At 30.7% G+C, this 72,089-nt stretch overlaps 4 protein-coding genes across 5 annotated transcripts; 2 read left to right on the top strand and 2 right to left on the bottom strand.

Annotated features, from left to right (window-relative positions):
• Positions 1-37,544: 37,544 nt before the first annotated feature.
• Positions 37,545-39,549, bottom strand: LOC137918848 (uncharacterized protein DDB_G0286591-like). Its single transcript, XM_068761772.1, has 3 exons — positions 39,443-39,549; positions 38,366-39,367; positions 37,545-37,968 (listed from the first exon to the last, which is right to left on the bottom strand). Exons 1-3 carry the CDS (start codon positions 39,501-39,503, stop codon positions 37,787-37,789), a joined length of 1,245 nt encoding a protein of 414 aa, XP_068617873.1. The 5' UTR covers positions 39,504-39,549; the 3' UTR covers positions 37,545-37,786.
• Positions 39,550-44,860: 5,311 nt separating this feature from the next.
• On the top strand, positions 44,861-47,016 carry LOC137918707 (cytochrome c). The gene is made up of 4 exons (XM_068761585.1): positions 44,861-44,999; positions 45,463-45,543; positions 45,753-45,861; positions 46,609-47,016. Exons 2-4 carry the CDS (start codon positions 45,472-45,474, stop codon positions 46,752-46,754), a joined length of 327 nt encoding a protein of 108 aa, XP_068617686.1. The 5' UTR covers positions 44,861-44,999; positions 45,463-45,471; the 3' UTR covers positions 46,755-47,016.
• A 2,080-nt stretch (positions 47,017-49,096) lies between these two features.
• Positions 49,097-71,752, top strand: LOC137918650 (cytochrome b5 reductase 4-like). Of its 2 annotated transcripts, XM_068761500.1 has the most exons (10): positions 49,097-49,287; positions 55,854-56,214; positions 67,476-67,622; positions 67,695-67,763; positions 67,891-68,525; positions 68,593-68,809; positions 68,974-69,161; positions 69,287-69,387; positions 69,738-69,827; positions 70,864-71,752. In XM_068761500.1, the coding sequence occupies exons 2-10, from the start codon at positions 55,860-55,862 to the stop codon at positions 71,093-71,095; spliced, it is 2,034 nt and encodes a 677-aa protein (XP_068617601.1). In that variant the 5' UTR covers positions 49,097-49,287; positions 55,854-55,859; the 3' UTR covers positions 71,096-71,752. The 2 variants fall into 2 exon arrangements, with proteins under 2 accessions (XP_068617601.1, XP_068617602.1); XM_068761501.1 differs by lacking the exons at positions 49,097-49,287; positions 55,854-56,214 and adding an exon at positions 56,870-57,230.
• LOC137918995 (piggyBac transposable element-derived protein 4-like) lies at positions 50,469-52,265 on the bottom strand. Its single transcript, XM_068761954.1, has one exon. It carries the CDS (start codon positions 52,179-52,181, stop codon positions 50,469-50,471), a length of 1,713 nt encoding a protein of 570 aa, XP_068618055.1. The 5' UTR covers positions 52,182-52,265.
• Positions 71,753-72,089: the final 337 nt, after the last annotated feature.

The following is a 72,089-nucleotide window of genomic DNA, read 5'->3' as shown; positions in this document are numbered from 1 at the left end:
AGTAAAGAAAACTGTGTTAAAAATAATTATTTTAAGTAATTGATATACTAAATAACGGCAATTTTAAAATGTTTAGTTTTAACAGAAGGAACAGTCAATATATATATATATATATATATATATATATATATATATATATATATATATATGAATAGAAATCTATAGACACGAATAAATGTGTATTAAAGTTATTTAACATTTCCATATAATGTAGGAAATGTAGCACATCAAATATTTTTCATGGTTTTAAAATACATATATCTAAATTAATTCAGAAAAACGAAAAACAGACAAACAATCCAGAACCTTTATAATGATCACTGATTTTTACTAAAAAAAACTCTTCTTTAACAATTTATAGATATCTGTTTTTCCTTTACTGCCTCCGTGGTAACGGAAAGTACTACACAATTTCCAATTTCAACTTTTCTATGTGAATGTTTTATTTTGTGTTTGCGTTAACATTGATACATAAAATTTTCGTGGGCTCTTTTTCTATCGAACCAGTAAAAACTTTCGCTATCTCGGGAAGTAAGCAAAAGAAAGCTTTGCCATGATTTCCCTCAGGAAGAAGATTTCAATTTGCCAATATTAAGAGGTAAGTGGATGTTGAAAGGGGGTTGATTTTATAAACTACGTTTAACCTCAATACTGAAGAAATAAATTTTATTTTTAAGTATTTTGGATATTATTTATCGTGAATCGAATTGTTATAGTTTTCAAGGCCACATTGCACACTAAAAGCCGCTGATGGATGCCTATGTCCAGCTGTGGACTTCCTACGGCTGAAATGATGATGATTATAATGATTGCTTTGTTATACACCATGTAGACAAATAAGCTTATCGAATATATCCCTACTGATTTTCTAATAACAGACATTTGTGTTTCAGTAAATTATCATAAGTGTACATAAGACTCCTTGGAGTCGCAGATAAAAACATCGTAATTAAATAATGTGCTATGCTTGCGCACTAATTACTATATTAACAGAGAGACCAAACAATATTGTGATTTTAAAAATCTTTAAGACAACTACAATAAACACAAAACACACGCCTATTTCAAGCCAAATATACTAAGTAAGGATTGACATTAATAAGGTTGGTCTTGGATCTGGGAGAGACAGAAACTTTGTTTGAATTATTTTGCATCGCCACTGGTTATAAACTGTGAATGAAAATATAGTTATTTCACAATACTGTAACCGTGTTGTGAAGTAAAAGTAACTGGATTATTCTAAAGAACGAAAGAGATATAGGAGGGATGTGCAAAATGTACCAGTCCATGAAATTAATACTGATTAGTAATTTACGTTTGGGATTCAAACCCCTCTCGCCGAGGAGGCTTAAGTCCAAGCAATAGCAATATTACAGGGCTTATCTGAGTGTATATTATATACACTTCTTCTCCTTTTTCTCTTTTAGCCGACGGACGCGCACTACAAGACATAAACCTCTTCGAAAGATCACCTTGATGAACCATCTCGCGCTGCCCACATCTGGCGACTTTGCATGACCTTAATTACGCTGTCGGTCCTCCTCGAGGGGAGCCTACTTGTGGTCGCTACTCGAGAACCTTACGACCTCAAATGCTGGTTGGTCAACAAAAGGTTGCACGTGCGATACGGCCCACCAACTGCTACTTCAGACGAGCTACAACAGATTCAATTTATGCTCAATGATATACAGACTGAAATATACAGACTTTCTCACTAATATCGATAATTTACCGTCATCGACACGACTAAAGTGTAAAGGGCAAGAGACATGTCTACAAAAATTGCTAGTCAATAGGAATTTTCGTGATTAGTGCGCGTACATTGATCCGATCTACGTTCTCGTTTCTTCACATGTGACACAACGTACACTGCGTAAACTGGTACGATCGGCAAACAACTTAAGGGCGCATTGCAATGAAAATCGTTTCTTAAAAAATAATTGGGAAAGCTTGCAACTTCATGTATAAAATAAAAACACTCATGCACAATGTCTTAATGAATGCACTTGCTATATACTGTAATATCTTTCCAACAACATAAAAATACTATGTTTTGTTTTTAATATTTTTTATATTTTAGTGCAATGAATTAGTTAGCTCAGCCACTATAATAATCTTCGATGCCTCTAAAGTTATTCGCAACTTTGATTATAAACCTTCATCATATAAATAGAAACGCTACAAGTATTCATATAATGGCCAACCATCTCGTCTAAAAACGGTACTTTGAGATTTCTTTGTGTTTATTATAATAATTTATTTTATACGAGATTTATATCAACATATAAACGAGGACGAAACGGTTGTGATTATTTAAGTTTAAAAGGTAAATATTCCTTCGATGGTTAAAGCCACGTGGAGATCACTGACCAGAATGTGCTGCGTAGGACGTCCATCCTTGTTACGTCTGTTAAAAAACATTTGATCCTATTTAAAGTCTATGGGACAGGCCTATGTCCAGCGGTGGGCATCCTCTGGCTGAAATAATGGAACAATGTAAATATAATAGTGGTTGTAAGTATAATAATGCTACTTACATTACAAAAACGTATCTCTTTAAAAATATCTAAATAAATAATTAAATTCGTAAAATGTATAAGTAATGCGTCATTCTATATTTAATGGTAAAATGCAGATCGACGCGGTTATTAGGAACGCCGCATGGCTGCATTAATTTAATTTCAGTGTCATGGGATGCTATATCGATATTAATTACATATGGAAATACTGTTTGCATTTCATTTGTGAAGTTCATGAGTCCCTACTTCATTAACTTTATTTTTCATGTTTTAATTGCATGACCATAGATAATACAAAATTAATAAAAAGTTGAACAAATATAAGCGAGCATACTGATAATTTTAGAAAAAGAGTTACAAAAATAGAATCTTTTATGTTTCTGTCTTATGAGTGATATAATCATAACAACATTTTTCAAATCGAATCACATAGATTTAAATTTGAGATACATACTATTTGATAATGCAGACGAAATAGATTCTACGAAGAGAAATATTTTATATTACAAGTAAGAATTTTATAGAAAGAATAAATTTTATGAGTTCTATGCTGAAAATCAATAAATTTGTGAAATATAAATTATGTTTCGCTTAAAACAAAACGGCAAAACAAGCGCTCAAAAATAAGTCATCGGTTTCGAGAAATGTTTTTGTATGGTAAAACAAATAGATCCATTCGTAGTAAATATTGTTAAGTACTCAACCGTTATAAAACTTAAAAATAAACATTGGATGCATAATGTTCGTGTCCAGTTTCGACAATGTATAACTTTAGAATAAAACTTAGGTTTTTTTGTTATTTTCATAACCAGGAAACTATTAGAAAAAAGGAACAATGAGAAATATTAGCACAATGCTAAAAACGTTGTATGAAACGATTTAATTTGATTTTTAAGTCAGATATGGACGCTATATTAGGGAACATAAATTCTTGTAACAAAAGCAGGGAAAATCTGACAGCATTATTACCGCACGCCTTCCCGACCAAATCGACATGAAAGCTCGCTTGAAATGGCGCCTCTCCTAGTTAAAATTCAGCCACGGTTGCGAATTAATTCAATAAATTACGCCTATTCTTAAATAATGGAAGGTTATGACATTTTTACATGTATTTTCGTGTTTCCGGTATCAATTTTGAACAAAATGTTTAAAATTATTGCAATTTATTAAGTCGGGGAAAAGGTCTTTTACCATTCGTATGTTTCTGCTTATGTTTACAATTAAACGCTAATGTTTTTAAAGAAGAAACAATTTAGTACAACTTGATTTGAAGCTATTTTTAATCAAAATGAGCAGGACCTTATAAACAAATTCGATTAATTTTAAAATTTTCTTTAAAAAAAATAACCACGAGTTGACAAAAATATTATAACCTTATGTTCTAATTACAGTATCCGTAAGAGTACCCCATGGTACGTTTTAAATTCGAGAATGTTGATGTAAAAAAAATACATCTCACTCTGGTTGCATAGTTACATATGGAATAGACGCCATTTTTTAAAAAGTTTATCAAAATTACTGTGTTTAATATGTGTGCTATTGGAGCGTTCGATCTCAACACATATGACGGCAACCAACGAAATAATATAGATTGGGTTGCAGCGCTACAGGACTTATTAAGACAACGAAAATCTTACCACCAGCTATTACCCTCGTCCAAAATAGTTCAAATGGAAATTTCCGCAATATGAGTGGGAACAATAACGCTGCTTGATTGGTTAATGGGAAATTGACGCCAACTACGAGAAAACAATGAAATGGTTACGAAACATGTTCAAAAATTTTGACAGCAACGGCACTGTATAACTTCATATAAAATGCAAAGTGTACTAGAATAAAATGGCAACCGCATAATATAGAAAAATAAAAATAATTAAACAAAAATTCTACGACTGCACATATAATATGCGAAATAACTTTTTGGCCACTCTCTTATATATCTTGTTTTTCCCCTAAAAGCAACACATAGTCTGAACGAAATGTACAAATTCCACAAAACCACCTAAAAAGTTTTATCACATTTTAATAATTTAAATTTGAGATCAGAAAAATCTTACAACTAAATTCTTAGCTTCTATTTACTATGTTAATCTATAAATATATATTTTAGTAGGTAGATAAGGAGGGTAAAATAAACTTCCCAAAAACCTTAATGTAAGTTCGTAATAATTCAACACAAAAATGGGTCTTTGTAGCAAAGCCTTCACTAGATGTGGACTAATGGATATTCAGGGACAAGGATGTTATACGGTTCAAAATTCTGTCCTATCTGCCAGCCCATATATTTATATGATGGACCTTTTAAGAATTGGGTCATGAAGAAATTGAAACAAAGCGTTAACAGTATAAAGGTAATTATAAACAAAGAAACTAAATATTTCTTGCGTGTTTCAGTATGAAATTTCCAAATGATAAAAAAATACGGTAGGTATGAGATTTCTTTTCTATAAAGAATGTTTATAAAATTTGCTCGTCATTTTTTCGTCATTTCCATATTAGAATTGTAATTGTAGCTGATAGCTAAAAATTAATACCTTATCAAAAATTACCAAACATTAGATTGGAAAAGGAAATTATATACATTTATAAGTACACATACACTACTTGTGATTGGTATTATAAACTATCTCTTCAGAACTATACCTTAACGTTATTCAAAGTTACTGGTAAAGCAAAATGAGTTTGGTTAAGCCTACTTTGGTTTTCAAATAACCCTTCGTTTCTGAAACGAAAATCGACACTTTATATTCATGCGCATATCAATAAGGAAAAGTAGTAAGTTTTGAGACCGAGACGAAATATGTATTGATGACTTATTTAAAGCTGACAAAAAATTTTTAGGTCTTAATTTTTTATAATAATGAATTATTTAAATTCTAATTTCCAACCGGTTCCAACTAGTTTTATTAGAAATCTCTGCGAGAGGTCTGTTTCCGAAAGTGAACGACCTATAATTAAAATGATGATGATGGTTTGAGTGTAATAAAATTTCTATGTTTAATCGTAAGAATTATGAAAAAGGTATTTTTATCATTTTTTTACAGAATTATCTTATTATCACTGAATTTTCATTTTAACAACAATACGTCAAGATATATAGGTAATTAAAATCTCATGCAAAATATACAGAAATCGATTATCGACAATTTATTAACAATCACCAAGAAATATCAAACAACTTTCTCGTTATTTATTTAATAATAGCTTCTCAAATTAAGTTTGTCCTTTTATTTCTCGCTAGCGAAGTTGTACGAGTATTGTCTTTAAATATATAATATACAAGCACTCGTTCGGTCTTTAATACACATCTCAAGACAAGATATTCTGTTTATAAGTTAATTAGACTTTGCTAAAAAGGAGTTTTTCCGAGAAATGTTTGACACACATATTTAGGTATACACGATAAAAAAAGCTTTCTAGAGGAAATACGGAAAAAATATAAACTTGTTCTTTAAATATTTCCTTTACACTTCAACAATTAAAACTTAGAACCAAAAATTAAAAATCCATCATAACATGTCAACACAAAATTTTAAATAACAAATACGTTCTCGAGAAAAAATAAATAACTTATGTGGAAGGAAATTTAAAGTAATAAATAAATAATTATTGCAACATAAAACATTATATTCGCGATAATTTTATGATATATCACATAGATTTACAAGGTGATTGAATATAGGTGTAAAAGCTTTTAAGAGTGAATTTATAGTTATATAGTATTACTGTCAATAAATGTATGGTGCACCCTTTCCAAAAATCAAATGGTTGGAATAACATAATTATAATAAAGAAAGAAAAACTGTTTTAAAATTCGGATAACTATATATTGAAGTACGCTATTATTTACTACCTGCCTTTATACCGTCAGAAGTTATTGGCTTGCATTCCAATAAAATAAATAAATATTTTAGAGTAATAACTTTATATATATATAACTACATATTCACTTTTTTAAAGATTTTACACGTATCCAAATTTCCTGCATATAAAACAAGTTAGTGAGAACATATATTATTTCCATACAAAGGTTCCAGAACGCAACACGCGTCGCAATATCATCTATTATAATTAACCACGTGTTATGCGCTAGCGGTGCAGTTAAAGGAGTAGTAAAATATTTTAGTGAAATGACGCATAAAACAAATATAGCTTTTATATCTTAGTTGTAAATGCTAGCTGCATTAAAAAAATGCAAACTTTCTGTCTTTCTTCATTACTTACAATTTAATAACATTTTACTTAAAATGTTTTTGTCTATTTTACACACGTGTCATGTATCGTTTAATACAAAAATAAAATAGATTTATTATATGCGTAAATTATATGCGAATATAACATTATTTTGATTGCAATAATAAAACTAGATTTTAACGTACCAAATCTAACCGCATATAACACATTTGACAGTAATAAAAAAGGGCAATGTGACAATTTTAACTATTTTAAAGATATTAAAAAAATTATGTTCAAAACGATTTTATAATATACACAGAGTGATTGTTTATAGGCGTAAAAGTATTAAAGTTTTTAGATATCATATAAAAATATGTGTCGTGTGAGACATTAATCAGTTTAAAATATGTTACATTATTAAATTTTTCTATTGGAATGCGATAGGTCCATAACTTCTGATGTATAAAGTTTACAGGGACAGGCAGTAAATAATAATTAATTTTAATATCTAGTAATTTGTATTTTGAACACATCTTTTCTTACTATATATATCGTAATGATACATTGTTTATTATCAGAGAAACCATTCATATTTTGATAAAGTGTACCATACTAGTAACAGTGAATTAGATAATCTCCCCTTTCAAGCTTTTAAACTATGACCAATTACCCTGTAAATATAGTATATAATGCAAACTTAATATATTCAAACACCTACATAAATTCGAAGCGAAGTGTACGTATATGTTAATTGTAAATGTAATTGAACGTATAAGCCACAAACCTCCGAATAGAGGACATGATACAACAAACAAGTCTCTTAGTTGTAAACGTGTAATCCTTTGAGGCTGTTGTTAATTTAATTATGACGAACAACATTATACAATTCATTTTAAAATTTAAGGTGCTTTGAAACTACGTCGGAATATTTAAGTATATATATTAATTACGTTTCATATACGAAGAAGAAGACAGGGAACATTTTTAAAAATAAGATTACCATACAATAAAATAATGAGCAAGTAATATGTTTGCAAATAAAAAACAAAGCGTTCATTAGAGTAGTTTATGTTTTAATATATAAAGTGACTTATAGAACAATAAGATGCTTTTCACAATGGTGAATATTAAATACTATATGTATTTAATGAAACATACCAAATTTTATTGCGATAGAAATGCGAAATTTGTTGGGTCTATATCCATCAATGGAGGACATAAATAATAATGTTGATGACTGCTGTTGTGCTAATCACTTTAAGACAAAACTAGTGATTGCATTAAAAATCGAAAAACTAATTATTTGTATCTCATTGACATAGTTGTAATGAAAAACTAATAATATATTAAACATAAGTTATTTGCCCAACTTTTGAATGATATCTATCACTTATCTTCTCATACAATAGGATAATATGTCCTATTGTATGAGAACAATCGTCCAAGAAAGAAAACACGGCGTAATTTATCAGGAACCCCGCGCGTATTAATGGATGTTGCAGATATTACGATTTTTAGTTATGAAGTATGCCAGTGGATTTTTTATATATCCATTCACCTTTTGTGAATGGAGTAGTGTCATATTCTTCACACAGAGTGTATCACCAAGAGAATCGAACCAAAGACAGTAATTTGCTGTAGTCTTTAACTATTAGAGTACTACTGCTTTAGAACCATAATTAAATTTATGTTATTTTTTAATTAATTACGCAAAAAAAAAGTATTTTGGAAATCACTTTGAGGGGTTTAAGTTATAGTGCTTATAAAATTAAATAAAAGAATATTTTGTAAACTTCTGTTACATAAATCTTCGCTTGGTTCATAAAGAGATAATGTTAGAGAAATATTTATTCACACCGATAATTAGGTTACAAGTGTTCTTTGGTCAATACAAAAAACAGGAACAAAAACCCTTGTTTATCAAAGTCTCTTGAAAGATGCGACCGGGAAGAGTTTATCCGGAACAATATTTATTGAGTACAGCGTAATTATCTCGCTTAAATTGTTTATTACGTTATTTATACAGTAATTAAGGTTAAGTAATATCTGCAGACGAAAAACTTTTGGGCCTTAACGAGTTTTCCGCAATAAAAACTTACGAAGGCAACGAGATTATCTCGCACCGCGGTACTTTGAGCGAATACTGATTTGTGGTTCAGAGTTGATTGAAATACCAAAAGACAAGGAAAAACAGCTTTCCGCTTTGTACCAATATTTATTAAATTATCTGGTAACACTGTTTTTCGTGACGCGAAAGTAACATACCTATCACTACTATTTTACTACTTTTAACTTATTATTATTACAACATCTTACATAATAAATCTGTTCCTGTATCAGTTCCTAGTACACCAATCCTACTTTTTTAATCATTTATAACAAATTGTTACACAGTTGCTACACACACAAACATACTCGCGTTAAAAAAATTTCCACGATCTATTGGAAAACTACATATATCCTTTATAATAAATATTATGTACTTTCGTACGCGTTTTTTTTAAGAAAATAAATTAGTAACAAGATTAAGCCTAAAATTATTAAATACATTAACTATGCGCTCTTTTTTTAAATGAAAATTTCGCTGTTTTTATTATTAGTACATTATTAAATAAATTCTTATGTCTATAATTGAAAATACTATTTTTTTTTCTTAAAAGTTTGGTTATTTTTTGTGTTTAGACCGACGACTCTCTATACCTTAAATGGACGTTAATTATCAATGAAACAAGAGATAATCTCTCTTGCACGTATCTAAAAAACACGGAACAGCACCGAATTATAATAACGATCAAAGTTTTGGTCTTGAAGCTGTCACAACTTTATTAAACTGGTTTAATTTAAGCCTAGTTTCAAGTAAACTTAATAATACCTATACTAAGAATGACTTCGTACAACTTAGACAGTTAAGATACTCGCACTATGTTTAACTGTAAGGAGTCTAACTTTTCATTGTAACTTAGGTAATGTACTTTACAAATATTAAATCACTTATCATCATCGTCATGACTATTATTTCAATCGAAGAAATTCCACTATTGGACGTAAGCCTCTCTTATAAATTTGTAATGGTAGATTGTTTGTTCGTTTTGTAGTTGAAGGCGGTGCTTTGCAAAATATCCAAATCCAAAAAAAATATATCGTTAGCAATTACACTATATTTATAAATTAGGTTATTAGATAGACTCTCACCGAGTAGGATCAGTTTGTATTTTTCAGACAAATATGTAAATTGGCTGTTATGATCACGTATTTCAGATCTTCATTTGTGAGATACAAATAAATGGATTCGTTACCATAAATGAGGGTAAAGGATCAAGTTGGGTGGCAATTTCGAGGTACATTATATGACACAAAGAGAACAATTCCACAGTGTTAGCTACCCTTCTTAGAGGACAAGTTAAATTGAGTGGTTTCAAGAATAAATCACTCTTAAGTTCAACCTCAAATTTTCTGTTCTAAAACTAGGAATTGTTGTACCAAAAATGGTAATTGTTTATAAAACAAATTTACTGTTTCGAACTTAATGTCTGTCGAATCTCTGGCACAAGTAAATTCAGTTCAAACATTTCAAAAATTGATTTTTAATTAAAAAGTGTGTTTGGTTATATGAGTTCATAGCTTTAAATAGGTGAATGTACAGCTCATTTGCAGCCAACTAATATATGTACTTTTTATCTTAAAATTGATAATGTCAGAAATAATTAATAACGTAATGAGGACATAGTAGGAAAACGCGTTTTGAAAATTCGGATACTGTCTGTTCCTCTAAATTTGTACTGTAACTAGTTATTTTTTTAATGCGTGGAACGCAATTATGTCTTCTAACATAGATCAGAGAAATTGTATCGCTGTGCACGGACTGAAGTGACTTATTTTCCTCCGAGTCTTTTGTATTTATATACACCATAGAACCTTCATGTTTGTTTTACCGCTTTCTTTGATTATTTAATTTTCAACTTTCGCTTACAATTTATTATCTTCACATTATAGTTGTATATTCGTACATATACTTACTAGATACAATTATGTACTTATTTCTTCATCTTGTTTCTAATTGTTACATTTATCGCTATTTATTTACGTTACTTAATAAACATATTTTTATGTAGTGGATTATATAACAATATGTAAATATTTTTTTACCTAATTTACTATCTACTACCACTTCTAACTTCAATCTTTTTTCACTGGATCGCAAATACACACGGGGGACTCTTTAATTTTAAATTGATGTAGGTACCTAGAAAAACCCACCGTGTTTAAAATTAATACCAAAATGGGATCAAATCTAATATTTCGCAAAAGTCTATAGGCCGCTTCCGCGCTCGGAAAAACATTTTTTTGCCTGCGGCTGTATTATGTGCTGCGTACCTCTTGCTCCAGTCATTGATTATCTACTAATCAATGTCTCCATGAAGGAGATCGACCATAGCTCATAGTCTGGTGTGCTTTTCTTAAAACGCGCTACCTGTTTGACCAGTTCCTCTGTGCGTTCTTTGTCACCTTACATCGACATGTGTTCTATCTCAACGCAAACGGATTTTCTTGCACTTCTCCTCCACGACTGCAAAGTTCTTAGGTAGTATATTTCAATAGATGAACCTTGACGGCTGCAGATCAGTTCCAAGGCAGATCTGGAGTTGCCCAGTATATTTATGTCCTCATTATGCAGATGTTTACATTCTCTTTAAAAGCCTTGAAAAACTTGCTTGAAAAACAGTAGAGTACGATTCAAATTTTGTCAGTAGTTACGGGCATGGCGCATTCCAATAGAATAAAATAATTCATATAACGTATTTCAGTGACCTCTTCATATGAATGAAAATCGGTGTATATATATATTTATATATATATATATATATATATAAATATGTATGTAATGTTAACATATTATTCATAACACATAGAGACATTATTATACCGTAGTTTGAAGAGCTAAAATTTATAATTATTTTCCAATGGTAAATTAGATATATAAGTCTATACTAATTACAAAATTGCAGAAACTTTTTATGAAACCTTTCTAGTTGCATCGCTTCTAACTTAATTATTACGTCATTTATAAAATAATTAAGTTGCAAAGTAATGCCTGTCGCGGCGAAACTTTACTGTTAATGAGTTTAGAACTTGTGAATGGAACGAACTATCGCCCAACGGAATGACAAAAGGTAAACAACAAGAACGATAACAAAATTAACGTATTGTGAGTTTCGTGTTTTCTATTAAAATTTATTTATAAATTAATTAAATTATACACTATGTACACGCGTTCACATTTATAAGGTAAATATATAATTCTTTACGAGCCTTAACAGAAAATTAAAGATTGTAAATGCTGCATATGGACCTTATAATGATCCTGCTAAAGGATATTCGAATATCCAAACCAAAAATTATTTTAATTATTAGTTATTTGTGGGAAGGGTTTTAACAATATTAATATTTTAAACTTTAAAATTAACCCTTTTTCATCATTACCACATAAATTTCGTGCATAGGACATCCATTGCTTTACAAAAAAGTACAAAAAACTTACTTGATTACTTCATTCAGTTTCCGGTACTTTTTTGTGAAACAACTTTGTAAATTTATTTTTTTTAATTGCATTAAAAAATAATAGAAGTGTGTGTTAATTTTAAACGATTGTAAATAAATTATGGTTTTTCTTTAAAATCCAATCCTGAAATACTCTTTTTAAAATTATTGCATAGTTCTTCAGGCAACAAAATAATCAAATGCAAGGAAATATAACGCAACAATTATTATTATTGTACCGATATAAATAGCAACGTGAATAAACCAACTATTGTGTCATTTCATAATCATCGTATTATATTATGCCTCTCTGACAATTAGTTGACAGGAATTATTTATTATAGCATACGCGTCTGGATTGCGTGCGCCCTTAAGTAAAATTACCGGCATCCTTGTCCCTAAATATCCATTAGTACCCATCAAGTACAGGAAAGCCGTCGTTACCGAAGCCTGTTCACGGCGTGAGTTATAACCAACATACATTAAAGCCTATGACGTGCGGAGGTGCTTTTACCTTTCGAATAGGGAAAACTACAACTTTTACACCTGAAACTTTTTTATATCCCAATCCTAACCTCGATTTTTCTCTTCTTTTGTTTTCTTGATTCACTGGTACATAGTTTCTGCGTTATTTTCATGTAAATATGTCATTGAGATGTTAAACTGGCCAGTCGTGTTTGCATTACTCCTCAATATGAATATATCTAAACATTGTGATTTGAACTTATTCTTGTGGTAAACCGAACGTTCATAGTTTCTAGGACGAAATAAGTGTCCTGTAAAGTGTTCGCGTGTGGACTTGGGAGGTCTTTTATGACTTGTTAATACTCTCTGCTAAACTAGCAAAACTATTTTAATAGACTTATCTTAGTATTATGGTTAACTTCTACAACTTCTAGGACAAGTGTTCTATAAACTATAGGCAAACATACATGTGGGGTTTTTTTCCCTTTCGAAATAATTGCACAACAGTCGTTTTGTTTTTTTGTTTTATCTAACTGCCCTCTTCAATATTACATATTTACCATTCAAAAAGGCCTTTGATAAAGTTGATCACTTACTGCTCCTGAGGATAATTTCTTACAATTGAATTAAACGCAATCTTTTATGTTGGTTTGCCTTTTATTTAGAAAATCGTACTCAATCCGTCGTGTTTAATGGCTATATATCCTCTCTAGTTCCAATTACATTTGGCGTTCCTCAGGGATCAATAATTGGTCCCTTACTATTCATCTTATTTATTAAAGATATATCGTCTTGTTTATCAATTGCAAATTTCTATTATATGCGGATGACCTTAAGTTATACTCCAAGATCACCAGTTTGAATGACTTAAAATGAATTCAGGATGATTTAGGCAGACTGGATGCATACTGTAAAACTAATAAATTATTCCTAGCTTATAATAAATGTAAACACAACTTACACCAGAAAGGATAATGTAATAATGTAATACCAGCTGTTTTTCACATTTGTGGTAACTATCTCACTTCTGATAACACCATACGGGATTTGGAGCTGTATCTGCTCAAAACTCACTCTCGACAGACACATTGACGAAGTTATTAATAGATCTTACCGTATTCTCGGTTTTGTAACACGTATAACAAAATCCTTTAAGCGCAGAGACACTTTCATCTATCTTTATCAATCTCTTATAAGATCTCACTTAGAGTATCTATCCCCCGTATGGAATCTACTGTATGCAGTCTACGAAAATAAAATTGAAAGAGTACAAAAAAAAATTCCTGCGTATTCTGAACTACCGAATGCATTGCCCCCGGGATTCTTATAAAATGTTTTTAAATAGATACCGAATTTTATCATTGAAGGATTGACGTTCTCTTATGGACGCCACTACACTTAAAAATATTTGTGGTGGCAATGTTAACTATTCGGAACTGTTGTCCAAGGTAAACTTTCGAATTCCTGCAGCGAGAACGCGTTCTAGATCTCTCTTTTTTATCAACGGCTAAGACAAATATCGGTAAACGTGCACACTTATACAGAATGTGTGACCTCCACAATTCATATATTAGTGATGTTGATATATTCTCGTGCTCTCTGGTATCTTTTAAAAGACAATTTTGTTCGAAATTATTGAGTACACACAATACAATTTAAACCTCATTGGAACGTGACGGCTTGCTGTGACTTGTAATTATTACGATGTGATATGCAGAATGCGCTGGATCTTTGATCCCTGTTTAGTAATGTTTTTATTTGTTTTGTCATTGTTTGACTTTAAAAATGTTCTTAGTGAGATAATTATAAGGTAACAATTGTAACTAATTTTATATTTCTAAGTTTCTAAGTTGTGCTTTCTTACTGCCTTATTTTACTCTTTATCTGCAATAAAATAAATAAATAAAATCATTCTAACGGAATAACTTTAAATATATGTAATAGCCTTTTGTTAAATTAAATTTGTTTTCGTATTTTTAAAATGCATATCCATTCATTAAGGTCTGTAAATAAACAGAACCCGATAATAATTTCTAATTAAAGCCTCATCATTATTTAGCCGATAGACAACCACTGCAAGGCTCCCTAATAGCCATCCCCCAAAGATCGCCATCATGACCAGTGGTTGCTCATATCTAGCAACTTCCCGTGACAATAACTATACCTTGAATATATCGTCAGTCCACCATTGGGGCGCATACCCACGCCGCGACTACCGACTCTTTGTCGGCACTTGAGAACTTAACGGTTCCGACGGTCATCGCTTACACGACCCATATGTTCCTTCCATTTCCACTTCATACGAGCAATTCTTCGAGCTATATTGGCAACCTGTGTTCTGACTTCTGATTAGCATCTGGTCGTGTTATGCTTTTTAACTAATATGTAAGTGTAATTTTATTTTTAAAATTTCTTTGATATTCTTGGTGTATTAATTACGGATTTTCAAGAAATTATCTTCTCAATTTAATTTATTACGAACTTTAATTTAGAATATTAAATTTTAAAATTAGTCGTTTGTGTCAGAAGACTAAGTAGATTTCATCTCTACCACTCATTCCGCTTTCCAAGAATCTTTATGAATAATTTTGTAAGTAATAGCGTAAGAAATGTTAATGAATAATTAAGCAAATGGGACTCTTTAATTTTTAGTCATAAACATAACATTCAATTTATAAACGAGGATTTAAATTTGAACGCGCAAGAATGATTTAACACATATAAGTATTGTGGTCGCTGTGGCCAGCAATGCGACGCGTGAACTTACTGTCTAAATATGTCGTCTCGTCTTCAAATAGTATTTGGTCATACTTTTTCTACCTATGTACTGAAAATTTTGCCTCGTTTCTATGGTTAAATATTATTAGGAAAGATTTATTGCAAGATTTTGTAATTAATACACACTTTTAAATAAGAACGCTTAAGTTATAAATAAAAAAGGAAAAGTCTTCGATAAAAATTAAAACTCGCTGAAGCGTAACCACTTAACCTTCATAAGTGCTCTTAGCACCCGCCACTTTTACAGTTTATAATTGGATTTAAAAGTTTTTTAAATTGTTCTATAAAACGATTGCTGTTGACTTATGCTTGTAAATAATAAAAAATATAGTGCTGACAAGTATCACAAATCAGAATGAGTTTGACATTTCTTTTCTCCATAGCATCTCAACATGAGTTTTCACAGCTTCCATTATGATACATTTTTCACCTTTTTAATAATTTGGTTAGATTTCAATTTAAATTTATTAATTAATCAACAAATACACACTTACACTTATTGGTAATAACGTACGCTAGGCATAGCGAATAACTATTTTCGAGGACATCATCTTAATCACTTCTAAAATTAAAACATAATAGGAAATACAATTTACAATTATAAGAAATAAAAAACTTTATAAAACAAATTTCTGTTTCCAGTGAATATATCACATGGGTGAGACTGACCGTTTAATCGTGTTTAATAAGTATTTGAAATTATTGAATAAATATGTCGTCGATAAAGGAAATGTTTCTCCAAATGTTTTCAATAAATACTACATTTCATAACATGGTTCTTATAAGAAAACCAATATTGACTAAATGCAAGAACCTCTATATCAATTTTAGATTGAGACAGTTTTCAGATTTATTTCGACAAAATAAAAAAAAATTCAATTTAATGTATTTCGATTCAGAACACAAAATCGAAAACAAATGTATGTATTATAGTAGTGTTAACAAATAAACACAATCCAAAACATCTTTGAACAAATTAATTTTGAATTAGTCATCAAAGGGCTAAACTGTAAATCAATTTTCTGTAACGAAACTTTTTAATTGACCACGCCGGGGTGTTTGCCGCAAGTTAGACGTATTACAGAGGTATAACAACTTTAAACTGGTTGGGACATAATTTGCATTACTACATACCAATTCGTCTGCTTTGTACTATGAAATAGAATCGTAATGTTATCGACTATCAAAATTGAATGTATTGTTTCATATAAACTAACCATTCTGAGAAACCCGTTAATGATTTTTTAGTTATTTCGGACTTATTATTGGTTATAGGTGTAAAAGTGCTAAAGGAATGAAGCTCAGATGTATTTCATAATTAATGGTAAATCCTACAAAAAATCAATGGTTTCAGAAATAATAAATAACTAAATGACAATTACGATACTTACACGATAATTACAGATTACTACAAACTCGTACTAAAATGTATTATTGTTGACTCTGTAGACTTTATACTACCAGAATTTGTCGGCCTGTCACATTCCAATAGGAAAATAAATTAATTTGATATATTTCAGGATGATCATATACACAGGTGATTAAAAATAGGTGTGAACATTTTGAAGCCCTTTGCTGACACGTGAGCTATGCATTCACCCCTTAAACCATTTCACCCATAATCAGTCACCCTGTGTGAGCATTAATGTTTTGATAACAATATTTTTGGAAATACATTAAAATATTAGACTATTTACAATACTTAATACTACAAAAATTTGCAAAGTTATCCCAAAGGTTTAAATAAGTTCTTCAGTATTTTTTACTTCCTGCGCTACGAAACTTTTATAACATTATTCAAACGACATTGTTTTATTGGACTAGAACAACGTTACACGTCCAATATGTCTTTGTTACGCGTTCGTGAAATTCAACCCGGCAAACTGATCTCTAGAAAATGTGACATAAAAAGGCCTTCACGCAGTCCTGATTAAAGCCGTGTGGACTTTTTCTTTTGTGGTTTTAGTAGACCAAAAGTTTACTCTCATAAATACGAAAAAATAAAAAACAAAATCTTTTGGAAGTTAGCTGCTATCACCGAGTCTTCCTGTTAACATTACAAAATTAATTTTTTTAATCTTTTGAAAGTAATAAATTTGCATTAAACAATAATATTTCTGAGAATCATGTTGACAAATTATGTACATTAACAATATTTGATCTTTTTCGTATAAACGACTCACTTTTTTTAATCGATCCAATAAATATGAAGTCTCATTTGAACCATCTTGTACAAATTTAGGAGTAGAGAACTTTGGGAATGTTGTGTAGTACGCCGGATGGCTATTTCATCACTAAACGTTTTATTAACAAAATTAAATGGCTATTTATTTACCAAGAGAATAATATCATAAGAGGTTTCCAGAATCGATCGGCGTATGAATGGCACGTTTTTGGCGACTGACTGATTATGAATGGCGACGTTTATCAACGCAGTGTCCTGTTGCGATGGCGTTGCAAGAATTGCGACGTCTATTGAGGTGCCATTCATGAAGGCGAGTTGAATGTAAACAAAAGATTATTCTATCTGCCTAAAATGTGCCATCGTTTAAAACCCGCAAAATAACAATCAGACGACTTAGAGCAGCTTATAGTGTGGTAACTATTTATATTCACAAAATAATAACTTTTCTAGTTTTATATAACACAGAACATGTTTATGTTATTAACATGTTATGTTTATGTAAATGATAATTCATTGTCTACGTGTCGTGCAAAATTTATACAGAATTCAATACCAAAAAAAGAATTTAACCCTCTTTTCCTTTCTTCTTTTTTTGCAAAATTAACATAATTATTTTCACTTAAAATCTGACGTAATGTTAATCTGAATGAAGAATAGCTGGAAGCCACATATCATTATTTTATTGCGTGTAGTGTTCACTTCTAGAAAAACAGGTATACGAATTTATTTTATTTTATTTACTTTTGTTATTTATAGTTTGTGTTTGATGTTTTTTAGTGATCCAAATAAAAAAGATTTTTAAAATATATATAATAAAATAATAGTTTACCTTGAACTTAAAAGAATCTTAACTTAACTTTAAGAAAAAAAAACATTAAATCTTTGTAGTAGTACAGAACATCTATAAATTTAATAGTAAATCAAATTTTTGCTTTTATGGTAAAACTCACTGGTGGAGATTAGTATTCTTTCTAGCTACATATTGTTGTAGCGTCCATATCTGCTGATTTGTAGTATAACAGTTGTACTCACATAACGTTACATATAACTTGTAATAAAATACTATAAGATTTCGAAGAATAAATATAAGCAAGATAAACGAAAAACAAAAAACGAAAGACCTAACTCGACGGATATAAAACTTCGCTATTCGTGCCTCCGCCGAATCCTTCGAGTTTTTCTTTCTGGCAACGTTACCGCCCGGAGAAGCAACACAAATATTTAATCGTACAGAACAAACGATGCAAATCTTGTTGGATAAGTTACACCTTAAGTAGAGTTCTTGTCGGAATACCCAACCATACCGTTGATTGATTTATCTAAGACTCAACTCCAACGAAATGATTGTGGGTGATGTATTCGCGTTTACAATAGGACGTATGATATTATTCAAAAAATTTCTTTTAATGAATTTAAACAAAAATGGCAAATAATGTTTCTTTTTTCTGTTCTTTTCAGGACTGAGGCATTTAAAATCCGAACAGGCGGCAGACTCATTTTGATGTCAAAAAGACTTCTTCAATTTGATTTTTGAATTTGAATAAGAACCTTCAAATTTGATCTAAACGCGACTAACACAAACTTAGCGTCACACCATAAGGGCAAAAGTAAAATGAATCAGCGAGATACAACGCAAGTCTCACGCTGACTGGACGACGTTCCCCGTGATGTCTTCTGATTCACTACAGGAGACGCTACCTAAAATCCTTAACAAATATATCTAATTTTAATTGAAATAATCTTATTTTCATTGTTAATATTCATATATTAACAATGAAAATAAGAGAGAGATTTTACTTTGATATTATGAATATTCATCAACACCGTTTCCCATAGTAACCAGAAAATTTAATCAACAAGGTGCAATTTATAATTCCGCGATGAAGTTTATTTGAGACAAGAAAGGATGTGGTTACTAAATTAGGATTGTCCGTAGTAATTACGAAACTTCTCAAGGGCCGAACGAAGAGTTCGTCTAATTTAAAGCATGAACCCTTTTAACGAGATAGCCTTTTGTAAAGTTTAATCTTATTTAGTTCTTATATGTTATAGATACTGAGAATTAACATAAGTAAACTGTAATTCGGTAACTTCATTTCGGACTTTGATAATTTCGTTGTCGTGATGGGGTAGTGGTAATTTCAAAGTTCTAGCAATTTATGAAATGTGTATTTTTATTCATTGATTTATGTTAGCAAATATACGTCCACTGTAAGACACACACATCCACAAAGATTGCCACATTGACCTATCTTGTGCCTACCGCATCCAGCGACTCCCGCGATCTTGACTGTCTTTAGTGCACCTAAAAGGCACCCACACCACGTCTACCAGCTAGTGGTCACCTCTCGAGAATCTTTGGAAGCACAACAGTTATATTATATTTCATATACCATAATATTGACCATCTAAATGTCTCGTTACCTACATTAAGCATGCATTAAACGAATGTTTAAAATTGATAGAATTATGTAATGTTTAAAAAATATTTTTGCAACACTGAGTATTATTCCCGTGTATAAGCCTGTAAATAGCATACGGACAGAAATAAAAACCAACCGACATTAATTACTTACATGCACGGTTATATCAGTAGCGCTGGCACGATATTTACATAATCCATACGTGAATCTTTAACACGTAATCCATTAAAAGGTTCGAGGTGGCGGGACAAAGTTGTTTAAAATGTATTTGATATTTATTTTATTAAATGAAATGTTACCACTATCAAGTATTTTAGTAAATTAACTTTTTATTTATATGTAAATAAAATTTTCATTAAAATGTTATCCGATAGCAACCAGACGTGGTTCAGCCTTTGCGAACATCTTCAAAAATGAATGGTCAACAAAACAAATAACTACCATGGCCGTGATCTCCTCCAGTAACTTCATGGAACTCAAAACTTGGCTATCTCTTAATTCAGAAGAATATCTAATGTAAAGACTTGACTCTAGGCTTACGTGGAAACATACGAACTTAAGCACTGTAAGGCGATTACAAGGTGAAAATGACGCCGCCTCCTCAAATGCTACCCTGCATAGTGTCTGACGTGCAGTAGCGGTTGCCAAACCCTCTCAAAAATAAATCTCAATTATTTATTTTGGAGTATATTAAGTGATTATCTGTTTGCTGATCATGGCGATGATATCATTAACCTATATATAAGAAATTACCACGTAGGTACTAATTTATTACGGTATCTATGAAGCTATAAGGCTTAAAAACTTGAAATTTGATAGGAATATTCCTTTCATCGAGTAAAGGTCACTCCGCAAGAGGAATAACATAACCGTTTGCGTTGCAGGTTAAAGCAAACTAGTACAATGATTTACTTCTTGTTTATATTATACATATTCTTTCAAAGATTGTCAATCCAGGACATAAGAATTACCTCTATTCCGCCCTAGATTGACGCTGACTGTACATCGTTTGCGCCATCTACGCTATTCGTACACTGTCCCTTACACAAGCAACGTAACGTAACGACAAATATTTATTTGTATCCCTTTTCGATACGTCATTTCCAACCAATGCAAATCCCGATTGAATCACGTCCAAACATGAGCAAAATAACGCTGCAGGTGCACTTAAGAGGCATATTTAATTTGTCGTCGAAGATAGCTTGAAACAGATATCGGACCACAAGCAAATAACTTAAAAAGATTATTTGCATTCGGTTACATATCCCTTCCTTCCTAGAGGTACCCACCTACGCTGACTAACTTTTAAAGATTAGGCTAACACTCTTAGTGCCTCCACTTTCAGGACCCGGTGTAATAACCACATTAGAAAAGGTTACGAAAAGGGAAATATCTAAGCTGTTTGTAAATTCTATTAGTTTTTGATACACCACTACCACCAAACTACCAAATACCACCTACTCTCATTGTTAATTGGGAATCTCCTCACGCAGTCACCCTCCCCCATACAATATAGAAACATATGTTTTATTTATACAGATTATGCTCAATCAACTGTACCTTCTAAAGTTGAAAGAATTCTTTAAATTAATAATTATTTAATCCATTTGTGTTTCTATACATCTGCCACCTTAAAATCTGATGAAGCTGTTGATGCTAACAGACAAACAACATTTTTCGATATATATACACAATAAAAGTAAAAATGTATATTTTTCCCTTTTCATATTCTTTACGTCTTTTAAATTTAATTATTGTACCTAAGGATGTCCATAGACAGTAACAAAAAATACGTAGGATAGCCGACAAAGTAATTGCATAACTATCTCAAACAGAAAGCTGCAGCGAAATTTTAAATCTTCTTTCAAGTTACGTCGACTACATTATCTTGCGAACGGTTCATTACTGATATTTGAATTTATAATGTACTGTTCTTTTTTATAATTCGTCTGTGATAATGTTTATATCTTAGTAATTACAAGTATAAACAAGTTGTAAAGATTGTATAATGTTAAAAATAATGCAAATAGTTTTGTTAAGCGAGTGTTTCAAATTATAATTTCTTCTTTGTCAAATTCATGTAACTGTTTCATACTTGTCATGATAAAAGTTAAACTTTAAAAAAAAAACTATACTTGAATTTTCGATACCAATTTTTATAATCAAATTTGAGTATTTTTCATTAATAAGGTAACATTCTCATTTCTGCACGACTGAAACCGGCAGCGGGAGCCATTGCGCTCTTGAATTATCTCAATCTATAAATTAAAGCCAACAAATGCCGAAGACATTAGTCTTGCTCTGTTCGTAAATTTTAAATATTTTAATTTTCTTCCCTTTTAAATTATAACAAGTCCATCTTTCACTTCTTAGCGCAAATAATTTCTCTTAATATAAACAACTTTTTTACATAATAGCTTAAAATAATTTTCTTTTAGTGACTACAAATTGAACGATATACTAATATGTACTCATATATTTGGAATTTTATTTAATTTTATGCATAAGATCTATTGTGGTGATACATATAGGACATAAATTTATAAGTGCGAATAGAAAATAATACAATTTTAAATTGTTTTTTACTGAACTATAAGAAATAATTCTCGATTTCTGCATTTCTAAGTTTTATTTTAATAAAAACAATTAAAATCTAATTTTATTATTATTTCTAGACTTTACACGCCATACGGTTTGCAATAGTTATTTCATTATTGGGTGACATGCGTATGCAGAACAATGCTTACATTTTTCATTTATATCGTAAAGATTTAATTTTTTAATGAAACATTTCTTATAGCCTAAATCAATATATTTATGAAAGTACATATTGCATTAGCTTTAATATGAAGTATTTTCCCTTTTCAAACTTTTTCTTATGATGAAACTTTTTGGTCCCTTACCCTTTTTGGTGCCTTTTCTATTTTGGTTGAATAAAATACGTGCCACTAGGTACAGGATTATCTCCAAAACTAGAATATTTTTTGGAAGTCCATTCAGATCTTACGACTTTAATCCTTATCAGGGTAGACAAAAAGGCAAGGGATGTGCGAATTTTGCCGCAACCTAATGCCGAGATAGAAATGACAAAAAGCCGGGTCATTTATGAATTTCTTACATTGATAAATAAAGTAAGTTGGTGTCATTAGATTTAGATATTATGGACTAGAAATTAAGACAATAAATGGCATTATTAAGTAGGACTCTCTATTAGAATAAGGTAAGTGTGCCAGTGCCTAAGTATTTGATGTTGTCTACCTTCCCCGTTCTTCTCCGTGCTGCCGACCCCACCGCAATAGTCGTTAACCATTACTTTTTGTTCAAAGCGAAGTGACTGTCATAATCAGATCCTGCCCAAATTTCAAGGTGTTCCACACAGATGCTTGTTATTACGTAGAGATATAAATAATATTAAGTAGTTTATTTAAAACCTTAAAAAATTTCAAAAAAGAGAAACCGAATAAAAAGGTTTGTCGACATAATGAACATCTAATAAAAAAGAACTACATTTCAATTTGCACTTTGCACTTTAAAACTTGGAAACGAGATGAAAGCAACAATCGATCGTGTCATCCAAGTTATATCAAGTATAACAAACCGCAATATCCAGAGCGATGACGTCGAGTAACGCTAAGATGTACAATGCAATCTATTTGGTTCCGCGGTCGGCAATGCGCACGCCAAACTCCGTTATTGTTTCAGCAATAAACGTTGCTTTCCATGTAACAACATGTTTATTTCGTTTACTAATAGTTTATCTCTTTTATAAAAAGGCATTTAGGTTATCATTTTAGAGCTTCTTACTACAATACTATAAATACTCTACTACGTAAGATTTAATATTTTGAAAACATATATAGTGCCACATTTTGATGTAGACAGACTCTACAACAAACTCCCACGAAGTTGCACTGGTTTTTCTTTTTAAAAAATGAGCCTTATTAATAAGGTTTTATTTTTTAAGTCCTGTAAAACATTGTTTTATAGCTCTAATATAAAGTTGCATTGCAACATTTCCGCGAAATATAATATTTGTCCATGCAAAGTTTATTCGCTTAACGAAGACGACAAGGTACTCTGTTGCTTGATTTTAGTGAACTGTCTACAAACTTAGCAATGTTAAACAAAACGGTGTTAAAAATAAAATACGAAATTCCAGATTTCAGAGTTGAAGTTTAGTGAAAACATATTGAATAAGACATTTAATAATATTAATAATGTATTTCTTCTAAAAAATATATAAAACAACGATTGGATATAAATATAGGGTGACATTTTAGTACTTTTTACATTAATCTACAAAGCCTGGCCACAGAAACGTAGCTCTTTTAACATTAAATTTTAAAACATAGCACATTTTCTGTTTCCGATTTACAATGCACAAAAGTTTTTCGTTCAATTCAAGTATCACCCTAAATAAGCCACATATTGAGATTATGCATAGATTTCAAAACAGATTTATTATATTTCTCAAACATCAATATACATTTTAGTTGATTTTGTAGGAGTAAATTTTAGTCTCTATGTATAGAATGTCTTCATGACAGGAATTGATAGTTTTATCTTTCTCTTAGCATCGCTTGACTTCGCGACGACAGCCGGTAAGGAGACGTATTGTTGAGACCATTCCTAGCAAGCTAGCGAACCGTTTTTTTCTCATTTCTTTTTCTTTCCTTTTTTAATGTGTACGGTAAATGCATGGATTGGTTTGATCTGCGTCTGTCCAATGAAAATCTTTACAAGACGGAATAGCAATTATAAGGGTAATATATGTTACACGTGAATATCCTATCAACCCTTAACATTAAGCAGAATAACATACGAGCGCGTGTTTTGAATGGTTAAAACTTTGGTCAGTTTATTGAAATAAATTCATGATAACTTTTCTTAAAATTTTAGGTTAAATGCGAAACATAATTATTAATTATAATAACTTTATTATTCATATTATCTTTGTTATTTCTTAATGTTAAGACAAATGCTTTCGGTTATAAAAAAAACCTTACAGGTTTTAGTTAGCCATGTCTGCTTAATGTAAACTGTAGTTTTTCATTATTATGATAGTAAAAATGATCTTGTTTTTAATGCTATAATGTAGGGTTATCGTCATTTCAGCAAATAAGGTTAACCATAATCGTTGAGCTAAATAAGAAGTAATTGTTTACAAAATAAATTAGTTATACGTTAAATATAATTATATTTAAATGTTTGTTAGTACTAATATTCCAGTAAGTCCAGTCAGTAGCTCTCAGGGTTCATTAAGATTATCTCTACCAAATTACAAAATTACTTAAACTTGATTTAATGTTGTTACATTAATTTTACGTGAAACATTTAAATATATTTTGTGTTTCCAAAGAAATGTTCTCATTAAATTTCTTAGCAAAAATTTCATTTAGAAGACGTGCTCGCCTTTAACAATAACGCTTTTTACTTAGAATAAAGAACGTATATATAATTAAAGCATAAAAATATTTCATAACATCTATATAAATAAATGAAATTGAAGTGTTTGTTTGTAATATATAATAACCTCTTTTTACTACATTTATATGAACATATATACGGTACATACAACAAAATTATGACTAAAAAATATACAGATACAAATAATAAACAGACAGACACACAAAATTTTAAAAAACAAAATTACATTTTGTTTTTTAAAATTTTGTGTGTCTGTCTGTTTATTCCGGCTAATATCTGAAATTGTATGGATCGATTTCTACTGGTAGGCAGCTGATGTAATAAGAAGTAACTTAGGCTCTCAATATAGAAAAAAAACTTATAACAATAATAAAATGACATAACAACCATGACAAGCCACGCAAAACGGAGAACAACTAGATATGTTTTAAGTTGCGTAAAGGTATGTAAAAAAGTGTATAGGAGTGTTTTTGGCAATTTATATTTTCTGCAGATATTTTTTTTCTTTCGAACTACTGCCTAAATTAAAAACCATGTAACATATGCTCGCGTTAAAATCGTTCCTTATATTTTTTCATAAAAGATATTTTGTGGCACCATGCCAAATGTCGCAAAGAGAAACAAATTGAACGGTAAGTATGTCCAACAAAGTTTGTTTATTTTAACATGACTTTTGTTAGTAATTCTTTATTTCGTGATACGATCTTTAGGGTGTTTTTACGAAAGGTCGCTAAAAGTTAAATCATTCAAAGTTTATACGACTTTTTGTTGTTTTACTTATGTTTTACATTTAAGAAAAATGGAGTACACCTAGTTCAGAAAGAAATGCTCAAAATAAATTTTTATTCACAATTGACACGGTGTTCTTCTTATAGAACTACCACTTCATTTGACCGAATTATTTTCTGTATTTCATAACTTTTGTATTAGGAAATAAACACCTGTAGAAACAATGAGGATGTTCGCATTTTACATGCGGATATCTTCATTGTTTTCAAGGTCACAGGGGTGACTCGAAGAATTGGTGAAGCGGCAGAAGTCAGGGCGAATTCTCATGCAAGCGAAAGCCGTTGGAAGTAAAAAAATCTCGAATGGCGACCACGAGCCGGTAAACACAGAGTGCGTAGGCTTCTTACTAAGCGGTCCGACAACATAGTCCCACACCCATGGTGGCGATCTTTAGGCAAGACATTTGCCTTGAAGTGGCTATCTATCAGCTGACATGCTGACGAAAAAAACAACAACATACAACGCAATAGTTACAATTGAATTTCCAACTTAACTGACATATTGAAACTATATAAATTAAACTCTATAAACAAATAAAGATTAATTGAAATATAGTTGCTCCGTCTTTTTTTTTAAATCAATGTGTACTTATTGCAAACAAAGTTTGAAATCACCATCAATAATTTCAATTACTACCTCATGAAACTTTACAAAGAACAATTGTAACATCAATCTTTTGATAAACTCTTTAAGCTTTCTGAAGCTTTATTTTTTATACAATTTTATGCAAATAAATTATAGTGTAATATTGTTATCATAAATAAGGAACAGTTTTATCACTACTTTCAATTAAGGCTTACACCTTGTTAGTGATAAAAGATTGGAATCATTAGTATTTATTAAATACAATGTTCATAATAATAAAACTATAGTTATAATGACTAAACATTCAGTTTATTTTCACTGAGACAAATAAATATGGAAGTAAACGAAACTTCTAGAAACATATCTATAGAATTTTCACGTTCCTTAAAGCATCCTTTTCTTTTAAACTATCATAAAATGATATATTGTATCTGTTGAAATCGAAGAAATATGAAGCAACCTAAAATGAAAATATAGCTTCTGAGATCAATGGAAGATATATCTAATAGACTTTCAAAGATTTCAATTGTTGATATTGTTAGAAATCGTAATAAGCTGTTAGGTTTAAAAGGAACATTTTTAATATAGAACACCCGAAGATAGAAGCTATAAACTATTTTAATAAGGGTGCTTCGGTCATAGAACCAAGTCAATTGTTCAACATTATACAAAGAGGTTTATAAATTTATAGCTTAATTTTACACGCCTAACTTTGATAAATGTTTTCGTAAATTTTAATGGGTGGATAAAATATCGTCACCGTTTTGCACACCGTTTGCCAATAAAATCTTGATCTAATTAATTACGTGTCATGCATTTTGGGCACCGTTTTAACTAAAAAAAACGTTTAGTAATAAGAATGAATTTTAGGTACATTATTGATTATACTATAAATAGTGTAATGAAACATGATAAGCATTCCCATGTAATTTCTGTAAGAACTTGCAAAAAATCGAGTTACAGTGCGCAGAATAATAATAATTTCCGGGGAGGAACTGCTACAAAAAAACCCGTTTCAGTTTTTTGTGGATCAAGATGCGTTTGGAGCCCTTGTTGCTTTAAGTTGGAGGATGTTATTACAGGGTAGCTTAATGTTATTCTAATTTATTTCAAGTTCTGCTCGCTGGAAATGATCCTAAGCGGATAATAATAATATTTGATCCTTAACGGATAATGCTAAAAAATGAATAACTGGAAAATAGACATTACTTATCCAAGATACTATTCATTAGTATTTTGCAGTACTTTGATGCTTTATTTGATTTTATGCAAATTGCGCTTAATGTAAAAATCTAAAAAAAAGTTTTTGTTTGTTTACGAAAACATGTGGAACTCGGAGATAATAGGCAGTCCTACCAACTTCGAAAAAAAATACTTGGCTTCCTAATGCCCGAGAGTTTTAAATGACAATTTAACCTTACTTTTTAAAGACAGATATGAAATATAGGTACATAATCAAATTTAAACATAATGTGAGACACTATATAGGCTTCTGAATAGACAAAATATTAAAAAGCTTTTTTTATTATTTATAAGCGATGACAAGGTCTACAAAGATAAAGGCTTGTCTAGAATATACCTATTCGCTCGACTTGAAGAGTAAGGTTATACAAGATATAGCTACCTGGAAACAATGAAGCCGGTTGGTTATTTCATTCCTTGACTGTTCGCACTACAAAAATACTTGCAAATTGCTAAGTGCCGGTTGAAGGCATTTCAACCGTGTATAGATGTCGGGAATACGTGCGTCTATATCCGATGGAAGAAAGGAGGTGGGAGATTTAATTCATTCTTTTGCATGAAAGTATAGCTTTCCTTTTGCTATCTGAATCAAAAGGCATCTACCAGATTCATAAATTATAACTGCAAAGGTACAAAGTATTTTGTTATTTTTTGACTTCAAATAATTTGACTATAAAAAAGTTTGATTTAAAAGATCGATCAAAACCATACATTAACACCCTTTGTAGGCAATATTTAAAACATTACGGCGCATAAATATAAAGAAAAATTGTATCGTACTTTAAAAATACTATGTAGAAAAAGTTGGAAAGACATATCACTTCTACAAATACGCTCAAATTCCTTAAGGTTTAATTTACGTAAGCCTTCTCAGTCTTCTTTAGGCTTATGTCCAACGGTAAGAACGTTAAATGGGTAATATATTATACATACTGAATATATCGCGCAAATAGGTATAATCCTAATATCTTGCTGATAATTAGTGCGAAAATAATATAACTACGGAAGAAATCCGTTAGCTGTTCTGAATGTTTTACGCGCTGACATTTTATTATTTTGTTTTTTAAGTTTTCTTCGTAATGAATAAAAAATAAATAAAACCCGTGTAGCATTATGTTTATTTTTATCTTCGAATTTATGCAAAATTACCTGCACGTATTAGATTTATCTTTTATATCTTATTGAGGATTGGCCATATAAAATTTACTTATATCTTGGTAAACGTTGATAAATTGCAGTAAATTCATACCTCTTTCTTAAATTTTAATCAATCATGTCAACTTATCAACCGACTGTTGTTTTTAAATTTTCGTTTATTAGGTATTTTTTGTAAAAGACATATTTATTACACATGTAAAATTAAATAATTGCAATAATTTTTGTTGTTTTAGACATAACTTGTCAACATTCCTTGGACTCTGTCGCGTTTTGTGGAGAGGTTACGTTGCTCGCGGCCACAGCCTGCGTAGTAGGTTTAAAAAGGCCTTCTTATAATACATTGACGGTTACTGAAGGTTCTATTTTCACTATATAAACAATTTTTAAAAGCACACTCTTACTAAGATTAATTATACTTTGAAAGTCGGTGCCAGAAGTGAGCGAATATTCCAAAATCCTTTAACAATATATATGTAAATATATATATATATATCCTAATATTATTTATATCCATCAGCTCATACACAGATTTCGTTTTCGCAAAAGCTTTTAAGGACGAAAAATCTAACTACTAGAGTAAAATGGGCTATCTAATGGGTAAATGGTATACTAATTGTAGTAGTATACTAATGGTAGAGGTATACTAATGGGTTTTCTACAGAACTACGATCACCTTTATAGCTGTCGATGTAAAGGATAAAGAATTACACTATATGATTATTTAATAAAACAAAAACGTTCATTATAATAGATCCTTGCGATATTTTAAACTATAATGTTGGACTTTTGGACTATGCTTTTTAATTTAATGACACTTTCCGCAATCAAAAATTTAAGTAACTATAAAACTATTTTGATATCTGAATTTTTTAATTGATAAATAAAGCGATATAATGGTTTCATTCGAAAATTCGCTGCGAAATAACATATGAGCAAAAACGGTTTAACTCCGATTTCCACGTTATTTTAGTTACACATTAACGTCAATTATTCGTAAGTTGAAACAAATATAGCGGTAACATACAGACACCCCCATTCCGTGAAATTGTAGTATGTAGCGGCCCGGCCGTGGCTTCCCTGGGAGCTCGAGCTTCGCTACCTTAAAAGAGATTTTAGATTAAACGCCCTCAACGTCTTTATCCCTCACACCCCCGGAATCTACAAATGCCACTTAGCCCGCCAGCAGTGCAAATCAGACCAATATACAAGCATATGTTTCTAAAATAATTAAGGTATTAATTCTAAATTTAAATTACTTTATGTTTTTAATAATTCCCAAAATCAATAACCGCAAATAACGTAGTAATGTACGCGCGTGTAATTTTAGGGGCTTGTTACTCGTATTTTCCTATTTGTAAATAAACCTACAGCGTATATATGAAGATAATAAACTTATTTACTTACCTCGGCTGTTTATAGTTTAGTAAACACATAGGATGACTGGCAATAGGTAAAAAGCTTTAAAACATTTATACCTATTTCCAATCAACCTGAAATCTGAAATATGTTGCCTTAATTTAATTTCTCTATCGGAATGCGACAGAATAAAAACTTTCAACAGTACAAATTCTTCAAGGAGAGATAGTAATAATGAATTTCAATATGTAGTAATCCGAATTAGCATACACTTTTTCTTACCATATAATTGAAAACAAAAAAGCTATACTTTTCCCACTTTAACGCCCATTTTTTTCAATATATCGTAAGTCTAATATTCATGAGTAATAATACGTTTCGGACAACGAAATAGGTTCGCTACAGTAATTGAGTTTGCTATTGTGTTTATACAGCAAAATTAATTTGTTACAACATGTTCCGATCCACATCTGTAGTCCCGCATTCACTGACAGCCCGTCCAGCCCCGAATAGGGAGATAAACTAACCCTCACACCCTGTTGAAGAGATACTATACGTTGAAACATAGCATTCCTCATTTATCAATATTTTAAATTTACACGGAGTATGGGTTCACACGAATTTCTTAAAGTAAGCAAATTGTAGAACTATAGGTGCAGAAAGGGATAGCCAACAAGTATAACACCTTCCCAGCCCCTACTTCGAACTACTGCTTTTAGACATTTATTGCTGGATATAAGCCTTCTCCATAGATTTCTAACAGGACCGTTTGAAAGCGACCTCCGTAATTCCAGCGTCTTCCAACGACCTTAACCAGGTGGTGTCGACTAAAGAATCTTAAAGCCCCAGCGACCATCTCTTCCGCACGCTATGTAACCTGCCCGATTCCACTTTATGCTAATTAGCTTGGCTCTCTCTCGCTTGGATCTCCTCATTCCTGATTCGATTTCGAAAAAAAATCCTGAGCATAGCCCTCTCCATGACTCATAAAGAGACTATGAGTTTGCCATACATAATACGAACGCGTACATAGTATTACGGAAGCATAAATAACTGCATATAGAGTCGTCAAAACAGCTCAAGAGCAAGAATCTGTAAAAGGCTCCAAAGAAACCACCACTCATAATGATCTAGCCAGCCCTATGTTTAAAAACGGCCTTTCAGATTTGCCGAAATTTCGAAGCAAACTTTATCACCGTCATCATTTAAGCCGAAAAACGTCCATTGGATTGTGCATTGCACCTCTGGCATAGATTTTCAAAAAGAAAACTGAAAATTATTATAAATATAAAACTTTTATATAAGTGTTAAAATTTCTTAATCATAAAAAACACAAAATAGTTAAATAAAAGTATATTCATAATCAAAAAGAAAATAAATTATGCTAACGATCTGAAATATCAACATGCTTCTCTGCGGCTAACAATTACCCAGAGAGATATTCTACTCTAGACAAAGAACCAACGTTGTGTAACAAATACCGGGAATGCGAGTCTTTTTACCTTTCCTCTCTAGTGCACTTTTTAGCCATTTTATTGCAAGCTATTTCTACTACATTCGTTATGAAAATTAATCTTTTAACGTTGACATAAACGTACCTGAAAAGAAAAGAAAAAAATTTAAAAGTGAAAGAGTTTTGTTTACGACATGAATGTCATTAAAAGATTGAATTTCTATCAGAAAAACTCTATTTCATAGCACAGTAAATACCTTTATTCCATTTTTAATACTCTTATAGGCCAACTAGCATAGTTTCCACTAGACAACTTATCACTTCGATGGTTATCGAAGGAGTGACCGAGCTCCCGACTCAATAATAAAAACGCTGTTTTAACCCCACCACTCTCAATTCTTTTACCGGATATTGTCACAAAAGAGTGACGGGGTCGAGTAGTGTTACCATTTAAGAAAAAAAAACTACTTTTTATAAAATTATTACATTTGCTAATATCAAATTTGTTGTTCAAAATTTAAGCTATATTTATTATAGGTCTTTATCTCTACCATTTGAGGTGGAAATTAAAATTTTGAAAATAATGAGGGATCATTACTAAATCTCGTAAGTTTTTAAAGAAATATATATTAGTTTAAATCAAAACTCCATATCAAAATTATAGATTGTGTTTGGTTTCTAATTTTTACTTTATACAACAAATATTTGGTTAACCAATGAATCCTGTGTCAGTGTACTTTGAAGCAAATAATCTGTATATATGAAAGCAAAAATTAGAATAGTTGGACGGGACTGTTCAGTTATTACTTAAAATTTCGATCAGATAGAAATTTGGTCCTTAAAATAAAAAAAGAATTACATTTATTTTACATCACAATGAGATACAATTACAAATAAAAAACAGTTACAAAAAAATACTAAAGATAATAAGCGAAACTAATAAAGATTAAAACATGCACATAAAAATACCTTGTGCTTCACTAATGACTTTTATAAGGGAGCGGACAAGGGCTCTTGTCCGAAATTAAGTAAACACTACATTTGCGGTCTCTTGTTTATTGTTCAGGATTATCATGTCCATATGACATCCATGACTACGTCTACATTGGGGAAAAAACGGGAACTGCTTCTGGAAAGTTACGGTCTTCGTCCCGACCCATAAACCCTATATTATTGATATATTTTTATAATAAATTATTAGTTAAGAAGTAAAAAAAGTTAACAAATCCTTCATGGATACGTATACGCATATATAATAAAGTTCAACAAGATATCTTACACCTTCCGTTACGTAGTTTAAAATATAAAATTAAAAGTATATTATATAATGAATTTTACTATAGCATTCAGGTGTATTTAGTTGATCGAAATGAGTAGAATTTGGTTTGTTGACTCATTAACGTGACTGATATTATAATGTACATATACATGAAATAAAAAAATTGTTAAGTTGAAGTTATGAAACTTTTTCTAGAGCGTATTATTGTATGCGTGACTTTGTTTTTTAGAAATCGATTCGTCTTTAAAATTTTCGATGACTAAAGACAAAAGCAATTTCCGTACCGGCTACAGATTTCAGAGTTTCTTTGAAATAATAATTGGAAGTTTTACTCATTCTTCTCTCTATATAATGGTTCTTTCATATGTATAACGTGATTATTGTTTGAATTCTTTAATGTCTACTAAAATTTTGAAGATACTTTATTCAAATTTTACATGGAATAAGTGCTATCACGGTTTACATTTGAGGTCCAATATTTGTGCTGTGCTGCAATTTTAGTGATTCCCTGAAAATCGATTTTTTGGTATTCTATTGATAAGCAACAATTCCTCGCAAGAACTGAAGTCACCTTCATCTGAAGTTCTTAATGTTGTCAACTACTTATTGTTGCTTATCAATAGAATACCAAAATCAACAGAACTGCGAATGTGAATGAATGTTGTTGAATGATTGTTATTGAATACTTAACAATGAGCAAGCAATACGTCAATGTCTAAGAACTGCATGTTGTCTATTGTTTAGTCTACGCATTAATTTATAGAAACTGATCTCCTGTGTTTAAAACTGTACCTCTAAAATTTATACATAGGTTAGGCATTGGTTAGGCATTGATCTTCTTCCGCTAAAATACATTATGTTTAAGGCTTTCCATTTTAAGAGATGTAACTAAATAAGTAGTGAAGATTTTTGTATCTTTTCATGGTTAATACTAACACGTATTTGAAACAATAGGAAAGGGGCCTGACATTTGACGTACCTATACACTTCGGTTCGCTAAAGAAAATTAATTATCCTTGTGCTCGAAATCCCTTAAAAGGGTTTATATGTCAAACCTTGTCTGGGAACGCACAACATGTGTACGTGTTTGTATAATTTGGCAACAACAACGACCTGTTTTTGTTTTTTAAATCTAATCGACTATACTAAATGCTATAAATATCTTACATAACTATTTTAGAATCTTTTTTTAAGAAATAGCAATGAAATTCTTTGATGTGTTGTATAATAGAGTTATATATATTTTATGTTTATACAATGTACTTTTATGTTACAACGTAACTAATTCATTGGAAAAATTTTTAGCTAAATAAAATGACATTAAAAATTTTTTACACGGGAAACACGTTTTATCTACTGCAAAATGTATTTTCATTTTCCATAAAAATTTTTAGCTTTTATCGAGTTAAAAATCGGTCTCTTGCGGTCCATTATTGAATAGCCTTCGTAGTGTGTTTACATTTTACATAATTTTGGTGATAGCGACTAGTTTCGGATAATCTTATATTCGGCTAACAGCGTTACGTCTAGAGAGTTCAACGAGACAATTCTTGTCTTGAGTCATCGGTGCGTCGTTATTTATGCGCACAAACAAGCAACTTACTAACATTTATTCATTCCAAATTAATGTTTACAAAATATATGACTATTCTACAATATTAAATTATAGTAAATTTATTATATACTATTTTACATCGCGGTTACGACATCACATTTATTTAAATAAAAGTAATTTTGAGGATAACAAATTAGAATATTTTTCACAGCAATACTTACGTCCCAACGTTGGAAGAATCTTGCTTCTCGGGGGTTATCTTGGCAATCTACCATCAAAAATAAGACTAAAGATTTGTAGAGCACAGTTTGCAAACACAACACGTTAAACGTCAATTGCTTAAAGAGGCAAGCAGTACGGTTTAAAATCTGTCATGAAATCTTAAATTTTGATTTTGAATATAGCAATAATCAAGAATAAGTATTTATCATTTTTATTATCTAGTTTTAATTATATAAAATGAGTAATATTAATGCATATTAATAATCGATATCATCATTATTTCAAAAGTATGACGTCCACAACAGAAGATGACTCCTTTCGAAACTATCCGACATAAACAAACTATGAAAATTAATCAACACATCTTTCCATCTCACACTACTACTAAGTGGACAACGAGGCATGCCCATGTGACGGCTCCACAGTACAGACTTTTCACCACTTACTCAGACAAGGCTCCCGATTCAAACCTAAAATATATAACCACGTGACCTTATGTGAAAACCTTAATATACCTCCTTTCGACTTACTGGACCTCCTAAGGAAAAAATCTACGGCAGAATCTGGCACATTGTAATAAACCTCAAGACATTTAACGGTCTGTAGAGCATGAGCAGCGATTTGAAATAAAATAATGTACCAATTAATGAATAATTGAGTAAAACTTCCAAATTTTATTGTTGTATATGTAAAAAATTGTAGCTGTATTTACCCATAAGAAAAATTGTAAATAATGATAAAACACTGTTGTGCAGCTGCGTATCAAATAGCGGCAACCTTCTCCTGTCTGCGCTTAGTAGCGATACAAAGAACACTAGCGATACAAATTAAAATTTATGAAAAAAAGGCCTCTTCCACAGATTACCTAAAGGACTGGTTAGAAGTGGCCTGGTGTGTGTGCTCTGTGTGGAAGTGCATTCTTGTCTCTTTTTCTCTTTTGCATTCTTCCGATAACCCTAATAACATCTTTTATGCAAACGACCGAATTGACATAGTAATTCTTGGTAAAATATACTAGAAACCTTCATTCCAAAACAATTAAGCATGTAGTAAAACGCCTTTTTAATGCGTGTTAAAATAACTTATCTAGAAATTATCTATACCGTAAACAAATATAAGGGAGATTTTTATAAATTATATGATAAAAACAATACCTTATTACATTTACTGCATAACGATTTTCAAGCGCCTTTAATATAAAACAAAAGGAGTCTAAGCGTTCATTTATTCTGTAATTACGAGATTCTCGTTTACAAAAGACGGAATTTGAGATGTTTTAAATACTGTCGGATGAATATATAACATCATTAAATTTAATTAGTGACCACAAAAGGTCTTTTTGTTTTGGAGGACTTTGTTTTAAGTACAACCATTTACACGTTTCGAACGAATACTCTCAATAGACGTCGAAATAAGAATAGAATTAAATTTATGTTCTTCATATACTTCAAATTTGTTTCCTTACAATAATATGACTGACAAAACAAGTTTAAACCACACAGAGCCTCGTATTTAATTTAAATGGACAGTAAAACCTTAAAATTAACCCTTTACAATTTATCTGTTTTCGTTTCCTTAATAACGCAATTAATGACGTTCGACCCACATGTACATTATTCAAATTTTGTTTATTTATCCCTACACGAACGAACAACGGTAGCAATAGAATGTAATAGTAGGTTGTAAGTTTGTTTTCTAGCAGGCCCTTACACGTTATGTGGAGTATTTACAAACATCTAACATTATTGCTAATCATAATAGGTGAAAAAAAGAGTTAGTAACAGGAAACCCGTAACTGAACAATCCTGTAAATGTATTTTGTCTATCAATACGTACTTTTCCTACCTGTCCCGTTTTTTTGACGGATGAGGAAGAGGAGGACTACACCGGCGCACAGCCTGAATGTTATTTTAAGTAGATAAGCTCTCTAAGAAGCCCTGGCTCGGGCTGTATTATACTAATTTGTAAAGTAAATTATTTAAAAGTAACGTTTAAGACAATGAGGCCGATGAACTTTTAGATCACTTAGGCGGACGTTCCTTGCAGTAAGGGGCAAGGGTCCCTAAAGAGCATAACGAATCAAGGTCGCCAGAGAAAATCTAACCAATACTTGTTAAAATGCCATTGCCTTGCTAACTATATACCACTCCGGAAAGCACCAGTGCTGTGAGAAAATGGCTGAAGAAATTCCAACCACTCCTATATATAATAATTGTAGTTGTCGTTCCCTGTAATTCATGGGTCGACCTGAATAGATGGAAATTTATTAGGTCATGCCGATAATATGCATTCTGTTTCAAAATAAAACACTTGCATCAATTTGTTAATTTAATGTTTATCATTTTATTTTATTCAATGTATTCGTAATTATTTGATTTGAAACAACACTAAAAATTTTATTTAGGTACGAAATTTTATTTTTAATCTTCGACTATGAATACATTAAACACATTTTTGTAATTTTACATTTTAATTTATATGTGAATAAAAGCTTTCGCATTGCATTAATCATAATCAGTAAAATGTAGTCACAAAAAGTATAGAATAATTTGTTCCAATAATTTCCATAATACTTAAGGTCTCTCTTTATTCGACATAATAATACTGCGATGAAATAAAAATTAACGGGTTTTGTTTTAATGAATAATCTTTAGTACAGCGACCACAAAGAAACAAAATATGTAGGAGATATTAATAACGTACGCGCTGTTACAGAGATCGAAATGGCATACGGAACATGATTCATATTTTATAGCTAGGCCAAATATGTCGGAATGTTTACAGTAGGACCCACAGTCACGAATAAGGTAATTTGTACCTGAAAAATAATAAATTGGTATATGTATATATTTATATTGGTATATAAATATCTATTTATATATAAGTATTTAAACTTTTGTTCTCACTGTATTTTCCTTTCTTTGCATGGTAACTGTATTCTAAGTGGTTTTTTTACTATTTATATTTTGTATTTGAAATATGAAAATACAAAATATTTGTAGACTATTTTGTTACGATCCATTCCAATAATAAACCAGGATCAAATAACACATATTTTACAAAACTATAAAAATATTCATATATGGCAGGTATATCATAACAATTGTACACTAATCGCAAGTAAACAAGAATATAAATGCAAAAGATATTTTATATATTTAAATAATACCTAAAATTCAATCTTTAAATTAAATAAAAATGTCAAAAACACTTACGTCCAATACTGTATCTTTTAACAATACAAGCTTCGTTATTTTTATGACAATATTTAACTGTTGTTTGACGATTTGGTTTCAAACAAGACGCGTCGCTACTGCTACTGCATGCATAACATATTCTTGAACTTTCTATCAGTAAAACATTTGAGTCGCTCGTTACCTCTATCAATTCATTGCCTTTCCTTGAATCAAGCCTTTCGTTGAAATCACTTGATTGCAAACCTGAATTTTCAATAAATGAATATTCTTCAGTGTCATCATTCTCTTTATTATAAGCAATTTTTTTGTAGCCTGCTTGATTTTTAATGTTCGTATTTTCTACATCGTCGTAACCAATAGAATCATTTGCATCTGAATTAACAGATGTATCAGATTGGTGATGTGTGTTTTTAGTAACATAGTTAAGTTTCTCTACTATATCCTCTTTTGTTATTTCATTATCAGGTAATTTTCTTATTTTGGAATTAAAATCATTCCTCCCAGTTTTATCAAGTATAATTTCTAAATTTATATCTTCGGTAACAGGTTCTGATTTATTTTTCGTCTCCTCAAAATATAACACTTCGTCGTGATTACTGTCGAATATAAAAGAGGTATTTGCTTGTTGATTCGGGGATGGCATACTGTCGTTCTTTGATAAATCAACGCCATTTTCAAACTGACGATTTTCATGTAATGTACTTGAATTAATATTATCAGTATTATTTAAATATATCAATTTACGAGTATAGTTTTTTTTTAGTTCATTTAAATTTATATTCAGTGGTTCATTTGGCTTTCTTGGCTTGGGACGAATGATCGGCGTCCATTTTTGTTCTACTCTATCCGGCAATCGGAATTTCACATTATTCATGAAGTTACATGCATTTGAATCACGAATTTCTCCGGTGTCATCTTGAAAGTCACTCTGCATTCTACTTTCTTGGGATTTAATTTCTAAAGGTATACGTTTAATAGACGCTGAGGAATTTAGTGAAGCTTTTACATCTTCTAGCAATCCTGTAAAGGAATAAATGATTGTTAAAACTGTGAGTGTCATAAAAATTCAATAAATATCACATAAAATTATAATACCTAAATTTATCTGACTAAAAAAGAAGTTAAAAAGCAAATAAACTTTAAATGAATTTAACATTATATCTTTCTCGAAATCTTACATTGAAATGATGTATGATTTTAATAGTGCTTGGCTCCAACTAGCATTTTATCGATTTATAGTATTATCAGACTATTGTGATTGTGCATTGTTATAAAAACTTAAACAATCGGTCGCTTCACATAAATGAATTTCAGTCATTTGTAATTTATGTGATTTTATATGATAAGCATGTTATTTAAGATAAACCAGATTTTGTAGACAGCGACTGAATATCTAAAATTTGGTCCATCGATTATATTTTTCTTTAGGAAAGTATATAAACAAAACAATCAATTGTTAAATGCGGGTGAAAACTACTTTTTGATCGCAAAATAACTATTTATTTAATTTATTTTTTCATATTATTATCCACATTTTTGTACGACATAAGAAAAATGACCGAAGATTCAAATTTGACAAAAACTATAATCACAATGAACTTCCCTATAATGCATCCTCCGTCTTATATCCCCGTAAGATTCCAAACGCGCTCTAATCAGCCAAGGAATCAGTACACAACAAACTCGGGGTTTTTTGTAGTCACTTTCACAACATCTTTAACGCAGGAGTAGAACAATTCATTCCCAACTTTTTTTATTTTTTATCTAACCTTTATTGCGTCATTAATTCCGTAAACTTATTACAAAGCCATAAATGGGTATAACAAGCATATCTTTAATTTTTAAGTGCTAACCTTAGGTACATCGAAATTTTAATAAACTTTATGCATATTTTTATGCACATGGATCAGATTACCAGATACATAAAGACTATATCGCCCTATTTTCATTATTACGCTTTTCTCCATGATTTTCTAGATCTCATATTAAAGGATGAAAGAACTAAAACTTACATAAGTTCAATAGATTTGAGCAAGTAATTACATAAAGTAATAAAGGTAATTAAATCCACCAATTCACATTGAGCAGAGGTAATGGATAACGGCATGTAAGGTTCTTATATCTTTGTAAAGAAGTTTGTATGTTCGTCGACCTTACAAGTTACACATTGAAAAATTCCATTTCTTTTTTCATTGCAAAAACTTTTTAATAAAGGAGAAATCTGCATTTGTAATTATATTAAAACCTAAATTACAAACCGAACAAAATGTCTACAATCAAATATCAACTATTTTAGACAGTTAATAAGATTGTTTATTTTATATAAATAATAACTTTATTCTTGTATCCCCCGTACCTTTTTTTTTAAAGACCTCGTTTTACATTATTTATTTATAAGCCACGACAGACTGTTTGTAACCTCTAATTATACATAGCATTGTAAAAAAAAAAGTTGGTGCTTAAAAATAGGAGATTCTTGTGTGCTCTATGTTTATTATTATAAAAATAAATATTATTTGCGTATTTTCGGTTTTAACAAAAACTTCTTAATGAAATTTTAGTAATATATTTATGAACAGAAGATACTCAAAAGCTTACATTATTGATAATATGTTCTAGCGTTACGATCTAACTCATACATATGAATAGCTTATTATTCTTCGCACACTTCGACAATCATATATAAAGAAAAAAACTAATTGCCCCAATTTGTCGGAAAAACTTCCAACAGAAGCTATCAATAAAATTAGTTTTTTTTTTACATTTGGTGATTGGATTTCTCAGGCATACGAAAAATACTTTATTTGTTAAGCTTCACAGAGTTTATTTAAAATTATTGTAATGTTTAGAAAATATGAATATTATTTCTTCTAAAAATAATCGCATTAAATAGTAATTATTAAATGATTGATGGAATAAATTAAAACTACTGACTAAGTTCTGTTTTTGTCTAATATTCTATTTTAAATACAAATGTATTCTGACTATTCAGGCAGTTTCATTTAATAGCTAATCTGCCGACCGTAAATCTTATCAATGTCCGAAATTGAATCTATAGATTAGAACTCCGTGTAATTACATCATGGCGATGACATGTCAAATTCAATAGCTTACTGAATATCATAGATAATGTACATATTTATAAACAATAAATGACTTGCAGAGAATACAAAATGATGAATACTCGATATTTACTATACAGTGATCAAACATATAATATATAGCAGGTTTCTTGAACGAACTTAAAATAAGATAAAGGAAATAACGTACATGAACGATCAGAGTTTAACAGACCCAGATAGCTTAAAAGAAACACTCGTTAGATTTTAAAATACGAAGACACCGTTGGCATACAGATGTAAAATGAAAAATAAATAACAGAAATTAGGGTAAAAAAAACAAGGAATTTGTATATAGATATAGTGGTATACCAAAGTAAACTACAATGAATAGTTTTAATTTTTATTATTAATTATTTGACGAATTTATAGAATCTTACTTCTAACTTCGTATTAATATATCATTGTTGTAATACTCTAAAAAGTGTTATTACAAATAAAACATACACCCAAGTAATCTGGGGCCAAACAATTCAAATGGTTGCTGGTTCCACATTGTTAGTTATATTGAAATTTTTAAATTTAAATGTATTAAATAAATGAAGAGATTTATGATACTCTATTAGAAAAGGGCCATAAGATAAAAAAAAGGTATACTACTTGCTATATCTTTTATTACGTTAAACTTCTTTTAACCTTTATTAAATCATTCATTTAGATATAATCATACGCAATATACGAAAACTTTTATCTGAATGTATGTTATGAAATCTCTATCTTCGTGCTTCCCAGTCAAGCTCAAAGTCGCTCAAAGAAACGCATTAAAAAAGTTTTAAGATTTTTCTACGAGATGGAATCAGGCAGGACCGTAAAAGAACGAAAGTACCCGACACCCGTAGCGTACAAATAGCTGCTTGTGCTTTATGGTTCTGGATTAAAGGCAACAGACTGGCGCGTTAAAGTCAGCAGAAAACGCTAGATGCCGGTTACATCCAAAGCGACTTTTTAGAAATCTACGGGAGTGGCTATGATTATCTGAATAAATCGTACAGATAATCAATTTACTGTTGTAAATAATTATTAGAAGATATTTATTTTGAACAAATTGTTGTTTCAATTTACCGTATACCTTAAAACCTGTAGTTTCTCTATACTTATAACTAAAGTCTGTCTAAAAGTAGTTCTTCACCGCCATCAAGCGAATGAGTGCTGTACTAATAACAACCTATATTGACAGCCAAAAAATAAATGAGTAAGTTTTAACTACCAAAAGATGGCACTAATATAAATTAATAAAATACAAGTAAGTTTAAATAAAGTTTTACTTTATTACATAAATTTTAAATGTTTATTTATTAAAACGAGTAGCACTCTCAATTACTCTACATCATGAGTCTGCATATCTTAATTCACTTACCTTAAGTGACCTTGACTGCTCTTTTAAGGACCTATAACTAATATTTAAGCAGAAGAAACATGATTGACTGATGACTGATGACAAACAAATTATTACGAAACCTTCATTAAAAATAAGGTGTGTAAACATTTAAAATGGAACCATGTCTTTAGGAAAGACGAAACATACTTAACCCAGACAGCTGGTAGAATGTTCCTTTAGCACCAATTAATTCTCAAAAAAGAGCTGAGTTTACGTTAAGGCTTTTAAATAGATATATAAATAGTTCTGTAATTATTTCTACTTTGTTTTTCTTATACAATTAGATGTAAGATTCGCCGACACCTGCTTTAAAGATGTTAGATAATGTAAGATTACATCTTTCACGATTGCCAAAAGGCTTCGTAAAGAAGAAAAATAATAACTGATCCGAAGATCTAGTTTTTTTTTTTGACATCGAAACGTTATTTTTATTCAGCTCCGATTACACCGTCCTACTGGATGGCAAATTCACTTTCAATGCGCACGAAGAACGCCAGCGAAAAAAGGCCTTCGTGCTCGGCTGCCTCTATCCAAATAAAGTAAGATTCTGAATCTGTCATCAGACCCAACCTTACACATACCCCGTGCTTTGCGTACAGAAAAGGTTCATTAGCCACAGGTACGCCGTGGGACGTAATGAAGATCTGCATATCGACCTGGAACTGCCAACGATCGCCCAGTTCCTAAAACGGTTCAAAATCAATTAATACACAAATTTACTGATTGCAGGTGCCACCGATCTAATCACACCAGGTACCATCATCCGCAGCACCGTCCGGATATCGACCCACGTACTTGAGTTTCCTTATAACTATATAAGCCTGCACGCCGTTACCGTCACCATTCAATCGATCTCGTCAAGAACGAGGGCATTTCGTGTATAACAGGGGACGCCAACCTCCGATCATATTAGATTGAAGCTTTGCTCAAGTTTCTTCCCTTACTTCTTCTTCCACACTGACTCTTTCTGAATTAGTGTTATCAACCAGACAATAGCAATCGACCAAGTCGTGGTTTGGCCCACACAACGATCTTTTGTCAGACTGCCAAAACGGGTATTAACGACGAGTGACAGCACAAGCCGAAGTCCTTTTATGAGGGCTCTTGCGCCTAGTCACTGCATGGACTGTCCGCCGAAGCGATCTAGAGCTCGGCTGGGTCTCTCAATAATCAGGGTGTCTCTAATAGGTAAAATAACTGTATATATTAAAGAAAATGTTTAAAAAAAAATTACAGTGTGAAATAAAATAAAATTTAAAATACCCTTAACTTTCGTAAAATATGTCAAAGCAAGTCACAATTTTTCATATATAATAAACTGATATTTTTATAGACTAAATTAATAATAAAGATTAATGTGATATATATATATATATATATATATATATATATATATATATATATATAAATTTCGTGGGAGTAATACGTGGGAGTAGTACATGACATATATTACAAATTGTTATTATGTTAATCTATGATAATCTTTATATAAATGTTGCCACAATTATAGACGACCAGAACATGCATAAGAATAAGAATAAGTCGCACAGAGTAATACTTCAAATACGAAGGGAGTATATATTATTTATGTAAATTAAATCGTTCCTGTGGAATTTTGCATATTTTATATACCAGAGAAGAAAAAAACCTTAATAATACAAAACAAAAATTTTTTCTTTTTTGAAAGCCTTTCAAGATTTATATTTTTGAACCGTATGAATAAGACGTTTTATCCAATGCATTTTATTTGCATTTATTTGACGTGTATGACATGCAATGTTGAAAAATTTTAATACATAATATTTCTGGTGGTAATTGATTATTAAACTTTTTAAAAGTAAGTTACTTTTGTGATATTTATTTTTGCGCCAATAATTTTATTTTTCAGAAATAATGATTATATTCATTTTTCGAAGCACTGCTTCTGCAGTAAAAATCAATAAAACTCCACCTTAAACTATCATTCTTCGTGCACTTTCGTTAGCATTCGGCACAATTCGCGCAATCGACCGCCAGTAACGCCACCACGAGGTTGATACTAGTACTACGGCTTCGTGACAATCAGTAGATTTTGTTCATTGATTGGTAGTGGTTCACATTGTGACAGAGTATCTTTCAGTAATAAAATTCTACTTAATAGCATCAAGCATTTAAAGTAAGTAAATTCTACACGCAAATACAACACAATACACAAAAATTAAGTCGAAAATTAGATAAATACATTTTTTTATTCATTAACCTTCAAAATTGTTAAATTTGCAGCAATTTCAGTTTTATAAAATATTTACGTCATAATAGGTTAACGGATCTCTGAAATATGTTACTAGATTTGATTTTCCACTCAAATCGATGATTTCACAAGCTTACGTAATAATGTCATTACGACACATGCACCTTGAAATTCCCTACTGACATTGATCCTGACCCAGTAACACAAAAATAATCTAAATGAAATTGTTTTACATAGAAATGAAAATCTAAATACAATTTATGATTATTCATGTAAATTTTCAGTATCTTTATAAAATCCCGCTTAAAACAATTACGTTACATAATGTGAACACGTGTAGGTGATAGTAGCTTAGACATGTAACTAGGTATTTTTTTATCTATTCCAGCCAAGAATAATGGGTGTTCCCGCCGGAAATGCAGAAAACGGAAAAAAAATCTTTGTTCAAAGATGTGCTCAATGTCACACTGTAAGTAATCTTTCTAACGTAATTTCATTACTAAAACATTTTCAGCTATTTACAATTATGTAAACCAATTATCCAATCAATTGTAAAAAATCATAAAGACCAAACAAGATTTCTTTGAAGATGACATTTTTTAAACAGAAAAATATTATCTGTGAAGTTTCATATGTAGTTTAAGTGATAATAAATAGAGATTTAAATGACTTTTGCAGGTCGAGGCAGGAGGTAAACACAAAGTAGGTCCTAATCTTCATGGATTCTTTGGACGGAAAACGGGTCAGGCTCCTGGATTTTCCTACTCAGAGGCCAACAAAGCTAAAGGTATAATACAAGTAGTCACTTGTAAATTGTTTTAATTGATTTAAAATATTTTAAATAATATTGGAAAGAGTCTTCAGTAACAAATTATTTCAATATATATGAGATCATGGGGAAAATATTACATATACCATAAACAAAAAGTAGGTATGTAATCCACACACAATACATATCAAATGTACCAAAATAATAGTCTGGGATAGAGTGAAGTATATTAAAATATAGACAAAAAATTTAAATGTGTTCCAAAATTAATTATATCTCATATACCTATAGAAATGTAATTTCTCAATTAAATCTCTAAAAGTTTGAATCAGCTTACATTAGAACAATGAAATACTTATTATTGATTGTAATATTATAGCATGATAAAACATTGTTATGTAAACTTTGCCTTTGAATTCAATGTGAATGTTATTGTACATTCACAAAGGGAAGTGAATATTTTATAATCAACATGTTGAATCACCTATGTATCATGAATGAATAGCATTAAAGTTTTTAATTGATTTTATTTCTCTGGATCATTGCACCTTATACATTAGTGAAACAAAGAAAAACCTTGTCTTGTTTTTAATTTAATTTATTTACTGTAACACATCTTTTTAACTAATTTGTAATTGTTATTCTTCTGTAATGTTGCTAGTGTTGCAAAAGCAATATTTTATAACATTTGGTTTTAAAGGGTGTGCAACATCAAGATACATTACACAGTTAATAATACTAAAAAATTACTATTTTCTTTTCCAGGTATCACATGGGGAGAGGATACCCTCTTTGAATACCTTGAAAATCCAAAGAAATACATCCCTGGAACCAAAATGGTGTTTGCTGGGCTTAAAAAGGCCAATGAAAGGGCAGACCTTATTGCATACCTAAAGGAAGCTACAAAGTAACTATTAAGCAATTAGGAAAAATACCACATGATGAGTGGAAAATTCCATTGAAGTTGGAAGTGTTCTCCTCATTATTAGGCCAATCAGTATCATTAATATTTATTGTATATGTTATGTTAATGTGACCAAAATAATAGTTCACACCATTGTCCTAATATTCCCATCAGCGAGTACAAGTTAATTGTATGCAGTAAAATTTTGTGCCTACCATTAAAATGTTGTGAATGTTTTTAATGTTATTAAATTATTCTTAGACAACAAAGAGAGTTTTTTATTTATATCAACCTTAAATGACATTTTTAGGAATTTTTTTTAATTTTTATTAATAATTTTTTTCTAATGTTACCATGGTATATAATATTAGTCTTTATTTTATAAAAATAAATGGTTTAAAAAGTAAAAATATTTTGTATTTATTACTACCTTCATTAAAAAGCAAATTCTGTTACATGGAAATTATATAATTTTCTTTTACACTAAGAAATCGATAGTTTTACAGTTCTAAGTTTTCTTTAACTAAAATAAATTAATATTGTAATTTTTATAACTAAAAAGAGGCCCACATTTAAGCCTAGTGTGTAAAGTAGCCTAGAGGTAACCCTGCTGATACATTCAATAAATAATTCTTTACAACCTTTTATGAACAATTCTGAATTCCTGTACGCCATCTCCCCTTTTGGCAAGGAAGAAAAGAAATGTTAGCCTTACTGCTCACTTAACATTGGCATTACATCAAGACCAGAACTCAATTAAAAAAAAAACTAGCATCCCATCGCAAATTAGATACCACCTAGAAATATATCCCTTACTTTGATGAAAAAATCACGGAGCAATAAAGGAACAAAAATCCGTTAAAATGAAATTATATAACTTGTAGATAAGGTAATAATTTTGACTATCGAACGCCGGAAAAGAAATGTGTGATAAGAGGGACCTTGACATGACGCAAGGAATACAAAATAATGTTTACGCGATCAAAACAGAAGACAATTATGGCTTTAAAAAAGCTCCTACCCTAAAATAATATATTTATTTTAATTAATGTTTATTTTCTTAACAAAAGATCCAACTTAGAAAGAAATGCATTACAAATAAAAAGAAATTTAAGTTCTTTTCATGCCTATATATTTTGTGTAAGTATGGAAATAAATTTTAAGCAAGTTTTGAACTTTTCCCGTTTTCAGAAAATCGTATATCAATAATTCTTCTGCGGCCTTATTGTATTAAGAAATATCTTTACAGTTAGATTGTCTTTGAATTACCAAATATTTAATTTTACATTATTAATTAGTGTTATTATTTAATAACCGTTTTTCTACTCAAATTAACGCTCTTCTATTTAGAAAAACGGTTTTTATTTTCTAACGATTTTAATTTGTGTGTATAAAGACAAATTGGAGGTTTACTAAACATGAGACTACAATGCATTCCTTCTTAGGTTTAAAAACTTAAATTGTGTTATGATAGATCTAATTATTAGGTTATTTTAATTGCACTTGCATTAATGATAATAAACGGCATTTCAAAAAACCAAATTTATACTATTCTTCCTTTTATTTTTATATACAGATTTGTAATATTCTTTTTTTAGCACTAAGTGTTACTAATTTCTGGCACATGATCTTATAGTAAAACAAATCGTTGCAGACGTATTTTTCTGATTTGTCATAAGTTTACAAAGTTACGTCATGTGATTGATTTAGACTTGTAATTAAAACTTGTCAGAAAACTTAAGTTATGAAAATGCAATTGTAATTTCTGCAAATATCATTGATTTTTTAACTGATATAATGCATAATAATAACTAAGACTAGAACGAATAGATTATTACTAAATTATCGAATTTTATTGACGAAGATTATTGTCACGTAGCATCAAACAGGATGATTTATATAGAAATTTAGTGATATCGATTCTAAAAAATATCTTACCCTGTAACCAATAGAGCAGAGTTTTCATTTTTTAACTAATTTGATGAGAAAACATGTCATAAAATAAATGCACTATTATAATAATACAAAAAAATATTTTTAAAGTCTTATAGCCATCTATGCTAACATTAGTTCACAACAATATTTATTAATAGTACAATAGGAATAGTTTGAAGGCGCTGGTATATTGCTGTTGTTATTTTTTTAGTATTTTATTATAAACATGACGTGATAACGTTTTTTAAAGATGTCAAAAAAATAAATATTTTTCCTATTGAATGCTCTTTATTGTCGTGCCGGATCATAAACGTGCACGATTCTTTATTTATTTAAAAACGCAAAAATAGGATTTGACACTGACAGTGATAATAATATTGACAATTCATGTTTTATTTGACAACTTCAGTAAAAGACAAATTATTGGTGTCAGTGATGTTTGAATATAATTTTAACTTTATCAAGAAGTAGACCATTCTAATTAATAATTAGAATCGAAGCAGTTAAAAAATTACTAATAATTGTGCTATATTAATACATTAACCATAACGTGAAATCTGATAGTGTCCTAAGCCTGTCATTTACGCGTGCTATGCGCAAAGTTGGTAAGTTCATCTATGACGTATTAATGTTGATTTGATTTATATCATTGACAGTTATTTAAATTTATTTTTTAATTTAAAATTTATTACCAGATGGTTTCGTGATAGAAGAATTTAAAAAGAAATAGTTTAATTGTTGAACATGGCAAAGTCATCGGTGATATTGAGCTTCCATGAAACATTGCTACATCAGTCAGATATTGACCTTTTGGATGGGCCATATTGGCTTAATGACACTATAATATCCTTTTATTTTGAATATCTAGAAAGAGTCATTTTTAACAATGCAAAAGACTTATTATTTGTTTCACCAGAAGTTACACAGTGTGTAAAAATGGTTCAGCCAGAAGAAATTAAAATATTCTTGGAACCACTCAATATTAGTATGAAGCAGTTTGTATTTTTTGCTCTGAATGACAATAATTTACCAGATATGGCTGGTGGCTCTCATTGGAGTCTCCTGGTTTATTCCAAGAAGGAGAGTTGTTTTTTTCACCTTGATTCATCTTCAGGAAGTAATCATAATGTAGCATGGGACTTTGCTAGTCATTTGATGTCTTATTTGAAAAAACATGGTAAGGTTTTAAGTTTTTATCACATTATTGATAGTTTTAATAGTGATTGATTTTTGGGAAATTAAATTTACAATGACTCTTTCTAGGTACAATTAACTTCATTGACAAGGAATGTCAGCAGCAAAGCAATGGCTATGATTGTGGAATACATGTTATTTGCAATACTGAGAGGCTCGCAAATTGGGCATCAAATTATGGAGAAATAGCTTCTTGTGATATGCTTATTAAAATTAATCCAAATCTTAAACGAAAGGAAATCATAAATACTATTCAGAATTTAGCTAACATTTAATAAAGATTATATCAAACTAAGTTAATTCAAACATAAATGTATTTACTAATTAAATTACTAACTTGTGCAAAAATATTTTTTATTAACACTGCCTTCCGCATGTTTCGTAAAAATGTATTCGCTGGTTGCCGGCCGTTTTTGACATTATCAAGAAATTATGAATTGTAAAGTTTTAATCAACTCATTGCTAGTTCTTATGCTTTCTCAACCCTGTTCCCTTACTTTCATGAAATTTCGAAGATATACATACAATAAATAAAAATAAATACAAAATTTGTTTGTTTTATATATTTATTTATTTCCAATATCTTTGGTATTCAGTATTTTTCTTTCGTATGGTATGAAGCAAAACAGTCTCCAAGATGTAATGCAACTCCACAAGACTTGCACATTAAATTTGTTATCCTTCTTTTCTTGTTTTTAGAACATACATGGCAGTTCCTTCTTTTCCGTTTATTAGTTTCTGATATGCGTATTAGTTGATGTTGCTTGACGTGACCGGACAGTCTGTCAACCGGATCATGATGAGGCTTACGCAATGTGGTAACCTCCAAGTTTTCCTCAGGAGCCAGTACATGGTATTTTAACCATGAATCAGAAACTTTTAATAAAAAATCAAGAAATCGGAGACTCTTCTGTTCGGTATTGAAATATTTATATGTACAGAATGCATTAAATAATGCACAATTGAATAGGTACATACAAACTTTTTTAGACCATTTTATGGTTTTTCTATATATAGGGTAATAACTCAAATATTGGTCTGCCCGGTCCACCCCTTTCATGTATTTGTTGTAGTCTAATACACTTTCTGGTTTTTTTATTGTGTAATTGGTTTTTCTACATTTTCTTTGAATGTTAGTCAATGTGGCGTTATGAATTGTAGAGATCATTTGTATCGATTTAGTTTTCGAGGCTCTCCATACCTGTGCGAGTACTTCGCCTTTACATTGATGACAAGCTTCAAATACATTGATATTTGTGCGCTTTAATTTTTCTGGAAAACCTCTATTTTGCCGTATCTTTCCGCAAACTCGAATCTTCTTTTCAAGCAAATTCTCTGCAAGTTCTACACTGTTGTAATAATTATCCATGTAGAGGTGATGCCACTTTCCATAAGATGATGCCAATAGTTCCATTACTGTCTTTGGTATAGGCTGTCCAACGCCAGAATATATCTTGAATGAAGAAATGTATCCCGTAACCGAATCACACAGCATCGGAATGAGTATCCCATACTTTTGATTATATTTATGATTGTAAACCTTAAAATTTAACCGTCCACGCCACGGTATCATTCCTTCATAGATTGAGATGTTTTGACTTAGATTAAAATTGTCTTTAAATTTTTTTAAAAAATAATCAATTATGAATTGCACTTTGAAAAGACGGTCGGCATTATCCGGTTTGTTGTTGTTGTCGGAAAAATGTAAGAATGACAATATTTGTCTAAATCGGTTGCGGGTCATCGTCTTGCGAAATATCGGTGTGTCTATCAATGGATTCGTCGACCAATAATCATCGATCCTTGCTTTTTTTACAGTACCCATAAGGATAGCAAGCCCAAACCATTTTCTAAGTTCTGGTGCCGTAACATCCACAAATTTGGCATTTTTTTTATCCAGTTTCCTTGTATTACAATTCTGACTGTAGTACTTGTTAGTTTCATTGCTAATATATTCAAATATATCATTCCTAATATATAATTCTACGATATCCTGGACGCTCTGGGTATCTTTAGGAAATATGTTTGGACCCGAAGATCCTTCAAATTTATTATTGGTCCTCGGTAAATCAAAGTCTGACCACTGTGCACTGTTTTCTTCGCCTGACTCATCTGAATCAGTTGAGGACCGTAACCTTCGTCGAATTCGTCTTGTAAATATTTCACTATCTTCCGACGATTCTGCTCCACTTTCAATTTTTTCATCTCCAATGTCTTCTTCCGAATCGTTCAAATCGTCCGGCGAGTCAGACAAGACGTCCGCGCATTCATCATAAATAATCGTGTCGTCTATTTCGTCTGCCATGATGAAAGGGCACAAGCATTTATAAAAACAAAAAACTTTTTGACGTATGTAACTTATTGTTACCTAAACAAAACACCTACAGAATTCAACAGCAACAGATCTCAAAAGATACTGAAGCGCCGAGCACTGAGCGATACTATTTATACTATTTTGCGCGCGACACTATTGTGGTGTTGCCGGCCGTTGGCCGATCTTTGCGCACGACACTACTGTGGTGTCGCCGGACGGCATAGTGATGCATAATAACAATCTATATATAATGAGATTTTGACATAACATTCGCTTTGATTTATAAATAACTTTTTAACAGTAGTGATAGGTCTATCTGTTTATATAGGACAATTATCGAAACAGTGAAAAATGTATAAAATATATATCTCTAACAACACATTTATATTTACTGTATTTTGCTGCTGCAACTTCTTACTGTATAGATTTGTTGGTCTATTGCAATCTAAATTAATTAATGAGTAATAATATTTTATTTCCTTAACATCTGAAAGTATATTATACTAGGCACAGCCTGTATAATTGAGTGAATTATATTAGAAATTACTCTAAAGTTGGGAATACAGCATTAGACAGTAATAAAAGTCTAGAAAAAAAATAAGAAAAGTTTATATTCCTACAATATTATAGTCATTAGAAGCTGTTCATAAAAGTTGATTTCTTCTGTGGTAATATTTTTAATGATGTTATAGTTAAGTTTTAAATTTTTTTATTGGACATAGTCAAGAATCAAATCTATATCTTTAATACAAAATATAAAGAAATTCATCTTATTAACTTCCGTTTATTTACTGGTATAGTTTGTAATGAAAATTAATGGAACATATGAAGGGAGTTTTTGGGCGTTTTTGGTTTAACCAATTAATAAATATTCTTTCTGGTTGAACTGAAATGGTTTCCTTGCACCCTCATCTAATGAGAAAAGTTTTTCTTGATAAAATATTTGAAATCAGTTTACATACCAAAATGAAATTTATTTTCATATGTTTATATTCAAAACTTTTAAACAAAAAGATCATATAAATTGTTAAAATGGTTATAGGAATGTCACACTGATAGAAGGATCTGGAGAAATACTTTCCGCAAAAAATTACATGTACAATAAGAAAAAATAGTCATTCCAAAGTAACAAGTAAACAACTTTGATTTATTTTTAATCCTATCAAAAAGTCATGTTTTAATTTCAACAACATATGGACAGCGCTTTCTAGTTTCTGAATCATTTGATTATGTCATAATTAATCAGAAGATTAAATCAGTTGCTAAAACCTTGAATAAAAGTACAATAATTTTTGCAAGAATATTTTGTTTGCAAAAAGGAAATGTATATGATTGTAAATACTGTCTTGTTTTACTCAATACACCGATAATTATGTAAATAATTTTGATTCTCTTTGCGTCATGCATTATACATTTTTAAGGTTTCTTCCTTAAAAGTCGATAACTTATCACTTTTAGTATCTAAGTAACTTTGTTGCTACCGAAACCACTGTATCGCGCTTTACGCGTGTCGAGAGTGGAAAAAAAGCATGAGCGCCGCGTGCGACTCCCGATATTCCCCGTCTTACCGCGCGCGTACCTAAGGCGCTACGGCTGTTTCGATAATACAACAGTAATTTTGTACTACTATTTGTTGTATGTACTTGCTACTTGAACGCAGCAAATGCAAAAGGAAAACAAATAAGTCACTAAGTCGCACAAAATAGTTTCATCGGAGCAAGTTGTGCGTTGTCTGAGACTATTTTGAAGATTGGTTTATATGCACAAAAAGTTTTCTGCATTAGCTATACGGTCAATGTAAGACTGCTGTTTGTGATATTTGTGTTTCAGATTTGCTGCAATCAATAATCTTAAGCGCAAACATCTATGTGAGCTCAAGTGCCTGGTTATACTATGTCAAAACTCTGAATACCGTCTAGGGGATTCACCTCTAATTAAATTTTGTAGAGGTGTCGCTTTCCTTTATGCAAAACGCAAGAAATTGCATCGACCAATTGTCAATGCCTACGACAACTAACTTATAAAGATCGTTTAACTTCAATAAATATCTTTTTTTCCTGAAAAATAATTGAAAATATAAAGAAAAGTTATTCTTACGTTATCACCCTTTATTATTATTATGTTATGAACGGAGACCCAACTGTGTTGACCGTTACAGTTAATAATGGTTAGGTTTTATTTATATATTTTTCTTGTAGGAGACTAGAGATATAACGGAAGTTGATATTTAAGTTTTACTCGATGAAAGGAAGTATACTATTCCGCGGTCAGTTGTACTACGTCACGTCTCGTTCCTGTGTGCGTCTGACGTCGCTCGCTCTGCCGTGATTCCTTTGATATATCCTGAAATTAATGACATTGCATACTAAAAATAAATATACAATAATAATGCTATACTTAGTATATAATGAGATTACTTTTATTTCTACAAAAAATATTTATTTATTTAATTATACATCATCATCATTATTTTAGCTGGTGATCTACTACCGCACATATGTCTCCCCCATAGATTTCCAATAAAAAAAAAGGTAGAAAGAGGACTGTACCCAGCGTTTTCCGACTAAGTTAACTAGGTGGTCTGTCCACCTATGTACCTATTATGGACTTCTTAGGCTATGCAGGCAAACAGGCAAATAGTTACGACTTTTACTTGTAATCAGTAACATGTTTCAATAACAATTTTTATTTACGAAATAAACCACGATAATTTTGAATTAAAAGGATAGCAAATGATACAAGTTAAATATTGAAGATTTACAACGTTACTAACTTAATTTTGCCGTGGTGGTACCTGTATATAGAAAGGTCCCCACCTTCTTTTCCAGTAAAGAAAAAATGGTCGCGAATGATAGGCAGCAGCATTTTCCGAACATATTCGCAATAAAAAACTGCGCTCGCTAACCCGCATGCCAAGCGTTGCGAGAAACGGCAGAGCCGGAGGGCCTGCCATTCCATTCTGTTGTTCCTACCAAAAATATCTAGAATTGAATGGTAGGAAACAAATAAAGCCACTAAGTTCTCTTTTAACTTATTTGGTATAGAGAAAATATTATAAAAAAAATAATTAATATACTGACGATATACGCTATTGGATCGTTTTATGTTAGGTTTTAGTTGTATTTTTAAGAATTTTTTAAATTTCTTTAACTAATACATTCAAAAATGCTTATCTATTTCTGAGTACACATACCTTTTTCAAAACAAGTTAATCAATTAAATAGTGGCAAAGACTTTGTTACCACTAAGTAATTGGTAAAATGTTTTGAAAAATTCACTCTCGTTCGGGTTTTATGTTTTCAAATTATTTAAATATATGTCAACCACGTTGAAAAATTTGTTAGGTTACAGGTTACAGGCACTGGGGAGATTATGACAAGATAGACGTGATATTTTTAATATGCATTCAACAAGTTTACGATAGTATTATCTTTATTTTTAAGACAAATCAATTGAGGTAATTCCAATTGAATAATTTAAATTTTCTACCATGTCAACAGTCCATCATTCAAATGTCTAACATATTCCACGCCGAGTCTTAGTTAAAACTTACAATCTTAGTTAAAACGTTACGTAATATTTACAAAGAAATGAAACGATTTGATACTAATATGATATATGGGTAAAAACCGCCCAAAATTTATAATTTTTATTTATTTTCAGATCGAAATGTCGAAAAATGGTGAAAATAAGGATGACATATCTACAAAAAATAATCCCTTGACCGTTGTACTACCTTCGGTTCTTTGTTCTACTAAATCGATCTCCGATAAATCAGGCACTCCGCAAGCGAATTCCCTTTTATCTTCTGACTCAAAATTATCTCTACAGTCAAATCTTGGCACCCCTACTTCGCCTTTACGAGTGTCATCTCCTTTGTCTTTACCCAATTCCCCTACTCCGTTCATAAAAACCTCGCATCAACCCAACTCGATTAGTCCCTCGGAAAACTCATCCCGTGTAAGGTCACCTTCGGAGACATCCAAACCACTAATGGCGAATATGAATAGTGGCTCTGCTACAGGTAAGATTAAATTAAAAGTAATACAAAATAAACGAATATAAAATTTTAGTCCATACCAATATTTATTAAGGCTTGTTTACATAATTCGCAAAAAAAAAAACAGATTTTTGAAATAAAAATACAACAATTCTTTGTTGAAATTTATACACAAAAATTATTGGAACGTGGATGAAGTTTTTGATTCATGTTTTTAATAATTTTATATTTTAATATTTCATAACGATGTATTTTCTGACTGTTTGTTTTTACGTAATGCATGCTCCGTCACCGTAGGCTTAAGATACACATTGTCTTGCTGTATTTTCAATGGTATTTGTGGTGATTCGTTGTGTAATCTTTTTTGTAGAACTAAAAAATTAAAAACTCTTCTTTTATTTAATATTAAAACGTTGTAGACTTTTTTCTTTTCGTCATTGAGACTAATAATAAGAAATGTTGGCAAATCATTCGTTCTAAAACATGAATGCATATGCGTAGCGTATACGGGAATATGAAATTATTAAGTGTATTTACTCTTGTGAGTGAGTTGGTATGGGTTGATTTCGTCGTAAATAATGGAAATACTAGAATCGGGAAGCCTCCGTCACAGGCCCGCCGTCGCAGTTCAGCGCAGAACGCCGTCGTCGTCGCGCGTGCCTTTGTATGATCCTCGTGAAAATTAATTTACCGACTCTACACTTTCTCTATTACGTTTTTTTGAATGGGGAAAATTCTCATACCCTTGTTAGTGATATACAACAACATACGGCATGAATTTTAGTTAGAAAAATAAAATTATGGAGTGAAAAGAAATTAATTGAAAACTATATATAACTATTTAAATTTATGTACTAGTGATAATCTTGATATGGTCATTCGTTTGTGTAAGGTTGTGTTAGTAAAGTAAATCAGTGTGAGATATAGAGATCGGAGGCTGCTGTGATGTGTGTGATGTGAGAAGTGTAAAGTGATGCCGTGTTGTGGATGCTGGTGGAACGGCAGACAGAGGCATCGACCGCCTGACCCAGCTGAATCAGGTTATTTTTCCGTCATTATTCGTTTCCTGAGTCAATTAGTAAATTTTATTCAATCGACATTAATTGTAAACATTAATAATGAAGATAATTTTTCGTTTTAATAATTTGCGATTTAATTTTTAATATTCTGAGATTATCGAAAGAGCCAGCGCTATTGACTTGTATGTTTTTAAATATTTTTTTAGTTCAAATATTGTAACTGTCATAATAATAAAAGTGTTAGTTTATAACTATATTGTTTTATAATTAAAACAAACCACATTAAATAATATTAAAATGATAAGCGATAGTAGCCGATTAATTGTAATTTCCAAAAAACTATTATATCTGCAATGAGAATCAAATTAGTGCTGTCCCTCTAATAGGTGATAATGATCCATTGCTGTTAGAGTTGTTCTACTGTAAAAATTACTTTTTGATTGTTTGTCTTTTGACGAGCATCGCAACTTGTGAATTTACTGAACTAAATAAAACGAATTTATTTATATGTGGCGGCGGGCGGCAAATGCTCTGATTTGATTCTGAAATATCTCGAGTGAATTTCGAAACCGTGATTGTAGTTATAAAAAATATAGTGCTACCATCATACACCCGTGATTTATTGTATATATCTATAGCTCAGAGTATTTGAATAACCTGTACATTTTTAAAATTTTTGATTTGTATTTATTAATATTATGTCTCTCAGTGCCTAAAGGCGACTACAACCAATGTCTGTTACCTGATGACATACAGTACAGAAATGGTCTCTTAGCTTTGGTCTCATTGGCAAGCTCACAGCCGCTCAACAAGCCATGGAGAGGGCTATGCTCAGGATTTGTCTACGAGATTCGTATATCAACTAAAGTAACCTACGTGGATCAACGAATTAGCAAGTTGAAGTGACAATGGACCGGGGCACATAGCAGAGCTGATGACCGCTAGCAGCATTGGACGCCAACCCACAGATAAACTTGTCAAGATCGCCGAAAACGCTGGATGCAGTTTCCTTACAACTGGTCTTATTGGGAGGACCATGTCCTGCTGTGGACGTCCTTGGGCTGGAATGATAATAATGAGGATTATAATTGAATCGATTTAATTATGTTTTATGAAATAGACAATTTTGATACGTGCACTAATGAGTTTGTTTATTTTGCGTATTCGTGTAAAGAATACAACGAGAAGAAAAATTATTATGTTTATTCGAGTATATGTAAGAATGTTAACAAAATCATTCAACAATGAAGAAAATTTATAAGAAATACCATTATTTTTGTTATTACGCAATAAAGTTGTCAGTAAATTGACTACATAGAAAATACACAGAGCACAACTGTAATATACACAAACTCGCAAGCTCTTTAATCCTGCAATGCAGATTTCTGTTTGGGTTTGCAGTAGTGGCGGACGTTGAACTTTTCGGGTCCTGCTTTAAAATTTAGTTAAATTTTATTTCATGTTTTTGTATTCTTTTTCCTTTCTTCTCAAAAACCTTTTATTACCAATTATTTTTATTATTATAAAAGAACGAAATATGAGAAAGTAAGTATGAGAAGGTCATTTCAAAATGATTACAAACATTAAAGAACAAGACAAAATTATGTAGTGAGTATTTTAAATATACAATTTATGTACCTTGATATTCTTCAAAAATTCTGTAACTGATGACTTGACAATTATCAGGAATAATAGAATAGAACACAAATTTTTAAAAAGTTCAGAATTTACAAATGTTAAAGAAAATGAATTTAAAAGAGAATAGTTCTACGAAACATGTCTCAGTATTATCTATTTTAATGTTTAATGCCGTATTTTTCAACCTTTTATATGCCATGTCCCACATTAATATTTCTTACGCCCCCTTATGATATACAAATATATTTTTTTTATTAAAGCGAAAGGGTTACACTCCCGTCGAGCCCACTTTCGAATTGCCCCCTTAACAATCAAATTGGGGGCAATTTTATTGTTGGTAGTTTGATGCTGTAGGGCGTAAGCCCCACGTTGGGAAAAACTGGTTTAATTACTTCGTTGTGTTTTAATAGCAAATGTAACATCAAAGCTTAGAGCTTAAAGCTTATAAATCCAATGAGGACTAGATTCTATATACAGATAACCAGTTCCGACGAAAGCTCGTAGAGATACTAGATTTGAATCTATTTCTTGCTTTTCCACCTTTATCATATTATGAATTTTATTTCATGCTATAGCGGTTCTAAAAGCGGTGTACTACGTTCTCCACCGACGAAATAGTCAAGACCGGTAATCGAGGTTATCTTTGAAGGATATGTATATATAAGTGTGTGTATATGTCCTCTAAGAAATAGATGAATAAAGTAGCTGAATACTTGATAGTAAACAACTTAATATACAAAATCCCATTAACATCGTCTATGCGCTTGTCTTATCCTGGAACATCCGTGGTGCAATTTAGATCAGTAACTCTATCAATAAAAGTACCTTTTAAACTGGAACAAGTCGATGTTTATTTATCTAGTAGCATCACCGGTGTAGTTAAAAGACACTCTAAAGCCTAGCTGAAGTAGGCCGGAATTATTTCGTGCGTACTCATTTAAGATTCTCTTTCATATATAATTTTGAAATGACGTTCACGAGAGCTTTCAAAGGCGCCAGATAATTAAGATCAAATAAAATGAACAGGAGTTAAAAAAAGGCAATATCTTTTCAGTGACCAAAAAAATCTTTTAACCTTAATTTCTTAGGATTTCATCCTCAGAAGGGTACTTCATGAGTCTTTTTTTTCGTTCAATTTTATCATTGTTTTTACCACGTGTAGTCCGTTACGTGTAGTTATTTATTGTGTTATTTATTATTAACGAAATCATTGATGTTTGTATAGCAAATACCATCCATTAATTGATATTTGCCGTTTTAACACCTAAAACCCGTCATTCTGTATAAATAAGGTCTTCAGTATATATATTATCACGTACATCGATAACGAAGGACGCTGACGTAAAACCAAAAGCAAACAACTTGAACGAGGAGTTGTCAAGTTTCTTGAGACCAGAATAAACAAGGATTTAAAAGGGAATATTGCTACCTTTGCTGTAGGGCTACTGTGGTAACCTGAATTTATGGAAAGGATTTGTTATATTACTCAAATTTAATGATAGATATTATTCTAAATCGTAGGAATATAAGTCAATACCACTAATAAGAGACCTGAAAACTTTAAAAAAACAGCGGATGACATAGTAAGATCGTGTTCTAGCGAATGGAATTATTAACATATTAAGAACAATCTTTAAACACAGCTTTTATAGTATAAAATGATGGTCAATTAACAAGCAGAAAGGACTCTAGAGGTCTTAGATGAGCTTCTGCGCCTTCAGAGCCTCGAACAGAAAACTACAAATGCTTTTTAGAAGCTGAAAATTCAGTCCAAAATAATCTCACATTAATTGCATAAAAATAAAAACTTGATTCAATTGATTTTCCTTCGATGTAGTATCCTTTCTTTTCTTGATTTACTGAATATGACTTGCTATTATGCATCAAGAATCACCTGAGTCAATTAAGGATCGCAACTTATTATTTCATTTACGGATCAATTAACGATCCGACTAAATTTTTAAACATTATTCGTACTCACAAATCGCGAAGAAAAACATTGAGTAGAACCTGCATACATATATATGAGGCAAAAAATATAAAATATTTTCAACTTCAGCCAATTCACTTTGGACCCGCGCCGTTCTAAAGGACATGGCTTTTAAAAATTTACTTTTGTGTTAACATGTGCGATATATAGATAACTTTCGTTTCAAAAGAAGCTTATTTTAACAATAGGAACATACATACATACATATCAATAATATACATATTAGAAAACTATGTCAGGCGATGCTAACAAAACCCGTCAGTTTTTATTTATGTTATTACGATTTTATTTTACCAGTAGAAAAACTGACATTTTATATATTTCTACATTGCCCCATAGTAGTCAAAGTGGCTGCAAAATTGTTTTAGTGTTTTTTCATATTTATAACAGATTATAAGTAAATGACAGCAATATTTAATTCTTACAAATTGTGTGTTGATTTTTTATTATAAGTAAAAAAATAGTAATACGTAAATATAAATTTTAAGTAATAATACATGTCTTCGTAATTCGAATTTAAATGATGATTCATGTTAAGTCACACATTTTCATAAAATCTGAATAACATTGTGTGTGAAAATCAGATCAAAGGTATCTATTTCAGTGCATCAAGAGAAAAGAAACACACATTAAAACCTCTATCCGATATGAAAATGTTTACACATTACGGCCTATTCTCACCTTCATGTATAAATTCTGGTTTTTATCACAGTGTATTCTGATTTAATATTAAACATATAATTGATTTTTAACGTGGGATAAATCTAATTCTCTAACTCTTAAATATAATTATTAAATTATCAAGGAAAATTAATCCATAAATACGTAAGGCTGTTAGCTCGAAGAAAATATCTTAATGTTTATTACACACGGCTGTCGTAACGGGGATATCATAACAGGATTTGCTTATTTTACTTCTAGAAACCACGGCGCCCTCCGGCTATTAATTCATTTATAACCACATTTATTACATTAAGAGACTAGCATCTGACCTACTTATCACCGTTTACCCTAAATATCAATGTAATATATTGTAGATTTAACCTGTCGATGTCAATAAATGCGTAGAACAAGGTAGTTGGATGAAGCCGGGAGTGTAATAGAGAAAATTTGATGCATAGCTTAAGGAAGTAATAAATTACAAGGTTGCAATCTAATACAGTTTTCGTTTTTTTATTTCAAAGAGAGTACATACAGACCACTAACAAGATTAATATGTTCATCGGAGAAATAGCTTCTATAGTGTTTTTAAGACAATGACTTGTACTATGCCTACATCACTAATGTAAATTGGTTGATTAATACATTTCCAATATAAAATAGTTTCTGAGAATCTTCTTATATTTTACTAACAATTCTTTAAATTTTCAGAGGCCTTTGCCGTGCCGAAAAAAAAACTGTCTTTTAGATCATAATACTCTGGTGGTACAAACGACAACTCTCTCTTTCTGGTGCCGTCGTTATTAATCAAAATTGTCGAAAATAAAATCAAAATATACTGTAAAATATTTTTTTGATTTGATTTTCGTCACGTTCTAATTTTAATTAATTGTTTAAATTTATTTTAGTTAGTGTAATTCAACCTTAAATTGGTAAAGTTAGAAACATTAAGCCAGGTGCGTTGGATCCACAAGCCTGTGGGATCGTCGATAATTATAATTTTAAACTGTTTTACGCCTAATTTGTTTTATTAATGACAGAGTTATTATTAATTTTTAAGTCTCTTATTTCATAGTTTTTCAGACTGTTTAGTTACAAAATACTTTTATTAAAAATAAGAGATGTTTTAAACGGGATTTTGATATAGTAAAATTAAATAATTACATATATAAAAAGTAGCTATAGACACATAAATAAAAGAAGTAAAAATCAACTGGTAACGTTTACATTTCGTCTTCAATAAGTTAACAAGTCCTGTGAATCTAAATGTAAACATACAAAGTTGCCCAAGATATGTCAGACCTACCTTTTTTTTTAATTTGAAATCTGATATTAAAATTGTGTTTTAGGAACACTGCTTGTCGATTCATTTACATTGTTGATATTATAATTTAAACATTTTTATATTTCAATTAAAAAGTGCATTTTAAAATAGAGGACAAAAGTGCCTATTTGAATAAATACATAAAAAAATTGTATTTAGATATTTGGAATTTGGAAGACTAAATAAATAAATATTTTTTTTTTAATGTGCAAATAGAATTCTTTTAAACCTTGTTCATTCAGTCGTTATTTCAAAAAAGGTACTTTCATGTACAGCATCACTAAATCTTTGTTGAATTTATTCGGGTCTCGCTAAATTACAGAATCGAATCTTCCAGACTACGCATCGAACGGGTCCGCTATGTCTACTGAATTCACGATGAGAATTGAAACATTGTTGTCGTATAATGGTCAATTTCAACCTGTACCAAAAAAGTGCTTACAAGATGGATAACTATCGAGGAAAATACGCAATCGTATAATAAAAGCTTTAATTCTATATTCAACAGTATTTTAAAATTTTATATAATCATACCTTCTGTAATATAGTATTGTTTTATTGTATTTAAGAAGATGAAAAAATCTTTAGTTCCACTTTTATTAATGTATTGTATCAAAATTTATTTATAGGATAAATGGTTTTCTAATAAGGGTATTTTATCTTATTAAAGAATCAATTTTTAATAGGAAAGCGCCTAGTATGATCGTGCTAAATATTCTATGCAAATATTTTAAACATTATTATCAATGAAGCAATATAAAATTAAAAATAATTTGCAGTCAGACACTTTATTATTGTAAGTACAGTAATATTTTAACATTTCGACATTGAACCGAGACTTAATAGAAATACAAATAAAGCGTCTCGTAGGCACATCACGTTCAAGCTTCTCTTTAGGGAGAAGATTGTAACAATTGCTGTATTGCGTAGATATGGGAAGTGACATTCTTATATCTTTTCTAAAATCGCAAATATTTCTGGTGTATCATTTGCTATTTATTTAATTCAAAGTGATATGATCGTGCTACATTTTGTTAATATAATTTTTTATTGAAACATGGTACTGATAGTAAATCACAGTGACAGTGGACAAGCCACATGTTATCGTCACAGAAAAAAAAATGGCCGCTATAGACTTAAGATTCTGGTGTGATGACCCCGGACCGGAAAGTGTAACGTAGGATGTGCTTCTATGAGGTAGAAGGACGATCTTTTTGTACAAGTCGAGAGATTTTATTGGAAAGCTTCGCTGGAGGCTTTTGTTCTGTCGTGGACTTCCTACGGCTGAAACGACTGAACTGTAAGTATACAGTTCAGTCAGTACAATTTCAGTCATATTTATGAGCTAGATTGCCACTTACTTAACTAACACACGCCACAGTCCTTACCACTGAGCTAGCATAGTAACAGCAACGATCTCGGAAGTATTTTGTAGATTGTGGACTGATACTCACAGAGAATAATATATGCAACTGGGAGATTGGTCTCTTACTTAAGAAGAATATTCAATAATGTTATACCAAAAAACTTATAAATATAAAACAACATAATGAAGATACAGAATATGAAAATTAATTACTAAGAAGAGAAAAATTAATCGTTGTAAATTACGTTGCCGAAAATTTATAATGGTTCTCCCTTTATCAATTTTGAATGTTTCCAGTATCATATAATTATTAACTTTTTATAAATACAAAAAGGGCCATTAAAAATTATTTGTGCAAAAACGTTTCAAATTTAAGTAGATTCATACTCAGTCTACAGAAAAGCAGTTCTTTTTGGATGATAATATGTATATTATATATACCCGCCAATACACAGTTTATCAAAACCTAACCGCAGTTGTAAAGGTTTATGCTTATTATGTTTACCTTTTATTCATTTTTATTTTGTTATTGGTCGAGGATTACACTGTGTTTCTTAAAATGTTTACAATGTTGTTATAAAATAAACTACGAGTATTTGATTCGTACATGATTACACAGATTTACTCAACTTTTATTGACACTAACCAGAGTGAATGAGATCTAATACTATTCTCTAAATCTAATCGTAAATACAGTTCAAATTACACTCATTTAAGAAAAAAACTTATATAATTTTTGATGATTACGACTTTTAAATCACTAGTTTTAGTTTGTACATCCTTGTAAAAGTACACGGACATATATAATGCGTTCTTTTTTCTGGAAGCGGAACTAGTTAATCTTACACGAATAACTTCAACATTGCATACGCGAACACCACTGTTCACGACTAAAATTAAAACACGGAGTTAAAATTGGAATAATCCAAGAAGCAAGCGTGAAAAGCTTATAAAGTTTTATTTGCCGCTTTATTGTTCTAGATGTGAATATAATGTTTAAAGACTCATCTTGACAGAATTGACGAGCACAAAGCTAAACATTGTTCATGTTAGAACAACATTTATCTTTTTGTTCTGTTTTCTGTTTACGTCCGTCGTGATGCTCCTACACTTGGTAAACGGGAAATATTTATTTATTCACGTCCTATTATATACAAAGTATAAAAGCGACTTAATACAGAGGATGCATTATGCGACCAACCTTTTGGGTACATTATTTTGATACATAAATTTTCTTCCGTATCTTTGTGAAATAATCTCTGGCCACACGTTTTTATAAAGTTAGCTACAAAGGTGTTAAACAGAAAAAAACTTGCTTTTATAAATTTATTATTATTTGAAAATAAAAAAAAATATGTAATATATAATAATTTAAAAAAGTTATCAAAAAGTTCAAGATATCTGTTCAGTGAAAATTTAATAATTGTACATTGTAAGGTAAAAATAAATAAGCGACTAGAAAAGAAAATGAAATAAATTTCGAAGAGAAACGAGCACGTCTAAATTCTTACAGTAGTTAGCGAACAAAGACAGTCTGTGTATCGACATGACTCAGCTATAGACTTCAATAAAGTAAGAATAGTTTGGTACATTATCTTTTTTAAGACGTGAAAATGTACATAGTAAAAAAGTAGCATAATATAAACCGGAGTAATAGTGGAGGACTGGGACTTGCGATCGTAGGTCACGGCTTCGACTTTCGAGACAATTCGAAATAAATCTTGTATAATTCACACTTTGTGCATTAATCATATAGGATTGCAAATGCTCACAGACAAGTTTCCAGAGGATGGGCAGCAGCGTCCTCTGCGTACTATAATACCCCACTGCGATCGCAAACCCGCCTGCACAACCGTGACCCTCGTGAGAGGCCTAGGCATTGCAGAGGACGAAGATATAAAGCTGATTTATTTTTGGATGATTTTATTTCTGTAACAACATATCTTTGGGTTTATTTAAACCCTTTATGTATGAATTAAATAAAAAAACTTTCTGTCTAACAGGCAAAATAATAAATCATTATTGGTTTATTATTAATTACTTTTTAGCAACAATGTTTCTTCTTCTATATTAAAAGTCGTTGTCATATATCACATAGTATCGTCGTAGTTAGATAACAAATACATCCAGATTTTTATGAAAATATTTTACTATCTCTATAGTAAATTTTGTTAAGTTCTGCAGCAAATACATACTTTTATCGTTATTATATTATTCTTATAATCAATAATGAAACATTGTTTTTGTTAACCTGCATATAGTAAGGTCTAGTACTGGCTTGGCTGCAGAAGCCGAAACATTTTAATCCCTTCGAACAATTAATATCAAATAACGAGCCGAAAGGTAGGTAAAATTAATTCATAATTTAAATTATCGTTAAAAACGTAATTTAGTCAATGTAGAGCAGTGGTAGCTCAGCGGTAGAGGAATGAGACTGGCGATCGTATAACACGGGTTCAATTCCCGGGATACAGTCTTATATAATTTGCACTTTGTGTAATAATTACATAGGATTGCCACACACAAGTTTCTAGAGGGTGAGCTGCAGCGTCCTTTGAGAATTAGCGATAATGGTATATAATTTTCTGTGGGCTGACACGACGAAAATCGAATTAATTCATACGCCATGAAAATGAAGTAAAAATTTCATAGACCTAGTCAGAAGTAAAAAAGAACTATTAAAATAAATACTGTCTTTTTGGAGTGGCATTAGGAGTCAAGAGTATATATGTATTCAAGTTCATCATTAGTTAGATTATCTAAGAAGCAAGTCTAGAACTTGCGTTTAATGTTGATTGGAGTTAAACTAGTACTACAATTCATTTAGATATACTATTAACAGTTTCACAAATAAAGGTATCCGGTGGGAGAATTCGGATTTCAAATTAAAAATGTTTTAAAGAAATAAATTCCGCACAATTCGTTTTTTTTACTAGAGCAAATTTTTATTATAGTACTTTTTGAAATTTGATTTAAAATCCTAATTCTGCCTCCGGACAATCTTCACCACAAATACACTTTACTAATACCACTGGACATGCTTGCTATCATTACAGACTAATAAAACATTGTTGATGTTACTGTTTTAAACAGATGTTTTACTAATACGATTTATTATGCATTGATTACCATAAGATTAAACAATATTTAGGTAGTTTTCAGACTGTTGCTGTGAAAAATTATCCGACCATACTTTGATTATTAGAAATCATTATTGTAGTTAAAATTCTGTAATCGACACCGTATGAAATAGTATTTTTTGTACTCAAAATTTATTTTGCTTTATAGGAAACCCCCGAAACAAATGTGCTCTCCAGCCTGGCCATAGTCTTATGGATTGGATCCGTCTTGGGAATTCAGGCAAAGATTTAACGGGAGTCGGTGGGCAGATTAGACCAGTACATCCATCCGAACTTGCTACGCATAACACAAAAAGTATATTGATTTCTCAAAACAACTTATTACATAAAATTGCTGATATATTTTAAATGAAAACTTTACTTTTAGATGATGCCTGGTTAGCGATACGTGGTAGAGTTTACAACATTACACATTACCTTCCATATCATCCCGGAGGTAAGAGTTGATTATAATAATTAATATACACTGTTCATAGATAAACCTTTTCATATAGTTTTTCATCACTGTTGTATTATTGTTATTTTATTAAAAATTATTTTGTAATGCGTACCTAATTATCTAGGACCTGAAGAACTGATGCGTGGAGCTGGTCTAGACGCAACAGAGCTTTTCGACAAAGTACATCCGTGGGTTAATTACGATTCACTCCTAGCCAAATGTCTCGTAGGCCCTCTACGTTTTGATAGACCCAATGCAGAGGACCTTTTTGATAGCTTTAATTCTTCTCCAAAGTCTGAACGTCTTCGTGAGCCATCTAAAGCCCAAGAACTTGTAAGAAAATCAATGGAAAATCTAGCAAATTGTATAACTCCAGCGCGAAAAAAAATTACTAATAAAACCGATGAAAATGTTAAATGTAGCCCGCCGAGTAAAATTATGCAGAGCTTAATACACTCCAGCGAATTACCCGTTTCAATTAGCCGACGAGCGGCTTCAAGTCCCGTTAAAACCCAAAAAAACATTGAAGACACGCCGCCTTCACTTCGCTTTGATTGGATTCAAACATCAACGAAACTGACAATTTCGGTATATACAGGACATTTGGCAAATCCTGGCGGTTGTGCTAGATTAACTGAAGGAATATTGCTTATTGAAGTAGTAACTAATGATTGGTTAAGAACGATAAAGTTAGTTCCGGAAGAACCACTAAAAGAACCTTTGCAATTACGTGTCTTTGCTGAAAGTGGAAAGCTAGAGGTAAGTAAAGATTTAGTCAAAAAAAATTATAGAATATTTTTTTTTAATTGTAAGGTTTTTATTCTAGATTATCGCACAAAAGGCTGAAATGAAAGTTTGGAAAAGCTGTGGAGAAACAAGTTTAAGCACAGCCATTAAAATAACAACTCCTCGTAATGTAGAGTGTAAAGTTGATGGAATTAGTGCTGTGACGCATGATACGATGTTATTGGCTTTGACGCCGAGCGCGGGTCCTGTTGTCGTACCGATAGGACATCATGTACGTGTACATCAAACGCTTGCAGGTACTCAATTAGATATACAGTTTATTGAAAGTATATTATAAATGCGATCTTAATTTTATTGCTAATAATAAACATGATTCATTGTTATTTTTAATGTTTTGAAAAAGTACTTTATTCGAAAAATGTTTTTCTTATTTCTATAATAAAACATTACATTTGTGTAGGTTCGGAATGTATACGATCGTATACCCCCGTTGGCGATAACTGGGGTTCACCTGTAGAAGTATCCGCGCCTCTCAAACTCGCAATAAAACGATACAAACTGGGTGTTTTGTCACCGATACTTACATCTTTAAAAGTCGGGGGCTTAATAACAGTATCTGGCCCCTATGGCAATTTTCAACTTTACAAGGTTTGGTATTATTTTATTGGAATGTTAACTATTATTTTAAACCGTTACATTAAATTTGATTTATTCTTTAATTGAGTTTTTACGTAATGAAAACATATGAATTAATGTAATTTCTTTTATTTTAGCTAAAAACGGTTAGAACGATATTTTTGATTGCAGCCGGAACTGGAATCACTCCCATGTTGAGCCTATTGAAATTCATGCTTTCGAGATCTAATCCTCGTTGGTAATTATAACATTGTGTACTTGATTTTGTTTGACAATTACTTTCTTAATCTAAATGTATATATAAACATGAATGTGTCTGTCTATCTGTCTGTACGCGGTAGATTCAAAAACCATGTTGTATGTTAATCATACATGGTTATAATGTTTTTTTTCTAATTATTTGGTTGTTGTTTTTATTTTTTTATCAGCTAAAGTTTGAAAGATTAGAAATGCCATTTTGTTCAGATTTTTAATTAATTGCATAATACAGCAACGCATGAACGGGTACAGCCGGTCCTCGATAAATTTAAACTAATTTAATAATGATCCGTTCAAAATGGGTTGTTAATCTAGCTTGCTTTATTTTAGCGAACGAATAATTTTGTTGTTTTTCAACAAAACCGAAGAAGACATCTTGTTTCGCGAAAACTTCGAAGAAATAATGAATCAGGACGACAGGTAAAAAAATTGATTTGTTAATTAGAATAGTATACGACAACATATATATATATATATATATATGTTGTCGTATACTATTACAACATATATATATATATATATATAATAAGACAACGAAAGTTTTATTTTAATGTTATCAGATCATATATACATATTTCTAAAATAAATCGTTGAAGTATATTTCTTTTTCTATGTAGGTATTTTACACTTTTGATGATATTCAAATATGAATATAAAAAGTTTTATGTAAAATTTTCCTGAATAACAGAAAGAATTCAAAAAGAGAATAAATAAGGCCTGAGAAATATACTCGTTACAAGTTTATACGTTGCTCTGTGAATAAACATGTCAAGGACTTCTTTATGCCGTACGCCCTTGGCAAGTTCTTGTTTATGCATTGAGGGCCAATTTACCTGTAGATTAGTAATTACATGATTACTTTTATATAAAAAATAAATTATATGCATATTAAACAACCTTTTATAATTAAATTTAGTTATCCTCTTATTTTTAGTTGTTTATTTTATTTTGACCAAAAGATATACAGGCTGATGCTTATAGGTATAATTTTTAAAGGAATATATGAGAGGTTATTTGTCAGTAATAAGCTTTAAACCTTTTAAACCTTTTCCGATCACCTTTATAAAGTTATCACTTTGAAATATGTTACTTTAATTTATTTTTACTGTTGAAATACGACAGGGTAATAACTTCTTGTTGTAAAAAATAAGCAGGTACGGATAGTAAACAATGATTAATTTTAATATTTAGTAATGATTTTTTACTTGCTATATTACTTACCTTTTTTTAATTGATTTTTTGGATAAAGTGTGTATCATATTTAATTGACAACAAATGAGCTTTAAATTCACGCTTTTAAAACTTTTACATCTATTTCCAGTAATTGATGCAATTATATCATATTTTATATCAGTTTAGAACGTTACAATATTAGTAGACAATAAGTTATAATTTCGATAGTTTTTATGATAGTAGTAAGTGATTTTGACAGCTGATAAATGTTTTTTTTTTACAGGCTTAACGTCACACATGTTCTCTCTAACGCCAGTTCGACGTGGACGGGTCACAAGGGACGGATTAGTAAGGAGCTTTTATCCGAACTGCTCGGGGAATCAGCTTTCAAAGTTGCTGACGAATTTACGCGATTCGCTTGTCTCTGCGGTCCCACAGAATTTACCCAAGCTGGTGTCGATATATTAAAGAATCTTGGCTTAAAAGAGACGTTTATACATGCATTTATAGGTTGAGGTTTTTAAAGTTACCGAAAAAGTTTTCATTTAAATGTTTATTTAATATAAATTAATGACGTTATAATATTGTAAATAGAAATACAGATAGATTTTACAAATAGATTTATCGTGATTTCGTCCCAAGAGTGAGAAATAGCCGCTGTTAATACATTGTAGGGCAGAAGTAAAAATTACTCTGTACAGCAATGTACAGTGGGCATTGTGAATTAATAAGTCAATAAATCATATTTTTAAATGTTACATTATTGTCTACTGTAAAATAATAATAAATTAGTGTAATTAAAATCACCACAATTGTAAAAAAAATCTTATATAGATACCAAGCGTGTATGTCATTAAGTGTAATAAAGTTTCACGCCGTCTTTGGGTAATCATGCACACAATAGTTACGTACTTATGGGTATTTTTATAATTTTTATTGAAATATGAAATAACCAAAGAAATTTTGTATACTTTTTGATTTAACCTAAAAATAGTCGTAAATCTTCGACAAACATTGTTATTTAATTTATGAGATGTTACACTTTTTCGATTTGTTTTTTGTTATGTGAACTTGTTTTCGTTTTGTCCATAGGTGCAGCAAACATATTAAAATGTTGTATTTCACCATATTTTAAAGATTTTATTTAAAAAATTATTTATGGTTATAGATTTGTGGCTATTAATTTATTTTTGTTAGCAATAAACTAAAACAATAACAATGATTATAAAAATTCTAAGCCTACTAAATATTTTAATTATTAATTAAAAATGCAATTAATATCCACAAAGCAATAAAATATATCTACATAAATCGTTAAAAATTAGATTTTTCATAATTTCCTTTAAGATTTACGTGTAAATAGTAAAGTGCCTACATTCCAGGTGAATCATTAATTTTATGTACAGTGTTTTTGTTATAAAAATGATCTATTAAATTTTAAACGTATGGCAACCGATAAGTAACGTGTTTTATTTTAATAACTCTATTAATCTCACTCAAATCTCACAA

This window comes from Battus philenor, unplaced genomic scaffold (assembly GCF_028537555.1).
Source record: "Battus philenor isolate CCGP_79_NKW_IND1 unplaced genomic scaffold, ilBatPhil1.0.hap1 SCAF_15, whole genome shotgun sequence".
In the NCBI taxonomy this organism is placed as follows: Eukaryota; Metazoa; Arthropoda; class Insecta; order Lepidoptera; family Papilionidae; genus Battus; species Battus philenor.
This window is presented reverse-complemented; position numbering and strand designations above follow the sequence as displayed.

Coding starts and splice junctions, on each gene's coding strand:
- LOC137918650 (XM_068761500.1), top strand. CDS start 55,860: ATGTCGAAAAATGGTGAAAATAAGGATGACATATCTACAAAAAATAAT. Junction 67,623..67,694: donor TGCTACGCATAACACAAAAA/GTATATTGATTT, acceptor CTTTACTTTTAG/ATGATGCCTGGTTAGCGATA. Junction 69,162..69,286: donor GCAATTTTCAACTTTACAAG/GTTTGGTATTAT, acceptor CTTTTATTTTAG/CTAAAAACGGTTAGAACGAT.
- LOC137918848 (XM_068761772.1), bottom strand. CDS start 39,503: ATGTTAAATTCATTTAAAGTTTATTTGCTTTTTAACTTCTTTTTTAGT. Junction 39,368..39,442: donor TTTTAGTCAGATAAATTTAG/GTATTATAATTT, acceptor ATTCCTTTACAG/GATTGCTAGAAGATGTAAAA. Junction 37,969..38,365: donor TAAAAGATACAGTATTGGAC/GTAAGTGTTTTT, acceptor ATTATTTTTCAG/GTACAAATTACCTTATTCGT.
- LOC137918995 (XM_068761954.1), bottom strand. CDS start 52,181: ATGGCAGACGAAATAGACGACACGATTATTTATGATGAATGCGCGGAC.
- LOC137918707 (XM_068761585.1), top strand. CDS start 45,472: ATGGGTGTTCCCGCCGGAAATGCAGAAAACGGAAAAAAAATCTTTGTT. Junction 45,544..45,752: donor GATGTGCTCAATGTCACACT/GTAAGTAATCTT, acceptor TGACTTTTGCAG/GTCGAGGCAGGAGGTAAACA. Junction 45,862..46,608: donor AGAGGCCAACAAAGCTAAAG/GTATAATACAAG, acceptor TTTCTTTTCCAG/GTATCACATGGGGAGAGGAT.